The 72089-nt window shown below is 40.0% G+C and overlaps 1 protein-coding gene and 1 long non-coding RNA gene across 3 annotated transcripts; both read right to left on the minus strand.

The window, feature by feature from the left end:
• Positions 1-2442: 2442 nt before the first annotated feature.
• SACS (sacsin molecular chaperone) lies at positions 2443-33453 on the minus strand. 2 transcript variants are annotated; one of them, XM_081950734.1, is made up of 9 exons: positions 33157-33453; positions 28576-28726; positions 27179-27266; positions 25177-25262; positions 23554-23665; positions 22338-22484; positions 19672-21154; positions 18052-18143; positions 2443-15824 (listed from the first exon to the last, which is right to left on the minus strand). In XM_081950734.1, coding segments are annotated over exons 1-9 (13716 nt in total). In that variant the 5' UTR covers positions 33159-33453; the 3' UTR covers positions 2443-4269. The 2 variants fall into 2 exon arrangements, with proteins under 2 accessions (XP_081806860.1, XP_081806861.1); XM_081950735.1 differs by lacking the exon at positions 2443-15824 and adding an exon at positions 16259-16338.
• An 11434-nt stretch (positions 33454-44887) lies between these two features.
• Positions 44888-65458, minus strand: LOC309392180. Its single transcript, XR_014175397.1, has 3 exons — positions 65371-65458; positions 50485-50537; positions 44888-45723 (listed from the first exon to the last, which is right to left on the minus strand). It is a non-coding gene; the product is annotated as an uncharacterized lncRNA (long non-coding RNA).
• Positions 65459-72089: the final 6631 nt, after the last annotated feature.

Consider the following 72089-nt stretch of genomic DNA (forward strand, 5'->3'; position numbering starts at 1 on the left):
AAGAAAGACACCTTGCTATTCTTCTAAGCTGGGGTGTCAAACTGGTGGCCCATGGTCCGGATGCGCCATGCGCAGGCCATGCCCATTCCAGCTCAGCAAATGGGGAAAACGTTGTGAAACCTCACGTGATGGCACAAGTTTGACACCCATGTTCTAAGCAGATGTCTTTATTGTCCCTTACCTATAAGCAGAAATCTTGCCAAACTAAAGCAGATGTGCACCATAAAACATAAGGGAACTATTAGGGAGGAGCCATCTTCACCCTCTTTCTCTCACACAAACTACCTAAGCTGCATTGTCTCTTCCTCCTCTAGAATGCAACATCTCCCTTCTGAGAATCTGAACCACTACCCATAAACCTAACTGGGTGGCTGTGGGTTTTAGTGCATGTACACATAAACCCCACAGCCACCTGGTGATTTTCCATTTTAAAAAAACTCTGAAAGAGGTAACATTCCCACAGACAGAATGATGTGCAATATGGGGTCCTTATGGACTCATGCATGTGGCTTAAGCAGAAGGTGGCACTACGGCCAGGAGACTCAATTTACAAACCCATTTGCTACATCAATTATATTCCTATACCAGGAGGCACTGCTCAGAGTCACACATACTTAAACCCAGTTGCACTATTAGTTGGATTACTTCAACATGCTCTACATCACCCTTGAAAAACATTTGAGTGCTTCAACTACTCCTGAATGGAGTATACTGTAGAATTTTGGGCACAGCACATGATGCCCATGTAATATTACTGCTACATGAGCTGCACTGGTTTCCAGGTGCAATTCAAGATGTCAGTTGTCATCTTTATAGTCTCAAATAGTCCAGGCCCAAGTTAATTGTGGGAATGCTTGCCTATAGTGAGTTTTACTTACCCCACCAGATTTCACAGGTTAGGCACACTTCAGGTCCCTTCAGGGGTTCAGCAGTTCAGGTCCCTTCAGTGGTTCAGCAGTTCAGGTCCCTTCAGCAATTCAGATCCCTTCAGTAGTTCAGCGGTTCAAATCCCCAGCACCATGTAACAGTGAGCTCCCATTACTTCAGGGGTGAAATCCAGCAGGTTCTGGAGAACCGGTGGCAGAAATTTTGAGTAGTTTGGAGAACCAGTGGCAGAAATTTTGAGTAGTTCAGAGAACCTGCAAATGCCACCTCTGACTGGCCCCAGAGTGGGGTGGGAATGGAGATTTTGCAGTATCCTTTCCCTGCCACGGCCACCAAGCCACACCATGCTCACCAAGCCAGGCCTACAGAACCGGTAGTAAAATATTTGAATTTCACCACTGCGTTGCTCATCCCAGCTTCTGTCAACCTAGTACTTCAAAAGCACGTAAAAATGCAAGTAGAAAAATAAGGACCACTTTGGTGGGAAGGTAACGGTACACCGTATCTCTTTGCCATTTAGTCATGCCAGCCACATGACCACGGAGATGTCTTCGGACAGCACTGGCTCTTCGGCTTTGAAACAGAGATGAGCACCGCCCCCTAGAGTCGGGAACGACTGGCACGCATGTGCGGGGAAACCTTTACCTTTAGGTCCCTTCTGGGAAGGAACGTAATTTGATGAGAGCCAGGAGGCATGTTTTTTCTGCCTGTTTTCCTCCTGGACTTTCACAATACTCTAAAGATTTGGTTCTTCCTTCAAATACGGGGGCATGGTATGTGCAGTTTGCTTTTACGCTGGTACAGATAAGGGTGCCTCAACTATATATAGATTATTTCTGCTATTTTGCAGTGTGTATGTATTAGTCTTTTTAGCTGCCTGGTTAAGAGAGATTGCTACATGAATTTGTTTGCTTGCATGCATGCATGCATGAAAGAATAAATGAACAGAAAACATTTTTTTTTTTTACAAAAGTATGGGAATTGAGATACTACATAAAGTGCAAATCCAAGATATGACCTATTTTCTCAAAGGCAAGAGACATGGTAATTTTTCCTTCAGTGAATCACCTAAACCAGGGGTGTCCAAACTTGGCAACTTTCAGCTCTGCTGGCTGGGGAATTCTGGGAGTTGAAGTCCACAAGTCTTAAAGTTGCCAAGTTTGGACACCCCTGACCTAAACGGACCTTTCCATTGCCAGTAGTTCTAACACGAAAGTTTCAACCCTGCAAAAGCAGTAAACAGGAATGGATTTGGGGGGGGGGGGGGAGGGTTGGTTATCCTCACTCACCCACTTTTAATTTTTGGAAGCTCAAATTGACACACACACACACACCCCTCCCTATTTCAAACCCATGAATTACAGTTTCGTGCTCATTCAGGAGATGCCTTCCAGTAAACTGAAAGGTAAGGCACCATTTGGAAATTGCCATTTTCTTCTCACAAAAGCAAAACTACAAAATAATTAAAAGTGCTGAGCCGAGAGGTGGGCAGATGTGTTCTCTCCCGAGCACTACAGGTAAAACAAATGATTTAAAAACCAACACACACGCAGCCTGAAGAGTTTTTTGAGTTTTATTATTAAATTTTATGTTATGGCACTCAGCAGCGGAAATAATCACATGGCTTTGCAACCAAAGCCTAGAATTTGCTGAGCTATTTTTCCAAACACCTTTTTACATTTGTTTCAAGAGCTACCGTTTGTTTTTTCTGTATCGCAATTGTTTTTATTTCATTTTCTCTATAATTATTTTTGTTTTGTTTTGCAAATTACAGTTTTAAGTGAAATGATTGTTTCAGTGTACTAATCAGTGAAATTTACAACCATTGTACAATGGAATACAATACTAACTACAACAGGTTTATTGGTACAAGTTTGTTTTACAAATATTTAATAATTTACATGGCATTATCAAAAGTATAACAATTTATAAAAGAAACCGTATGAACCAAAAAACTCAAATTTCTTTATGTGCCACTGTGTGCGACAAAATAAAAAAGCGTAACATTGCAGCACCATTTAAAATGTATTTTAAAAAAAGTACCCCACTGAATACCAAAATACATTAATTTTTATCTTATTTCTAATGGTGACTCGTTAAAAAAAAACACAAAGCTAAATCAAGGCAAGGTCTGAAAAGATGGTTTGGTGTGCAGTTTCAAAAACTCCTACTGAAAATGATATGTAATATACATGTAATTCTCATCCAACCAAAGACGTGAACATATCCAAAGCACCTGAAGTAAATTATACAGAAAATATATTGTGTTGAAAAGTCATTAAACAAGTAGGATTAAAATGATGTGCAGTCCACAATAATCTTTGCATGTGAGAATGCAGCAGAGGTATAACCATATTCCATTTGGAATAAAATGAATGTCCATAACAAACAAATGTATACAGACTGTTCCAGCAGAAATTTTCTCCGTAGATTTTTGAATTTCTTAAAAAAGAATAATATACTTAATCTTCCATTAGTACACCGAAAATGACACCTCTTGGGAAAAAGTTGGATGAATACATACAAGCAAATTTTACTAACCATAGTCCAAAGCAGTGTTTCTCAGCCTTGGCCACATTCAGAAGTGTGGACTTCAACTCCCAGAATTCCCCAGGTAGCAAGGGAAATTCTGGGAATTGAAGTCCACAGATCTGAAAATGGCGAAGATTTAGAAACACTGGTCCAACGCTTTGGTTATATAAAGTGCACTTTATCCCTGTTAATTGTACCGCTTTATTGTGTACATATTTTACAGCTCAGTCTCTGACAAATATTTAAATACATATCCCACTATATGGTAATAGGCTCAGATTTTTACAAAGTCTCTATATTCTTAACTCCGCATGCCTGAGGACAGAACTTGGCATTCAGTGAAAAGAGATAAAAGTTCTCATGGAAATGTTGCAAAGTAGCAAAGGATGGCACAACTTTTGGCATGTAATCATAAGCCGCTACGGAAAGATTCATGACTTCATCTGCACAACACTTCTCAGCTATAAAGATAGCCTCTGCTGCTTTCCAGAAATGGAACAGATTTGCTTACCTAAGTCTGCAGGATGACTTACTTTTGCCCTAATCAACACAGGATATATTTATTACAATCTGCTAAAACCTGTGTATCCTCTGAAGTACAGTAAACTACACAACTAAATCACATTTTATTCCTTCATATTTAGTAACTACTTCTTGCTAACAAAAGTGAACTCAAATGTACTCTTATCATAGCTATAGCAATTACCTTCTCTGAGGATAAACAAATGACTTCCATTCCTGTTAAACAAAGGCATCTGACATGACCTACCTACAAGAACATGCCACCAAAAAGTAACTTTAAAAAAAAACGGTGAAAAATATGGCATGAACCCACCATATCTTTAACCTCTCTCAAATCTTCTGTTGTATAAAGTTTTCAAGTTTTATGATAATACATGCTGTGCACTCCATGACTCTCATGGCAACTTCTGAAGTGAACCTGTCATTTGGAACCTGTGGGAAAGGAAGGAGGTCTGGATAGCGAGTTTTTAAGCTATCCACTCCATATGCTTCCAGTGTGTGGACATCATTTGTAAGACCTTCAAGCTGTTGGCTATATTCTTCAATTTTTTGTGCTAATGCAGTTGGCTTCACGTCTTTATCTGACTTACCCCTTACTGCATAATCAGCAGCAATCAGAGCTAATTTAGTGGATAAGTAACATTTAAAGCAGACCCATTCATTGGCATTTTTATGAAGGTCATTTCTGGCAGCTGAAAAATTTGCTCTAGCTTGTCTCAACCATCTACGTGCTTCAACGGGATTTCCAACAGACTTGAAGGTAGGCGGCACAAAAAATCGCTGTGAGTATGAAGGGCCGGTAGAGGAATGACTTTTTTCTCTAGAGTGTTGTCTTTCAGACTTATGGCTTGTGGCTTCTTGATTCCACGAAGTATAAAACCTTTGAAATGAAAATTTGTCTGACTGAAATCGAGAAGCTGAGGATGAAAATGTCCGCCTGGATGCCCTGTCTGTGTTTTGATCGATAAATGCCTGCTTTTCTAGTCTGTTAATCTCATTTTGTAAATGCTTGAAAACTTCATTGGCTAGATCAAGGTTCTCTGCATTTTTGTCTGGATGCCATTTAAGATAAAGCCTTCTTATAATCTTTTTCCTTTCGGATTCTGGAAGTTTCCAGGCTTGTTCTATCACTGAGGTAACTTCCCTTAAAATTTCTGGTAGAGAATTTGCCTTACCCTTTTTGGGAGAATGATGTTTGGATGAGGATGACGATTTATGACTCTCCCTGCCAGGAAAAAGAGGAGGAATTGTCCTTGGTCCATGTGCTGGAAACTCCGTAGGACTTGTTGGAGTAGATGGGGCACTGTCCTTGCTCTGAGAACTCTCATCGGGTCTTGAAAATTTGTATAAATCAAGAGAGCTTACAATTTTGTATTCGCTATATCCGATGTCAATTTGATAAATCTTCCCCAAAAAACTGGAGTTTTCAGCATCTTCTCTTACTACTTCTTGCACTATTATGGCATATGTATATGTTGGATGGTAAGATCCATAGATATCACCCCCTTCTGCATCAACAAGATACCCAACATATTCACCTGGATAAAAAACATTCATTGGATCCATGAGAAGAGTATAATGGATTTCAGATGGAATAGGGGTACCAGGCATAGGTAGTTCAAGTTTTGATGGTTCTGAAGAGTCATACTTGACCCCTAAACTGTCAAGCTTTTCGCTAATTCTGTAAATATCATTGCAGCCCAGCATTGCAATTAAATAGGAAGTATCAGAAATCAGATTATCAGTTGCAGATTTCAAAGTCATTGCTAAAGCTAAAAGGAAATTTATGTCTTTGCTATCGGAATGCTGTATGTAGAGTAGTATTACTGCATTTCCATATCGCTTTAAAAAGGCGAATGTTTCACTCTTACTATGAGGAATGGGAGCAAAACCTTTAACTCTCAAGGTTGTTTGCAACTTCTCAAAACAAGACACTTTCAAGCCTTCCCTTAAGGTCTTGCAAAGCTTGATGGCTTTTTCTTCATTGGCTAAAAACGTGTTGTCATTTTCATGCTTCATGATTCTAATAAGCCCTGTAATGAACTGTTCAGAAGACAGCAGTAACTGAAGCCTGCCCTGAAGTGAACACAGTGCTCCAAATTGACAAGTTTTAGGCGAATCCTCATCCAACTGCTCTTCAAGTATACTACTGAGAAGGCGAGGCCTCAACTTCTGAGGGAACAGCATTATCAGCTTAGTATGAAAACCATGGTCTTTCCCTAAGTAACATTGGCTAAGATCCACCAGCATTTGGACACCAATGTTTCCTTGTATTCTACTTTTATAATGTGGCGCATCATCAAAAACTAAGGTGCTTGATTTGACCAATCTACCATCCTGGCTTGGAAGATAAAGAGCCAGTTCTCGCACATTCTCAAGGTCGTTTCTGACTTTAACAGAATCAGTCTGAAGGCTTTTAAAAAGGCCAGAAACAACCCGCTTAACAGTACGCATTTCATTCGGGTCAAGCTGTTTTCCCTCAGAGTTCTTGAATATGCGACTCAAAACCTCCACATACTGCTTTGTTGAAATGACATCTTCAGTGCCTAGGTGTTTAAATAGTTGGTGGAATGTGCCAAGTTCTAAAGGAAGCTTGTACAGGTAAGGTTTGAAGTCAGATTCATATTCCAGATTTATTACTACTTCCTCAGGCTTCAATAACTTCCAGCCTTCTTCAACCATCACAAAAGCAACTCCTCGAAGCTGAAACCGGAATTCCTTTTTCTCTGTACTAAGAAATTCATATATGCTCCTTAGAACCTTAGCCCTTGTTTTTATCATATCTTCATCCAAAGTGGTTATATTGCATATATTTCTACAGTTATTTATAACTTTGTCTAAAGGAGGATCTAGGTTAACATTAAGCATTGTTAAAACCTGCTCAAGTTGTTCTTGTGGACCAAGACTGCTTCCTTCTTGTTCTCTGATACTTAAAGGTGTGGCTTTTTCTGGAAGTATAGGGCATGAAGTCCAAAGAAGTTGCAAAACATCTGTTTGTTTGAATTTAGGGTTTACTTGGGCTCCACTAAATTTTATAAGAGGAAGCGTGCCATTAACCTCTTGATATTGTGGATGAAATCTAACAATTTCAGCAGGTGCGCGTTCTGGACATAAAAACGCAATTAAAGACAATTCTTTAAGGAAGTTTCCAGATAATAAATCAGTTCTTTCTTGAAATATATGGTGAAGGAGGACATCCACTGTATTCTGCAGAGTATCCTTGGTCCAATTTTCAGTGTTGGCTCTCATGCTGATCTCTTTAGCAAACTGTAATAACTGATGTTGGGAAATAACATGTTTTAGTCCCATATTTCGAAGCAATGCCACCCATGATGTCAGAAAAGCAGCACGGTTTTTTGGTTTTGTGAGCTGTTCCAATTTTTTAAAGAAATCTTGAGGTATGAACAATTTTTCAGGAAGCATCACTTCAAAGACTTTTACAGTCCTGTCATAAAAATGTTTGGCAGGTTTAAGTCTATTGCATGCATCATGAATGATCAAAAAGCTCTCTAACTTCTCAAACACCTGCTCCTTCGTTTCCGATGATTCTTCAATGCTAGAAAGCCTATTTTTCAAATGAATCAGATGTTCTAGCTTTGCATCGTAGGAAAGGCTTTCAATCTTTGGTAAAAGGTGCTTTAAATACACTTCAAGATCATCTACTGGAACACAATTTAGCACAGTGTACAAATCTTTTAAGTGGATTTTTTCTTCAAGGAAAGCCACTGAAGTGGTCTGTGTCCATTTATCCACTTCAATGGAAGGAATGCTTCTTGTAAGTACATAGCATACCCCACATTTTGATAAGCTAATGTATCGTCCACTGATAGATTTGTAGCAAGGAAGGGACTTCAAAATTTTTATGTCATCTTCAGAAGTCAGGTGATTTAGGTTGCAACTGAAATACATCAAAAGGGCCTCAAAGTCATTTTCAGCTAACTTTTCTGTCTTAAATGTTGAAGTTTGAATCATATAATTTATAGCTCTTAAGATGCTTGAGGGGCTATCTATATTTGCTGTATGTCCTGACAGCAGGGGAACTAGAGGGTTGTCTTTGGAGCAAATTTTATTCAATGCAAGTTGAATGCAACCAGTTTTCATCAAAGCATGGAAAACTTTATCAGTTTGGGAATTTGGGAAGAGAGCTATGTGCATAAGGCTGAGAGGAAGCAACACATCACAATCTGGTACAACAAGCTGATTAGAGGAGACAGTAAATTTTGTGCCTGGAAGCAATGTCCAATCCTTCAGGATCTCAATCACATTTTCAAATGTTGTTTTTGCCTCTTCCTGGTCATCTTTGTCATTTACAGATTCACCAATAAAATGCCATGAATTCTTAAGCCAGGATTCAGTTGCAAAGTTCTCTTTCCACCTCATGCACCCTCTTGCTTTGTATTCTCTTGGCAACACAGACGACAATAAGTCAGCAAAACTGGAGATATCAAATATTTTTGCTACATTGCAATTGAGTAAGATATTGCTGTACCGCAAGTAAAGGGTGTTCATAAACAAGTCTTTACGAGATGGAATTAATTCATGGTAGGTTGTTAAGAACTTTGGGCGTTTTGAATCAAATACTTGCAACACGCTATCAAGCGTAATGAGCAGCGGCAATCCTTCAATCTGGATCTCATTTTCTTCTGTGTCTTTAAAACAGTAATCAACAAGAAGCTTTAGACTGTGGAAAAGTTTTAAATTCGTCTGTTGAAGACGACAGGGCAACTTCCCAATGTGACAATTAGAATCCGGAGAAGAAAATGTCATCAAGAAGGATCTAACATCAGCAGGAGTTACGTAGCTCACAGGAATGTCAGCGTCCACAAGACAGTGGTAAAGATTTGCAGTTTCATCACAGCTATAAATCAAGTTAAAGCCAATTTCTAAGAGAAGATGTTTGAGTCTATACACATTTTCTGCTACAGTCTTGCGCGTCGTGATGTTGTACTCAACATTTTTGAGGTGCTGCAGCTCGTCTTGTAACAAATTGTCAAAGAATGGCTTGGCTTTATTTGAGGTAGACATATTAACCCAAGTGATGATAATTGCAGAATGCAAATCAGAACCATCGACATTTGGAGTTCGCACAACAGGAAGGAGACGTTTGGCTTCCTCGTGAATACAGATATATACGGCTTTCACTAAGCAATACCAATCCGGTTGCAAGTCAAGTCTATTCACTGGGAAGAATAATAGAAATTTTTTCAAAGTGTCTTTCATAGTGTGCACAGACGTGTTTTGTAAAACTGACATGGTTGGATCAGTTCCCTGGAAGTAACGCTTTTTCAGCTGGATTAGAAGTTCAACGTAGGCCGGTGCTATCAGTGCCGTCATTAAACTATTATTCCAGTCACTTCGGACACCAACTCCGTTGTCATCACGCCACAGGTTTCGCCGAGCAGAATCCAGAGCAAAGTGTCCATTCACGTGAAAAGGAAGCCCAGTTTCTAAAGACAAAGGTAAGAAACAAAATGCCCGATGCGGTTTTTTATAGTTGTGAGTAATACATGCCGCAACTCCCCCTCGAGGGAAAAGCGTAATATCCTCATTCTTATGTGCTGATACCACACTCTTTGAAACTTTGTCAATGGCTGAAAAACCTGACCTATTGCAGATCAGCCAAGTTGTAAGGTTGCCTTCGGAGTCTTCCGTAACCATAGTGTACGTGATCTGCTGCACAGGTATCTCACCCAGCTGTTTCTTCTTTGTTACACTGTCAATTACAGAAGCATGGAACTGCTTTCGTTTCAGTCTATCCCCATCTGTTACTTTGCCAGTGACAGAGTATAACACATTAAGGGCGCCCGTTGTTTTCTCTATTTCACAGATAGAAATTTTCTCCATGTGATTCAAAAACATCAGAAGTTCTGCACCATCCGTACGCAGCTTGTCTAGAAGATTCTGAACCATCCTGTCAGAGCACGGCACAGAAGAAATTTCAGAAACCTTTGCCATGTCTCCATTTCTAAGTGGAAATCTAAACATTGTACAGTTGTCTAGTTTAAAGTGGCCTCCTAAATAAAGATCCAACACATCAGAGAACTGGGTCCTGAAATCTGAATCCAAGTCCCGAAACATGCGTCCGGGACTAATAGATGTTGCCCCTGGAGCATATCTCGCATGAGGGTCAAAGATACAAAGAATATCATTTCCAGAAATGAAAGAAGGACAATCAGTTATATGATACACAGAATTGAACCCTATTCCATATTGACCGGTTTTACATGGATTGCCTTCTTTAGTGCCTTTACCAAGATTCTGAATCCCTCTAACATCATCTTCAGTAAAGGGCTGATTGTTGAAGACACACAAAGCCGGGCCCTGAAGAGGGGACCATTTTTCATCAAATATTCTATCGACTGGGTGCTGCCGAGGATCAAACACAAAGCAGACTTCCGTAGCTTTTGCATCATCGGCGTTCTGAAGGAGCTCTTTCAGCATTTCTTTCTCGGATGGATATGCGTTAAGAATACTTTTAATTCTGCTGGTCAATTTTTCTTTCTGTCCAAACTCAGTTCCAGGAGCAGTGAAGCAGATATTTGATGCGTAGCGTTCTAAGGCTTTGTGTCGTTTAGGTATTGTCCCAAGCTTTACTGCTACTTCTCTAGGAATGTCCGCATGGCAATATTTTACCTTTGTATCTTTCACTTTTATCCAAGGACAGTCATTGTAGCACAAAGAATTGGCTGGTAGAAGGGCAAGGCGAGTATCCGGTAACAAAATTTCTCCGTACTTTTTTTCACAGAATTCCTGCTTCTTCTCTCTAATAAGACTCCATATTCCTTCACTGATGATTCTCCTACAAAGTTGAAAATTTGCTTCTGTGAGTGGATTCCCTCCTCTTTCCTGATCGATCGCTTCAAGAACCAGAGCAAAATCTTCCACCATAAAAGCGTGACGTACTCCTACACTTTCAAAGAGCTCGCGGAAATTATTTCTATATTTATTAGGCAGCTGGTGAAGATGTGGTGCTGCCTCAAAATTGAGGTGAAAAGCTACCTTTGTGGAGTCAACGTAACCATTCTCAACTAGAATGAAACTGTAATTTTTCAATTCCTCAACAATGGTTGTTTTTGTGGTTCCATTCTGTAGTAGTGCCTCATGGAGGTATTTATAGCAAGCATTGGTGATATTTTCCTGATACAAAGTAATTCCATCGAAGCATTTTGTGACTTCTTTTAATTGTTTTATAACCATAGACACAGTTGGTTTCTTAAGCAATCCTAAAAATTCTTTGACAGCCAAGGGGATAGTCCCACATCCTTTAAAGGAATGAGAATTTTCATTAAGTATGGGTTTCAGTAGACAAAGTATATCTTGGTAATCAACTGTGTAAAGGTCCACTGCAGAAAACATAGTTTCAGGTTCAAACTCAGAGCCCTTCCATTGTAAGGAGAAGCCCACGGGTTTTGTGAGGAATGGGAGAAATGGTATTGTTTGAAATTTTTCAGCAAAATCTTTAGCTCTTGGATCTTTGTTTTTAAGTTTTTCATCTATGAGATTTAATAGTATACTGCTTCTCAAGCAGGCTCCCGCATGATCAGCCCTGTTGATTTCTGCCACAGAATTTGCACGTTCTAACATGTCCTCCCACAAAATATCGTCTTTAGCCATGCCTAACTGAACTAATTTGACCAGAATTACTGGATTAAGATAATCTTGGCTTGTTCCATGTGGAAACCTTCCATCTTTTTTAACATAAAGCTTTGCAACTCGACCTTCCGGGTGGATCAGTCTGGAAGGTACCACCAGAGGATGTTCAGTCAAAGAACACGGAATGCATGGAGTAACGCAAAGTATTTCTGAAAATTCCCTAATTTTCTCATTCAGTACATAGTGCATTAAAGGATCACGAAGTTCTGCCTCAATTTCTTGAATATTGGGGAAAAATACCTCAGAAAAAAATTGTTTCTCTGAAAAAGTATTCTCTAGTAACACTTGCTTACACCCTGCTTCTTCAAAGCCTGTTTTGACCCAAGAAGGAAGATCCACAGCACAAAGATTCTTTGAACCTGTTTTTTTAAGGTATTTAAGAAAAATCTTGAAAGCTGCAGTTCCTATGTCAGGTCGTTTCAACAATGAGTCATCCAAGAACCGGACATCCTTAACTGACACCCAAGATGAACCATCAGAAAACACTCTGATTCCTTCTTTGCCTTTTGGGTGGGCTATTTCTTCATAGAATCCTTGACATATAACTGAAAAATCATCATGCACTGAATCCGGATCAGGCCACACTGCAAAGCAACTGTAATCTTCTAGCTCACCACACACAGCCATGTTGCGTAAAACTACTACCGCTTCCAAATAGGCCTTTACTATAACGTGTCGCATAAATACAGTATTCCACCTTCCTTTTGTGTCAGTTTTCCAGATTTCTTTTCGATTTGACGTAATGGCAAAGGAACCGTTGATGTGAACAGGTAGACCTGTTTTAATTCGAAGAGGTAAATAGCAAAATACTTCTCCCAAGTTGCAGAAATTGGATTTCACAGTCCATTTTTGATCCTGTCTTTCACACAACATAACTCCTACTGAGCCACACGGGACAAGTCCTAGTCTTCGTCCACTTTCATGTAATGAGAATTTTAAGGCTTCTCCGGTATCCATGCAAGCACACAGAAGCCATGTGGTAGAATCTACTGTTTTCTGAGGCAGTTCATCCGTGGGCCTTTTGGTTTGTCCCGTTTTAGCCATTTCAAAGAACGGAACAGTGTCGTCTTCCGGCCCTCTAAAAACCGGGGAGTGCAAATCAGCAATACGTCTAAAGATATGGTGAAACTCTTCTACAGTTATTTGTAATATGCATGAAGACTTTGGCGATTCAGTGGGAAGCTTTTTTGTGCTGATACTGCAAGTTTTCATGAGTTTAGCAGCTTCCTTTAGAACGCTTGTAAAGGGGGTAGTAATTGCTTTGGATGGACATAGTTTTTTTTTAATAGTCACAGTGTCTTGAGCCACATCAGGATTGGCTTCTTCAGCTTTCAAATATTTCAAGACCATTGAGTTTACGCACTGAGTAAAGATGATCAGCCTATGCCCACAAATGCTAAACTCGTCCACAAGAGAATAAATATCTGCAGTGTTGTAACACGTAGAGCTGACTTCACTTACTTTAGCTTCCTGCTGAGTTCTAAAGGAGAGTCTGAAAAGTGTCCCTTTATAACTGTAAGGTGCCTCCACAGTCAAAGGTAGCTGGCAATCAAATACACCGATGAATGGCTTAAACTGATTAGGAAACTTTCGAAGTCTCTTCTGCTGTTTTTTCCAATTTATCTTGATCCCGGGATTAGATTTATCTCGTATATGTTTACTGAGATGGTTGATGTTTGGATCAAACATGATCATAAATTCTCTGCTCATAATGATGGGAATGTCTGTGATATGATAAACGGAATTAAATCCCAAACCAAACTTTCCAACTTTGTCAATCTCTGCTCTTTTTAGGGACTCGCCTAACCGTGTTATATTTAGAAAGTCTGAGTCGGAAAATTCAGAATTGTTGAAAGACCACAAGGCTGGTCCATGACAAGCCGCCATTCCTGGGTCCAAAAGGTTTTCTCTTATGTCATTATTTCTTCTCATGTCAATCAAAAAATTGCACTGTGTTGCATCGGCATCATCGGCATTCTGAAGCAGCTCTTTGAAGATATCAGACACAGACGGATATTCCTCCAAAATGTTTTTAATTCTTACTGTGAGGGGTTCTCGTTGGCCTGATTGTTCAAACCCCATATTTTCTGGATTAATCAACCTAGTACTGAGACATGGCACATTTAACCATTCTGCAGTTTTCATGGGAATATCTTCATGAACTAAAATTATGGGCTCCATAGCATCGTCAAGCAAATCATTTAAGTCATCCACTTTGATATCACAGTAGCAGCATTTGTGGATTGGCTTCATCGTAAGTTTAAAAGGTTTTTTGCTACAATAGAGTGGAACCGGCATATTTAAACTGGCTGGAATCTGGCTACTGTATAGCCACCTTATAATATTCAACATAATGTGAAGATTTTGCTTACTCTTTTCTTCAGTAAGAGACTGTTCGCTTTTGAGATATATTTTTTGAATTACCATGGAGACATGATCTGGGGTCAGTTCTTCAATTGACCCACAACTGATGAACAACTGATGGAACTTAGCCATGGTTTTTGGCACGCTATGAAGATATGGTTGGAGATCAAGATCGGGTGGGGATTTTATTACTGCCTGAGATAGCGAGCAAAACGTTTTACCAGTCCAGACCCAGGGAAATTTCAAGGCCTTAAAAGCTTCTTTTCCCTCACTTAAATGATCGTGCATAAAACCATAAATCTCAAGTAAGATTTGCTGAAACTGATAGTAATCTTCGTCACTAAACTTCTTGGAACTGTGCCAGTCCACTACCACTTTGAAGTGTTTTAACACTGACTTGATATTAGGTTTGATGGTGATCCCTAGTGCTTTTTCAATACTCGGCTGGACACTTTCTACAAGGGGAACAGAAGAACCTATTAAAGTGGCTTGGGATATATCACACATTTCTGGTGGGGAACACAAATAGCAATGATCACCTTTCCAAATTAATGAACTTGGGTAATTTGGAGGCCTTTGTTTGCAAGCCGGAACCCATTTAATTTTTTTCAATGTGGCTTTTGTTTCAAGTGAATGCAGTAATGAACGTCTGTTCAAAACCATTAACAAAGTTCTGGCTTTTTGTATCAGTGACTCCTGACATGTACTAGCAGAGTCCTTCAACTTCTCAATTTTATGGGCTACACATAAAATATCTTTCTCTTCTAAGCTGTTCTCAGATTTTAGGCCTATTAATCTCAGAGCGTGTAGAATATCTGGAGAAATTTTAAAAACTGTGGGGGGGAAACAGAGCTCTTCTTCCCCATAAAACAGGTCTTGTAATACTTCCACCTCGGGATCAAAAAGTTCACTGGCAGACACCATTTTTTCCTCTGAAATTCTAATAAATTTCAATGGTTTCAACCAATCCAGCACCTCCGTGTTTTCACTTTTGAGGAAAGTCAAATTCTCTAGAATCCATAGCATAATTTTTATTGCTTCATCGGTGGAATAAAAATCATTCTGTATATCTTTTAAAATAAATTTTATGCAGTCCGTGGTTCTCAACAGTTCTGCTTTCAGTAGGTTTACTAAACGAATAGTGCCTTCATCACTGCTGTCAACCAGTGAAACAGAGAATTTTACATCGGGTGGAAGCTTGGCATTGTGATGCAGTACCTTACAAACTTTCAGAGCAGTGAAAGCGCTGCCTTCATCAAGAGGTTGCTCAATTTTCCTAAATATCATTAGCTCATTAATGACTCTCTTCTCTTTTTCAGTAACATCAGTCAAACTAGCAAGGAAGCTTCTGAGTGCATTTTTGTGTGACGTTGGCAATGAGGTAACCTGATTTACCGATTTCTGTAAGGGAAGTTTCTCCGCTATCTGTAAAACTATATGTGGAGACGGGGGATGCATATATTTCTTTAAAAGTGGATGTTGAATAGAGGGGTCAAGTTTCTTAAGAACAATCCCACCAAGTTGCTCAATTATCTCAGGCAAAAATTCTGGAAGCTGCGTTTCAGATCCGTCATCTAGAATAATTGGCGATGGAGCCCTTAATCTTATAAGATCTACTGCATCTTCTTCATCTAGTAATGTCTTCGGAATAAGTGGTAGGTCATCAAATAGAGACAAGTCTTCAGAGAAATGTATATACAAATTCTTCCATACCATTTTGAGCCATGAAACAGGTGGGTGATTCTTATCAGAAGTAGGAAACCATTGCACTGTAATCTCTGAACTGGGCCATAAAGTATTCATAACCTCTTTGATGAGCCGTGCAAATCGTTCAGGATTTAGAAGTTGCAACTGAGTACACTGTCTTCCTGAAATGAAACAAACCAAAAAAAAAAGGCTAGTGATACTGAAAAGTAGTTTGGAAATCTTTTAGAAAAATAAATCAAAATAAAAGCAAATAACGTTTCTTTGTGTTTTCCCCCCTCACAAAAAAGCAAACAAATGACAAAAACAGCACCCGGGTAGCCTTCTAATTCTATACTAGACTGAAGTATACTATCTGATTATATCTTGCATGCTAGAAACCCAAGAGAGATCAGTAGTTAGTGTAACCCACAAAATGGCATGTAATAATGTGCTTGGCTCTAACAAAATTTTCATGCTCCTTTTTCATCGTAGATCACTCGCTCTTCAGTCATGTACCTTTTCATAGCATGAAAAATGGCAACCGCTGGCATATGCAGACTCTTGAGGCTATCAAAATTCATTGTATTTTGTTCAAGTTAACAGATAACAGAGTGTGTGAGATACCTTTTTCTGCCACTGCACTTCCCAAGTTTTTATTGTTCTTCCTTGATCTGCCTATTTTGTTCTTACATTAATCTGGAAAGTTTAACAGAATGCAAATTTTAAGTAATGGAATTCTATCTATGTTTACCTGGATATGCATCTCAACAATATATCCTAATTAGGTTTCATGTCTTGAGGGACGGCTTCCATTCACAGCAGAACTAATAAAGTCTCTCTTCTAAGCAATTCTCAAATGTCTATGTGATATTGTGATTATTTAGATATACTCGTACAACTATTAAATCCAAGGAAGCAAATGAACATATCTGCACAACTGTACCAAGATTTTCAATGTAAAGCTTAAAAATCTGATTAATGTTATAAACAGTGATTCATACTTGTGTAAATTATTAATTTTCATTATTACCAAAACTACAAAAAACTCTGCAGGTATATTTTTAGTGCAAATCTAACTTTCAAAATGAAAGAATTGTAAACAGCAATATCAAACCTATTTATGACTAATTTTTAAGTGCCATATTTAAATCATTTATAATAAAGGCTCATGAATAAAATCATGTTACTTTTTATACTGCTAACCTCTGAATATCAAGATATCATATATTTCCTACAGAACCTGAAATGTATATGACAAATACACTCATACACACACACACATTTCACTTTTTATTTAGTTTCATCTGCATCTCTTCTAAAAAATTAAGATGAAATCCTCAATTTTATTAGCTCAATTTCCACCCATCTATCTTATAAAGTCCCAGACTAATTATTAGTCCAATTTTGCTCATTATGAATCTACATAAAATATGAATCATATATTTTAATAATGCAATTCTGAATACTATTATAAGCATGACAAGTTAATGGTATCAATTATTTTTCAAATATGCTATAAGTAGAGTTAGTTAATTAAATTTGAAAAGCACAAGTCAACCAGCATGGAAACGAATATGAATCTGACATTCAATACGAGCAGAATATTCAATAAACCAACACACACAAATGTTAGGTTTCAATTCAGCAGTCAGCAATTCATTCAGACAACCATCCTACCTTTAACTCCCCAAAGAAATTGTTGGGCTAAAATACAATAAAACGCATTTTCAGGGGAAAAAAAGTTTCATTTTCTATTTGGAGTTATAATAATGGCATATACTGACTGGGGGGGGGGGGGGGGAATCTAATGGTTCGGAAGTGCCAAACAAATCCAAGTGGCATTAATCCGTATACTGTTTTGGCATTATGGAAATATGATTTATTTGGGGATTCTTCGCTCCTGCAATATATGAATTTGTATGAACCAGAATACACAGAAATGCTTCCCAGGTGAATGTCCAAACAATGCTAATTATCAGAATCTTTCAACTTCTGTATCAAAAAAAAAACACAGCATTTTTATTAAGGAACTATCGAAACCATAAATTTGAATTGGTAATTTAAATAGATTATGTAACCAGACTTTCTCTGGTTCAATTGCACTTTATACTGTTTTGCCTTTAATCAATACATGTTGTGGTTTCTGTCACCCTCTCTCTCTTGTTGGTTTCGTTTTTACAGACAGAATGTGTTTTTCATTTCATTATAAACCAATTAAATTGCTATTGTGAACTAGAATAGTTGATAATCAAGTGATATGGATACATAAAGTGATTTCCTTTTACTTACGTTCTTTTTTGAGTTCTATCTTTTATGTAACATTCTTTGTAACCCAATCACTTGATACTACTTGTGCTTCAGTTCGCACTGAAGCCTTTTAAAAAAAATGACAAGATATACATATATTACCTCTACTTTTTGAAGCTTCCTTTAGAGCAGATAAAACTTGAGGCTTCAGGTTATCAGCAAGTAATCTTCCTTCAAGACCTGGGAAGAGGGACCTAGTAAGTCATTAGAAACAGAGTATTGATCAACTTGATAATTTATATTAGTCAGGTAATAATATAGGGCTTCTTCATAGAATCTGAGTAAATAAAAAGGTTTGCTCCTTTTCACAAAACCTGCCAACTAACTCCCTCAATGAACCAGGTAATTTTTTCTAGTTAACTCCATTTCTGAGTATGTTTTTACAGAAAAGATGCAAATCGTTTACCACTATTTTCTTCTTCATTTATTTTTTAATTTACCAATATCGCCTACAGATTTGGGAAGGGCCTGATGGGCTCCCATAAAAATACCAACCAGCCCTTACCCTACATACCTTTTTCAGGATCAACTAAAGATAGTTCTAAAGGCACTAATATAAGTCACAACCTTGCCTGTAGTTCACAAATAGGATTATATTTCAGCCAATAGCTTCGTACCGACAGGTCTAGCTTGTGATTTCTTGCTATAGAATATTTCAGGAGCCAGTTAAGATAATAGCTTGTGTGCAGTGCGACGGGACTTACTCCTTCCATCTAAGCCAGGGGTGTCAAACTCCATTTCACTGAGGGCTGCATCAGGGTTGTGTTTGACCTCAGCGGGGGGCGGGGTGGAGGGGCCAGGGTAGGCATGGCCAGCTTGACATCACTCCTGTCAGGGGCACCTATGGTGGCTCAAGTGCTCTGCCAGTGAAAAAGGGCTCCTGAGCTCCATTTTCGGCTGCCACAGCCTCCTGCAACCTTCTGCCAGTGAAAATGGAGCTCGGGTGTGGCCCTCCCAAGGTTAGTTTTTGCAGGAGGCCGTGGCAGCTGAAAACGGAGGTTGAGAGCCCATTTTTGCTGGCATAAGCACCGCAGGCCAGTCCTTCGCTGTTTCCAGGGCAGCCACACGGGCCAGATCTAAGTACCCCACAGGCCAGGTCTGGGCCTTCACTTTGACACCCCTGAATCTAAGCTGAAGGTCTTATACAAATCAATCTCGTCTCTCCTGCAGATAACAAGTAACACTTGGGGGCAAGTGGGCTGCTTGAAAGCCCAGGGCAAGCTTTCTTCTCAGTTTGCACAAGCAAATGTTGCTGGTAAAAGCAAACTAAACTATGAAACATTATAATTAAACACAAGTAGTCCTTGACTTACAACAGTTTGTTTAGTGCCCATTCTAAGTTACAACAACACTGAAAAAAGTGACTTATGACTGTTTTTCACACAACTGCTTCAGAATCAAAATTATGACGCTTGGCAACTGACTCATATTTACGATGGGTGCAGTGTGCCAGCATTCACTACCCACTTTTTGTAACCATCTGACAAGCAAAGCCAATGGGGATGCAAGACTCACTTAACAGTGTCTCTAACTTGACAACTGCAGTGATTTAGTTAACAACTGCGGCAAGAAGGGATATAAAATGCGGCAAAATTCACTTAACAAGTGTTTGACAGAACAGAAATTTGGGGCTCAATTGTGATCGTAAGCTGACGACTGCCTGTAGTACTATCAGTATTTCAGTGAAACTATTATTAACACCATTTATAAAACAGGTTGTACCTTGGGTAAGTATCTGACGTGATATAGATTGCATCCTGAGCTGATGCCGACGAAGAGAATGAAATAAAATTCCCATTTTGTAACGGCAGAAGCTCCAATCCAATAAGTTCACTATAATTTCCATCGCCAAGCACAAACTCTAGGATACAAAGTTTTTCATCGGCAGATCCCTTGTGTTCAGATTTCCTTAACACGTGTCGTACTGTTCCTGGAGTCACTTTCTTGACAGCTTTTATACCCGAAATCACAAGACTGATTGCACTGGCAATATTATCTGGCACTTTAGCAACCTCTTTTCCCGATTCGTGAAGGTAGTTTAGCACAGCCTGAGTAGATTCCAAACTCTCGTCCATTTCTGAAAAATATACCTCCTCTACCTTTACCCAGTTGCCACTGATGGAATGAATAACTTTGTCCTGGAATAACTTTTTCAGAAGAGGTTCTATAATTGGCTGCCAGTGAACTTTTGTTGTATGTTTTTGGGGCCACAATCTGTAAATTAGCTCAGCTGACAAAGGAAAATCTGAATTTTTTTCTGTTTCCATTTGCTTAATGGCTTCCAGTATCAAAGTTGCATAGGCTTCAGGGACCACATTGGCTACAAGAAGTTCGTTCCACAAGGCTGCTGGATCTCGCCACTGATCAAGTTCTCGCCATTTTATACTTCTTCTGTTGTCTGTTAGACCAAAAAACCCACTAACGTGAACCGGCAAGCCAGTCTTACTTTCCTCACCAGGAGGTAACGGAAGGAAACAAAATGCCCTTCCTGATAATTGGGCCTCGGCTCCTTTTTCTTCTCCGCTGCTTGATAAAGACATGGCTATGCCGATAGTTGGGATATATTTCAAGTCATCCGCTAAGCAGTCCAATTCGTTACATATGCCTCGTCCGCCAACACTGTTACATACCAACCAAGATGTCTTCTGTGCATCTTTAATGCTCTCATCTTCTAAAACTATGTTTATATGGTACGTCACGCATGTTATACTATTGCTTGGAATGCCTTTACAATACTGATTTATTGCACTTCCCAAAATTTTGATAGAGTTGGGTCTTTCATGCTTCAAAGCCTTGTTTTCACTGGCTGTAACTCTAAAAATAAGCCGCTCGGTTCCATTGGCTTCTCTAACATGTAAGGACACATCTTGCACACTTTTAAGGAATAGAAGTACTGTATCAGCATCCGCTCTGAATGAATCAAACAATTCTAGGATTTTATCCTTATTGTATAGATTGCTACTCAGCTGGGAAGGCTGCTGGCGAAGAGGAAAACGAAAGAAGGTGCCAGGGAAATGTCCGCTTTTGAAAGTTTCCTTTGTGCTTCCAAAAACACCAACAAATGGTGTAAATTGGTCTGTTAGTTCATTGATTTCTTTGAGGTCATCTTTCAAGTTCCAACACTGGCCTGACTCAGAAGGTCCAAAAAGCTTTTGATGAGGATCCAACACTCCAATTTGGTCACCACTGAATATACTAGGAACATCTACAAGATAAAAGCAGAAAGGTGTACTTAGATGTCTGCATTAAGTACAAAAATAAACACTTTGAAGCCTTCTCTCTCTCTCTCCTCTCTCTCTTCCTCCCTCCTCTCTCCTTCTCTTTCTTTTCTTATCCAACACACCTTCCTCCTTCTATTTTTCCCAAACCAACCATCCTGTGAAGCGAGATAAACTGAGAAAGTGACTAGCCCAAGGTCACCCAGCTGGCTTTCTTTCATAGCTAAGGCAGGACTTCAATTCATAATCTCTTGCTTTCTAGCCTGGGGCCTTAACCATTAGACCAGTGATAGCAAACCTTTTCGGCACAGAGTGCCGAAAAAGTTGCACAGAAACATTGCACGCACACACACATGCTCACCAGGGCTACGCTACGGAAAAGCCGAACTTCCAGGTTCTAGCATGCATGCACGCCTGACAATCAGCTGGCTGGTGTGCATTCACAGGCAGGTTTTCGACACTGCCACGTGCGCGAAGGGATCACACTCCGGAAAAGTCAAACTTCCAGGTTTTAGCACGTATGTACGCCTGATGATCAGCTGGCCAGTGTGCATGCACAGACAGGTTTTCAGCACTGACACATGTGCGAAGGGATCACGCTCCAGAAAACCGAACTTCCGGGTTCTGGCGTGCATGAGCACCCGACAATCAGCTGGCCAGGGCGCATGCACCCACCGGTTTTCGGCACTGCCAAGCACGCGAAGGACAGCTGATCATCGCGCATGCATATGCACCAAAAACCCAGAAGACAAACAGGCAAGACCGCGTGTGCCAGGCGACATGGCTTCGCATGCCGCTTTAGGCACACGTGCCATGGGTTCACCCTCACAGCATTAGACCATACTGGCTCTAACACCATTAAGAATGACAAAACAATACAGAAGCCTTATCCCCACCCCTCTCCCCTTTTTTTTAAACTATGTGTCATAACTGACAACCATACAGAAAGCTTTTCTTCATGAAGATCTATTCCTAATCTCTCAGGTCTTCCAATACTTTAGACATCTTCTATTCACTCTGTTTTTAAAGAGATCTTCTGGTGGACATTTTTTTTCTTACTAAATTCATGTTAAAGTAAACTTTTAAAAAACCAGCGCAAATCCCAGTGCATACAGAGATAATATGGCTTAATCTTAATTCTAAAGCATTCAAAAACATAATTGCAAATACCAGTAATGTGGTAAACTGAATTAAAACCAATTCCAAATCTCCCCACTTTGAGTGGGTCATCTTTTTTCCTGCTCCTTGCTATCTCTTGAATGCCATGCCAGTCCTCAGGAGTGAAAACAGCATTGTTGTACACATAAAGGGCAGGACCTGGAGAGGGAAAAGAACGACGTAAACTCAAAAATGTTAGGTTACCAAGGCAGCGTAATGTATTTTAACAATGTGCAAATTTTACAAGCTGTGAAAATACATTTTGCAATGGCAAGAGTTATTTTGCACTCCTTACTTGCTAGTAAAATCCCAATGTAAGATTCTTCCATCAGACCAGAAATGGGGTTAGAAGAAGTATAACTATGTATATCTCAAAGGGAATTATAGAACAATTGTCTATGAGCTTCTGTTTCAATATTACTATCTTTCACAAATGAAGGTGAATATACTGTATGTGTCCTAGAATAAAGTTGCAGGATCAAATCTGGGTTGGTCACTGGAACTACAGGTTTTGTCTTCCGAGCTTTCGGATTTGTGCTGGAGCCCATCCTCAAGGAACTTCCCTTGCTACCTTTAGGGGCAGAGCCCTCCCACATAACGAATTTTACAATTTGCTATGATAGAATAGAATAACAGAGTTGGAAGGGAACTTCAAGGTCTTCTAGTCCAACCCCCTGCTTCTTAAAAACTTCTGGAGGCAAGTAGTTCCACTGATTAATTGTTCTGTCAGGAAATTTCTCCTTAGTTCTAAGTTGCTTCTCTCCTTGATTAATTTCCACCCATTGCTTCTTATTCTACCCCCAGATGCTTTGGAGAATAGCTTGACTCCCTCTTCTTTGTGGCAACCCCTGAAATATTGGAACACTGCTATCATGTCTCCCTTAGTCCTTCTTTCTCTTAAGCTAAACATACCCAGTTCCTGCAACCGTTCTTCATATGTTTTAGTCTCCAGTCCCCTAATCATCTTTGTTGCTCTTCTCTGCACTCTTTCTAGAGTCTCCACATCTTTTTTACATCATGGCGACCAAAACTGGATGCAGTATTCCAAGTGTGGCCTTACCAAGACATTATAAAGTGTTATTAACATTTCACACGATCTTAATTCTATCCCTCTGTTTATGCAGCCTAGAATTGTGTTGGCTTTTTTGGCAGAGGCTGCATATTTTCGTGATGATGCAAGAAAACAAATAATTCAGACATGAAAATAGAATTGAAAAAGAGATCTTACCCTGGTATTGAGCCATGTCTTTAGACCAGAGGCTCTCTGTTCCATATTGAGTTTCATCATAGAGAAACCTAACTTCTGTAGCCCCAGCATCTTCTGCATTCTGAATTAATTCCTGGAAACAGAATGGATCAAATATTACATTAAAATATTCTAATTCATATTAATCCAAAGGTCAGTTGATTAGAGTACTACAGTTGTGACAAAGATGAGAAGCAAAGTTGCAAAACACACTTACACTAAAATTGTATTAAAATTACCAATAGGCACCTCTTTTGTCAAAGGCGATGATGACACATTTGGAAAAATATTTACCTCAGATTAATGACTGAGTGATTAAATGATTGATTTGGAGCGGGAAATGCAAGACAGTTTGTAACTTTAAAAAAAGGGTAGTCCCTGATCTCAATCTTGCAATCTAAAAGATAAAAGGGAAAGGAATGCACAGGAAAAAAGAAAGCAAGAATATTCAGGTACTTAATCATGAATCACAGACGAATAATAGAATTGAAAGGTCAGCGAGATTGCTGAATCAAACTCCATACTCCATGATCTGAATTAAAATATCCACAACACATATTTATCCACTAGGGCTAAGGAAAGTGTTTAGAACAGTCGTTCCCAATGTGCCCAGGCTCCACAGGGGCGCAATTTGATTTTTAATGGGGGCAATTTGAACCTTGTTTAAACCAGGTTAATGGCCTCTTAGGCTTCCTCCACGTGAGTAGAGTTCACTTTTTGAGTAAAGTAAGAATTATATGTCACGGGGGGGGGGGGGTCGGGATTTTAGAGATCCTTAAGTGGGGCATGGCCAAAAAAAGGTTGGGAACCACTGGTTTAGAGGAATGATTTAAAAAGCAACCACTGAACACCCTTCCTCCGCACCCCCCCACCCCCCCAAAAGACCACACACACACAAACACACACACACACATATCTTCTTGGATACTTACTGTAGATCAGTGTTTTTGAAACTCGGCAACAAACTAGCTGGCTGGGGAATTCTTAAGAGTCCACACATCTTAAAGTTGCCAAGTTAAAAAAACATTGGTGTACATACTGTGAGGTCTTCCTTTCATCATCGGAAGATACACATACATGAACACACGGAAGATACACATACATGAACACAAAAACTTTTCAACCAAGATTGCTGCCAAAGCAAAATAGGTTTGGACAGGTATTTTGGTCACTCTTGGATAACCGGTTCTACCAATTAACTGATCTTTCTGCTAGAAAATATTCTATAACTTCCAGCTGGCATTTGCTTTACTATAATTAAACTGGGCTATACCCTGCCCTTTAGGGTGACAAATAACATTTTTTGGCTATTCGGTAAGAATCAGTTTAAGGATATTAATCTATTAACTAATCACAACTTTACATAAATCCTTAGATAAGGCAAAACCTTATGGAAGGTCAGTGCTGGCACTGTCTGTATCTTCTCTCTTTGCCACAAATATTTTCTATGGATCAAATATTTTCTTATCAGCACTTCAAATTTGTCTGCTTCTTATTGAAACATTTAGGTGCGGAAAAATGTTGTTTATACCTTCTCTTTATCAAACAACATTACATAACTAACAAACAACAACAACATTAGATAGGCACAGTACTTTTAATTACCTTGAGAATTTGCCCTCCTTCTGGGTATCTTCTTAGAATATCTTTAAGGAAATCAACAAGTGGAGGAGTAGTTTGTCCAAATCGACCTAAATAAAATAAAATAAAACTGGTACTCCTGCATTTGAAATACTGGAAAACATACTTTTCATTACAGAATTGATCTCAGATGTTTATAGGAAGAATCTCAGTAACAGTTCAATCTCACTTACTGGAAGCTCTTCTGTGAAAGAGCAGGTAAAAAGATCAAGTAAATAGTAATAACAATCAGAGAATTAAAATAAAATGTATAAAACAAAAGTGAAAAAAGAAATAACTCTTTAAATCCCAAATCTCCTTCCCTATTATGAGCAACATGAATGTTCTTGTAGCTCTCAGGAAGACTTATGAATCAAAGCCAAGTAAATGGAAGGCCTCATCTTAATTTTCCATTTTGCTCCAGAGGCACTACTGTATGAGATGTATTGTGGGGATTAAAAATAGTGGGACCAAACCAGGGGTGGGTTCCTGCCAGTTCTAACCTCTTCTATAGAAGAGGTTCCACAAATCTACAGTGCCGTTTAGAACCGGTTCCAGCTCCCTCCCCCCACCCGTCCGCACATCATCAAGATGAAGAGCGAGAGGAGGAATTCTGAGAGTTGAAGTCCACAAGTCTTAAAGCTGTCAAGTTTGAACACCCCTGGGTTTTTTTTTCTAAAGAGTTAGGGGTGCAAGGGTCTTGTAACTTGACAGCTTTAAGACTGCGTGCTTCAAATGCCAGAGTTTCTGAGCCAACATTTTGGTTGCTAAGCAAGAGCGTTGTTAAGCAAGTTTCACCACATTTTACAAGTTGACCACGCCTACCCAGTCACATGGCTGGCAAGCCACTCCCACCCAGTCACATGGCCGGCAAGCCACTCCCACATAAGGAGGCCACACCTACAGAAGAGGTTCGAAAAAAGTTTGAATCCCACCACTGGACCAAACCCAGATATATTTTAAAAAGGAAAGCCAGGGCAAACATCTCTCCAGAGAAATCCAATTTTGAAAGCTGCACAAAAATAGTACACAGTAACATCTGCACTCGTTACAGAAATCTGCAGCCTGTAAAGCCATGGTTTCTTAAAAACACCAGACACAGCCAATATTAAACATGAATAAAGTATCTGTAGCTTATTTTGTCAAGTTCTGACTTAAATTATTTTTATATAGATATATATATAAATGGAAATTGCATTATACTTCTTAGGGTTGATTAAAGGTCTTGGCGTAGAATAAAAACAAAGGAAAAATAAGTTGGAAAATCAGAAATAGAAGTGTCCATATTCATATAAATTGCTTTGCTATAGGACCATGATGGCGAACCTGTGGCATGCAGAGTCCTCTCTGTGGGCATGCGTGCCATCACCAGCTGCTCTTCTGTTTTCGGCGTGAAAACAGCCCCAAAAACGGCAATAAACAGTCCAAAAATAGGCATGTACATGCCGGCCAGCTGGTCTTTGGGTTTCCGGCGCTCCGGGGCGCTTGCATGCACGCGCATTCCAGTTTGGGCACTCGATGTCAAAAAGGTTCGCCATCATTGCTACAGGAGCAATACATAAGCCAATAAACTATGACCTCAAACTAGTTTACTATCCTAAAACGAATCATGTATATTATGGGTTTATGTGATGTACAAATCCAATCTCATAAGCACGTATAGGACAAGTACTTTTGCATGGGCATCTGAAAATTTAATATTGGTTATGGCAAAGATTTTTTTTTGGTAAGATGTTACATATGAACAGCAATATCAAACTAAACACACGCTCATGAAACAGAATAAAGCTATTGCCAGAATTTGAGATATTTATTTCTATATCAAATTACTAATAAATAAATTTCATTTGCAGTACACAAGAATGTCTACTGTATTTTTTTCATTAGAATATTTCAATTTTTAAAAATACAAAGGCTAGAAAAACATGAATAAGGAAAGATGAACAGGTAAAGAAATGAATGGATAGCATATTATAATTTACTATACCTCCTCCTTTTAGGCCCTTGGACAAAAGATTTAGAAATACATGATTCTCAGAGGACTGAAGGTTCCCAAACGTGACCCAATTGAACAACTACAAGAAAAAGAATATTATTTAACGTTCTGTGTTCCTAAATAAGCATCAACAATTAATTACTTTATATGATACCGATCAATAAATAGCTACAGTTACCACGTCAAAAATAATCATTGAGATATAGAATATTATATGCTTGATAAAAAAAAGGTACTAAACTTTTACTGCTTATGTTGTGAAGCAACAAGCCCGTTAGTAAGATAGAAATGTCCATACAAGTAGTCTTCAACTTATAATCATAATTGAGCCAAAAGTTCTATTGTGAAGCAAGAAGCTTAACAACTTCTTGCTTCACAACAGAACTTTTGGCTCAATTATTGAAGACTACTTGAATTTTGCCTCATTTTACAACCTTTCTTGACACAGGTAAGTGAACCACTGCAGTTGGCTAAGTTAGTAACACAGTTGTTAAATGAATCTGGCTTCCCCATTAACTTTGCTTGTCAGAAAGTCCCAAAAGGGGATCACATGACCCCAGGACACTGCAATCATCATAAATATGTGCCAGTTGCCAAGCGTCCAGATTTTTGTCATGTGACCATGAAGATGTTGTAATGGTCATAACTTTAAAAAAACGGTCATAAGTCACATTTTCGAGTGACTTTGAACAGTCCCTAAACAAATGGTTGCAAGTTGAGGACTAGTTGTATTCAGTTTCACATTCAGTTTTGACCCTAATGCAGCATCACCATTACAGTCATCGGTTGTAATGATCATAAAATGAGTTGATCACGTGACCAACCTCATTTTACGTTTTTTTACGATGGTTGTTAAGCAAAAGCTGTCGTTATAAGTGGACACACCACAGTTGTTAAGCAAACCCATTGTTCACTATGATGTGCTTTTGCCAAAAACTGGATGGTTTTCAGCAAAACCGTCACAAAACAAGGGGAAGGGATGCTGCAAACAGCCATAAATGTGACCATGGTGCCAAGGACAGACATGTGACTTCAGGCAGGGGTGGGTTGCTCCTGGTATTACTGCTGGTTCGGTGCGTGCAAAAGTGCTTGCCAGATACGCACTACGCGAACATGCACATTTGCACAAAAAAAGGTTTGCACCTGTGCAAAACATTAAGAAAAATTACATTTGTGCAATTACAATTGTTCTGTGCATGCGCAGAATCGAAAATCAAGATGGCGGCCCTGTAGGAGAACCGATTTGGGGGCCTAGAAGGCCTGGGTCGCTGCGGGTTCCAGCGCCCCGGGCTGCCAAACCACTACCGGTTCAGTCGAACCGGTCCGAACCGGTGGGAACCCACCTCTGACTGCAGGTGGGAGAGTGTCCATTGGAACTTCTTCCTTACCTCTCTTCCCTGGAAGAACAGAGACTGCTCAGCTACTGGAAAACCCGTTTCAAGATAAATTAACTCTTTTATGGCTCCCAGATGTGTTGAATAAGGTACCTCAAAGGTTCTGTAACCCACATAATCATGAAGAACAGTCACTGTGATGGACCTTAATTAACAAGAAAGAAAGAAATACTATCAGATTAAAGGCTCATCGAATACAGCACAGTGAGCAAATCACATTTAAGAGCTTCCCAAAGTTTTTGCAAAGTTCGTAAATTGGGTTTCTGTTATTTAACCCTCAATGCATAATTCTTTTACATTAATATCCATGGAAACCAATATGATACCCAGTTGTGGTTACTATAAATTTTAGGTACGAACTATGTCTTTAAAAGTACTTTTTTCATTTGTTTTGAAGTCAATTACATGCAATCATACATTTTAACTTTATGAGATAGTTAATTATAACTTAATTAAAACTTTAGGTTTATAAGATAATACAAATTTATCATGTGTGCTTTCATAGATTTGAGAGAGCAGAGCAACTGACAAAATATTAAATGATCCTTTTATTATGTTATTTTATAAAATGGCTATCTCTGGTTCTACATAACTGATTTTGTTTCTGCAATCTTTCTCAGAACTTATCAATAATTGTAAGATTTATCTACTTAACCAAAACAAAATATTTCTCTATTTCTACTTTTATAATAGATAATTCAGTATTTGTTGAGACATCTATATTTGCATTTGTTTGTTTACCAAGCAAATACTTTCTGCATCTTTTAATTTTCTTTGAAGGAACTGTATTCCAAATCTATTGTAACCATATTTTTCCATTCCGTATGTCCTTCAGTTCAATCATTTCTAAACCAGGGCAATTAATAATATTCAAATATATAACAGTGATTAGACAACCCATACTCCATTGGGTCTTTTCAGAAATATTTCCTCACCTAAACAGAGAAACAGAATGACCATGGTAGGCAAAAAAATCAATAGTCGGAATGGGAATTTTCTTGTGGGAAATTAGTAAGGAGTACTGGAAATCTTCCTTCCTTCCTCCCTCCCTTCCTTCCTTCCTTCCTTCCTTCCTTCCTTCCTTCCTTCCTTCCTCTCTCCCTCCCTTTCTTCCCTCTTCCCATAAGACAGGTAAGTGGCTGCTGCTGGGTGACAGAATGAGCAAGGAATTGAGAGAGTGGCTGGGAAACTGTCACAGAACATTGAAAATGATAGTGTCATTGCAGCAGCAGTCCAGTAGCAGTAAAGCAGTCACAATTTTCCTTAATTTCATTCCCTTGAGAGTCATGAGTGCCAGATTTTGGATGCATTCTGTACATTAACCCATTTGAGGTACCTTTCTTTAAAAAATGGTTGCCCTATGATGCATCATTTCACCCAGGTAAAAATTATGAGAATAGCTTTAGTAATGTGTGTGTGTGTGCGCGCGCGTGCGCGTGTGTGACATTAATATACACAAACACACACAGAGGCATATCCCATAATTTTAAATATAGCACACTAAGGATATATTCAAAATAATCATGGTGTTTGCTGTTTCAAAATTTCCTATCTCCTATTCCTTCATTCATTCAATTTATTGACTGCTCATCTTACCACAATAACTTTGGAAAGCTCACAATATTTAAAAGCCGTGAGTAGGGGGCTGGACTAGAAGATTTCCAAGGTCCCTTCCAGCCTATTCTGTTCTATTCTATTCTATTCTATTCTCATAAAATATTGCAAAATCTATACACAACACTCTATTTATTCTATTTCTTTCCCCTCAATTTTCTATAAACTGAACTACAGCTAAAAGATCTTTTCCTAACTCTTTACAAAACTTTAAACAATATGGGCGAGTAAGGAAACATTGAACTTAATAATTTGCCTGCAGCTATAGGTAACAAGACATTATGTGCAGATAACTGAATAGACTAACAGAAAAATAGAATGCCTGTGTTCTCCACCTAACACAGAAATGTCTTAAGTGGCCTGGGAAAGGAAAACATTAATTTCCATGCCCAACAATTTAAGAAATGAAGCAAACAATTGCAGGAGATAAGAACCAAGTGTTTTTCTTAAAACACCTCAACAAGCTACTAAAAATTGGCAACGTGTTGAAATTATAGCATTTAAAAGTATGCAATGTAACCATAAATCTTCAGCCAGTCAGAATAATAATAAAGAAAAGCCCATTGTTTACTCTATTCTGATGAGAAGGAAGCACAATAAAAGGTGAAAATAAACCACTGCAGTAGCAGTGAAAGACTACCAATCAATAATGATTAGATTACTAAGAAAATATTTTGAGGAGCCTTACTATATTTGAACAGAACATATTTCATTTATGTCACAACCACAGAAAATAGGAATCAAGGCAGCCCAGCTTTATATACTGTGTTTTTGTTTGTTTCATAGGTTATCAGCACATTTGCCTCAACTTTCAATTGTTCCCAAAACTTGCAACATCAAGGCATACATAAAAATAATGGTAAAAACATACATGTGTATGGGAAATATGTATTGAAAACACAGAGGGAAAAATTGCATCTTGACTCAGGACTACAATTGGCATGAGAATTTCCATTGCTAAGCAAGGTGATTGTTAAGTGAGTCATACCTGATTTGATGATCTTTTTTGCCACAGTTGTTAAGCGAATCACTGCAGCTGTTAAGTGAGTATTGCAGTTGTTAAGCAAATGGCAACTACATGATCCACGTGGGATGCTACAACTGTCGTAAAACACATGGTGGGTTGCCAAGCGCCTAAATTTTGATCATGTGACTGTGGGGATGCACAGTTATCACAGTGTGTGAGAACTTATTTCAGTGCTGTTGTAGTTTTGAACAGTTAGTAAACTAATGGTTGTTAAATGAAGGCCTACTGTAATATATTTACATGGGAAATTCAACTGCAAGCTATCAGTGTGGCACAGCGAACCAAGTATAAGTTTACCCTCAGCCTTTGAGGCCTATACTTTGGGTCAGATGTATTTCTCTACTTAACATAAATGTGTTCAGATTCTGTTCCATGAAGATGCTTTTGAGCCCACGCGGCTCAGACATACCTGTCTGAAACCATTTAAAGCAACCGTATCTTTTCCCAGGACAATTTGGCAGCTGCCAAACTGACACAACTGCTTTACAGAATTGCATTTGCGCTGCACAGATCTATTTTCAGATGTTTTTTTTTGGGGGGGGGGAGGATGTTTGATTATTTATTATTTAGTTATTTAGTTCGTCAAACATGTAAAAGATAACAGGTATAAGTATAAACATGGACATGGACGCAGGAAATGGGGACAAATAAATGGGGACAGTAGGAGAGGGACAGTAAGCACGCTGGTGTGCTTACCTATTAAGTTACCTATTGCCTTAAGCACTCCTAGGACAGTGGGATATAAATGCATCAAATAGATAATCTCCTGCTGTATGGCTGTGTATAACTATCAGCTTATACAGTACAATTTTTTCATCTTTCAAGCATTTCTCATTCAATCCAAGTTTCTTCGCCCTTACAAACGCGAGAGGGATTTCTCTCAAACCTCTCTAGCGCCCTTTCTGCTCTAGGAGGATTATCTCTCGGCTCTTATTTTCTCTGCATTTATTTTTTACTCCAATCTGCAGAAGCATCATTAGGAGGGGAGTAGTAGAGTGCCAGGAGTAGCACTATCAGCTGAGTAACAATGCAGAGGTGGGTGTGGGCCTTTCACACCAGATGTTACAATGTATGAATGTAGGAAGGTAAGTAGGAAGGTAGGCAGGTAGGTAAGTAGGAAGGTAGATAGGAAGGTAGGTAGGTAGGTAGGTAGGTAGGAAGGAAGGAAGGAAGGAAGGAAGGAAGGAAGGAAGGTAGGTAGGTAGGTAGGTAGGTAGGTAGGTAGGTAGGTAGGTAGATGACTGACAGACAGACAGACAGACAGACAGACAGACAGACAGACAGATCCACATATATTCCCTTAATCCTACTATACTAAACATTAAAGATCCCAGGAAAACAAAACACTGAATTATGAGAAGACCTTCTGGGCCACCTAAAATCCAGTATATTTATATCGGGGTGTGTTTTGGGGCTTGAATCTACACCTCAAGATGGAAATGTTCGATGCAGAGACAAACATATATCCCACCCTTTATCTAAAGTGCTTCTTCCAGATAATTCCCGGACAGCATTAGGGCAGGTTGAATTCCAAAACAGCCGAAGAGCACAAGTTTAGCAACGGTTACAATAGCAAGCTGGGCAATAAAGATCCACTGTCACCCTATGTGTCACGTCGCCAACCACAGGCGGCGCCCCGGTTTGGGGATCCTGCCGCAGGAAAACGGAGAGCCCGCGGCTATGAAGCAAGCGACGGTATATTTCCGACCCAGGACATCATCCTCTCGAGGAAACGCGGCTCCCATTGTAGCCGGGTAACGGCCATTCCCAAGCTGCTGCAGCAGGAGCCACTCCCCGCCCCATTCAGCCGAGAGCCGCAGCGCCATCCTCGGGGACGAGAGACCAGCTCCAGCCAGGGGCGCCCGGAACGCGCCGGGGGCTCCGGCGGCTCTCCAAAGCGGCACCCCAAGTGCGCGCCCCCCAGCTTCACTCACATGCCTTTCCAAGCTTCCTCGCCGGCCTCCTTCGCGGGCCGAGCCTCCTTTCCGTGACGGGCAGGCTGTTGAAAGTCACCACGGCGCCCGCCTATCCGGAGGCAGGCTAAAAATCCGCTAGCCGCAGCATCAAGACAGGCCTCGCGCTTTCCTCCACCCAGCGCCGCGCCGCGCTGCCGGTTCCGCACATGGGGGAAAAGGAGGGACCGCCCTAAGAGGACGGACGGACGGTGGGAGGGAGGAGAGTCTCTGCAGGAGGGAGGTGGGAGCCGGTGGAGGGGAGGGCCTGAGCAGTAAAGGGTCAAACGGAGGGTGGCCAGGGAAAAGGAAAGGGGGAGCAGATGGCGTTGCCTTCGGGCTGCGACAGCTGCAGGGTTTATAGCACTCAGCTCGCTGGGCGCGAAACGTGGAGGAATCCTGACTCCGGTGTATCACACTTCACACACACACACACACACACACACACAGACAAGACACGCACGCCTCCATACGGTTTGCCAGTTACTCATTTTCCCTCCACCACTGTGTGACTCCTGACCACAGAGGGTACGTACACAAATGCCCTAATCTTGTACGGCCGTTGTTTTCTAAATGACAAAAGGGTAGGTATTGAGTTTATTTATTGTTGCTGAGCCACATAGACAAACGACCCCATCTCCACACCGCATTGTATTCATTCAGCTTGCAGAAAATGCAAGGGACTGCCTGCATTTTCATGATAGGCATGGGGAAGCTCTTCTTAGAGCTAAACTTAACTTTATTCCCAGTACAAAAGAGGGCTTTTTCTTGGCTAGTGCCGGGGTTAACCAAAGTCTACAGGTTTAAAACCACTTTTTTATTTTTGCTTTTAGGATCTGCCAAGTATGTCACTTGGGGAATGCTTTTTCAGAGCCATGTTAATTAAAAATGCAGTATGGTATGCAAAAATCAGTTGCTCCTGTAAGTCTTCCTAGAAGTGTTACTATTTTCAGTAAGCTTCCCCTTGCTATGTGCTTTTAAAGGAGCAGCATTGAATTTATGTTCAGTTCTATCATATCTGCAGTGTACATAGATCAGAAAACAAGTCTAAGCCTACCTCTGAAAGCATGTATGTATGTATGTATGTATGTATGTATGTATATGTATATACGTGTGCGTATATCTATATATATACACACATACATATACACATACATACATACATACATACATACATACATACATACATACATACATGGAGCTATACTTCATTTCATATTTGGAGCACCTAACAACCTAGGTCAGTGATGGCTAACCTTTTTGGTACTGAGTGCCCAAAGTGCAGATGCGCAAACCTCCAAAATGCAATGAGAGCATTCTAAGTGGGAAGGTTGTGATGAACTGCTTATTCCCTAATGTTTTGATTTCAACATATGACAACAGAAACTTGAGTTTCTACTGCAATGTTTCTCAACCTTGACAACTTTAAGGTGTGTAAACCTCAATTCCCAGAATTCCCCAGCAACACTGCTCTATCTTATTGTTATTCCACTCTTTTGAGTCTTACAGAAAAATAAATAAGACAGTTATTACTCAACTTAAAATCTAGACAGTCAAAACACAAAAGGAAAGAAGTGGAAGAATAAATAAAATGCCACTATATAGTAATTCATACAAGAATTAAGATTGCAAACAAACCAAATAGTTGATCAGCTACTGTACCTTGGTCATGTTACTCAATGAATGAATAATATTTGATATCCTACTTTTAGCATTATTTCTAAGCATATATTGGACTTACTGACAGTACATATCTAGTCAATTATATCTTTAAAAAAATCATTGAGGGCTCTTAATTTTAAATGACCTCCCCCCCCCCAACATTAGGACAGCTACCGATCTCCGCTCCTTCCGCACGAAACTCAAGACCCACCTGTTCCAACTAGCCGGCCTGGCCTGAATTATAACTATATTTTCTAATCCCCCTGGATAATTTTTAAATTTTAAATTAAGTTTGACTTTGGGTATTTTAATTGTTTTTATTGCATTATCTTGTTCTTAACTAATTGATTATTTATTTATTATGTATTGTACAATGTTTTTTGTATATCTCCTCCTCGCTATTTATTTGTTGTGTAATGAATTGTACGCCGCCCCGAGTCCCTTGGTGGAGAGGGAGCGGCCTATAAATTGGATAAATAAATAAATAATAAATAAATAAATAAATAAATAAATAAATAAATAAATAATAAATAATAATAGTACCTAATCTCAAATAGTACCTAGCATTTCCAAAAGGAAAATTGAAACATTCCTTAGGTAAAGATTTCTTAAAACTGATTTGTATGCTATAATAAAAAGCTGTATCTTTTATTTGTAATCTGGAATAAAATGTAAAGAATGTTAAATTATCAATAGAAGCAGAAGTGAAAGTGGCATTTCAGTAATTTTATCCATTCAATATGAAAGTATCAAAAGTCTTTAATATGTTTAACATTTGTCTCCAAATCAATTAAAAAATTCTAACATTTTATTTGGCATTATTTTTGCAAAAACAAGAATAGTTATAGCCTAGCTATTTTTAATTAAGAAAGATTTATATTGTTATACTTCAAACTTCTTCCAATAAAATAGTTTGCTCACAATAATGACATAATGATCTTAACACAAATATACATTTATTTAAGGAATGTAAGGAAAAGGAATTATATTTTCTAAGGTGGATTTTTTTTTCAAATCAGAAACATTCCTGTAAATTGCACTGAGATTTATTAGGAGCACTAATAAATGGAGCACAAGTCACCATGCATTTCATCCTTCCCTTGAATAAATGAAGAGCTTCTGCTTTATGAAAATACTATTACCTAATCATCTTTTCCTAACCACACACTCTCAATGGTAAGGAAATGAAGTAGGCCTAGAAAATAGCTGTATTGCTTATGCTTTGTTTTCTATTTATTTTTTATTTTTTTTTATTAAAAGAGTTTTGTACAAACAGATTTTCCCCCTTTTCACACACACCCGCCATACAATGTAAATCTCATACAAATGCTATACCCCCCCAACTCCCCCGCAAAAATTAACATTCAAATATTATACCAAATACTTTGCCCCCTCCCCTCCCCCCGTCTTAAAGTAAATTACTCGTATTGTAACCCCTCTCCTCCCAACAAACACAATATAAATTTCTCTTAGATTAATAATAACACATTGATCCCATTTTCTAAGCTAATTTAACATCTATAACTCTTAATATAAATTTCTCCTAGAATAACAATGTTTCGTTAATCCCATCTTACTGTAAAATACTGTAAAATCTCCATTCCCTCTCCACTCCAGAGGAAGGTTACTACAAAATCCCCATTTCCTCCAGATCAGCTGGGACTCAGGAGGCAGAGAATAGATGGGGGCAGGACCAGTCAGAGGTGGTATTTACCGGTTCTCTAAACTACTCAACATTTCTGCTACCGGTTCTCCAGAACTGGTCAGAACCTGCTGAATACCACCTCTGATTCCCAGCCAAAACCATACAAGTTGCATTAGAGCTTAGTTAATGCCGCAGATCAATTCATGTTTAAAGTAATACTTTGATAGCATATATGGTAGATTATAAGAAATGCCTGTCTGGCTTCGTAAGTTTTGGAAGTGTTTATAAAGAGTGCTAAAACATGAATCCCTGTACTTATTCTTCTCTCAGGGACAAGATACTTCCAAGTAGTTGTACATATACAAATCCCAGATAATAGTAACATTATCAGAGGCAACAATTATGAAAGAATGCTGTTTAAAATTAAATTTCAGATTCAAACCAGTATTGAGCTGATTGATTGATTGATTGATTAAATGAAATGCAGCATATATTAATTGTATTAATATATTGTATCTCAAGATTGTATAGATTGTAGATTGTATCTCAAGCCCTGACTTATTATGTTTGACATTTTTGCAGTAAGAACTATTATACAATGATAGTTTGGCTCTTTCTTTATCCGCATCCATATGAAGATAAGTTTTATAGCCTGAGTCATCTACTTTGAGTGATTGTCTGGAAAGCAAACCAATAGCTCATCTTTTTGGAGCTCCTGTTTTATTTAATAGTTGCATAGCAGCATTTCGACAGGTGAAAATTGTGGAATGAAAGTTGTATGCCAAAATTACACCATCAGGACAGCTAGCAAAGTTCAGGAGTTTAATGCTAAAATATTAGCCATTCCCAGTGCTGCTACAACAGGATGGGATCAATTGTGATTTATTTAGTTGGAGTGTAAAAGTCTCCCTCAAGCTAATTATTGTGGTTTATAAACCATGGCTTAGTACAAGAGGTGCAGCCACATAAAGTTTGAATTGCTTACTCTAGAATTTAAAAAAGAAAAATTAATTTTCCTCTTTCCTAATCCTTCATGCCATTTTGATAGATCCCTCCCCCCCCCCCCCCCAAGCATAGCATTTCACTCCCACGTTCATCTGATGAGTTGCTACTTTAAGACTGGTTTAAATTAGCGTGTATGGCCAGTGTGGTGGAAAAAACCTGTGTTGAATCACTATCTTGAACCCTTGCCAAGAACTGCAGCCAAGTACAGTACAATTTTGTGGGTTTTAGCATAAAACCAAAGGAACCGATGGCCTTTTTTTAAGGCGTTTGCAATCACTTTGATTCTGGATGGCTGGGGCTGCTTGTTTGTTTAGGTTGTTTAATGGGAATCACCTCACAGAGTAATCATCAGCAGGTGTTATTGGGCAAAACTATAAAGAATCGGGTTAGAAAGAGCCAGGAGAAGGTCTACGTAAATCTGAACAAATAATTGGGGTTTACTTATGCTGGCAACTGTACTGCAGCAAAGGACCTACAGCTGCAGCAGTTAAGATTCTGCAGTGTTGGCAGGAAAATGCCAATGACTCAGCAACCACATTTGAATGTGAAATAATGCAATGTTATTACGGAACTTTTCATACTATAGTGAGTAATGTCCATCTTTTAGTTGTTTATATCTAATCCAAGTTTTTATGCCCCCTTAATGGATTTTTAATGCCATTGTTTTAAATATTTCATGCATGTAGAAATAGAGAGTAGTGATGATTTAAGTTGCTATTTAAATCCACAGTATCTATATATTATTCAATATTCTATCATAGATTGAAATAGCTTTCAGATCTAAGAAAACTGCTTTGCTGAATACTATCAGCTGGAGAACAACAAATAATTATCTTCAGGACTCTGGTTATGGAGTCACAGAACCATTCCGTTAGCCTCTGTACATGTGCTAGATTAAATACAAATAGGCCAAGATTGACATTTATCAGTAATTTTTAATATTCTGGATATATAAACATTATTTAGGAACTTTCAAATTGCGACCTTTTGCCAAAACAAACTTGTCTGACACTCCAACATGGAATGTTAACAGAGTAATAGGGACCTTGGAAGTCTTCTAACTCCACTACTGGAGCGGAAACCTTGTACCATTCCATTTAAGTGGCTACCCAGTCTCTTCTTAAAATCCTCCAGAGATGGAGCACCAAAAACTTCTGAAGGCAAGCCATGCTACTGGTTAATTGTTCTTACTATTAGGAAATTTCTCTTTAGTTCTAGGTTGCTTTTCTCCTTGATTAGTGTCTACCCATTGTTTCTTGTTCTGCCTTCTGGTGCTTTAAACCCCTCTTCTTTGTAGCAGCCCCTTAAATACGGGAACAATGCTATCATGTCATCTCTAGTCCTTCTTTTCACTAGACATACCCAATTCCAGCACCCGTTCTTCATATGTTTTATCCTCCAGCCCCCTGCACTTAGTAGGTGTGGCCTTACTAAGGCTTTTTAAAGTGGTACTAATACTTCATGTGATCTTGATTCTATCTTTCTATTAATGCAACCTAGAATTGCACTGGGGTTTTGTTTTGTTTTTTGGATGCTGCTGCATATTGCTGGCTCATATTTAAGTGATTGTCCACTAGGACTGCAAGATCCCTCTCACAGATACTATTGAGCCAGGTTTCACCTAATCCAGGGCTGTCAAACTCACGGTGGTATCACATGACATATCAGGACTTTTTCCTCCTTTGCTAAATTGGGTGGGGGCGTGACCAGCACGTGACGCATGTGGGCTGGGAGTTTGACAGCCCTGACCTAATCTGTAACTGTACATTTGTTTTTGTTTTTTTGCCTAAGTGTAAAACCTTACTTTACCCTGAATTTCATTTTGTTAAATAGAGCCCAGTGTTCCATCTATGTGAGGAAGTTCTGGAAGTTGGGAGAAGATGGGAAAGTTCATTTCCAGCGTGTCAAATACATAAGTGGCATGCTGAAAATTAACCCTTTCCCATTTTTTCCTATCTTCTCTTGCCTTCCTTTCCTGTAGTCTCTCAACTTCAGCTCTTATACCATTCACATGCCCACTCACATACTGTTTGGTGTTATGCTGTTTAGTTGTGTGTGGTGTGTAGCAACTGCAAATGTTTGCAATTAGGTTCAAGTGTGATGATGAAGAAGGCATCACAATGCAAACAACGATGGAGATATTGAATAAAATAGAGAAGGAGGAAAGACCCTGAATGTCACATGTTCTAACGGCATGAATTTTTCCATCATCGTTGGATCATTAAGAGCAAAGAATAAATCATGGAATATGTTTAAAATGTGGTACTTATGCAATTCACAGTAATAAGCAAGAGGAGAGGAAAAACAATGGAAAATATGAAAACGGTGTTCATCTTATGGATTGAATCAGTGGTGGGTGCCACTTAGCCTAATGCTGATGAGGAAGAAGGCTAAGGGCTAATTCCATGACTTGCACCAGAAGGCTGGTAAGATGCTTCTAAAGACATATTGGTTGCAAATCATGGGTGATTTCTGCCTTTTAAGGCTCATACAAATCTGCATATCATGGAAGTGAGTGGCAAGGCAGCAAATGCAGATACTGGTGCAGCTAGTGAGTTCCTACAGATCATTAAAGGTGGTGATTATTTGCTTCACAAATATTCAGATGAAATAGGGCTTCATTAGAATAACATGACAGACAACCTATATCAGTGATGGCGAACCTTTTTCGCCTTGGGTGCCAAAAGCACGAGCATGCGTGCTATTGCACGCGCTTGCGTGCCCACCTCCATAACTTGACCCCCCTGAATCGTGCCCCCTGTGCATGCACGCATGGACACACACACACACTCACCCGTGCATGCTCGCACGGCTTTCTTGGAGCCTGGGGAGGGCGAAAACAGCCTCCCCCCGCCCCTCCGGAGGCTGGAAACAGTCCGTTTTCCAACTTCCGGTTGGCTTGGTAGGTCCATTATTCGCCCTCCCCAGGCTCCAGAGGCTTTTTAGGAGCCTGGGGAGGGCGAAAACGCCACCCCCCCTGCTCACCCGGAGGCCCTCCAAAGGCCAGAAACAGCCCATTTTCTGACTTCTGGGTTGCCCGTTGGGCCGTTTTTCTCCCTCAGGCTTCCCTGAAGCCGTAAATGAAGGCCAAAATTAGCTGGAGCTGACAGGGCAAGAAATGGCTCCGCGTGCCACAGGTTCATCATCACGGACCTATATCAACTAGGAGGAGAAGATAATGCTAGGCTTCAAAGCAGCAAAGGATAGGCTACTTGTGCTGCTAAGCGACAATGCTTCTGATGATCTGAGCCTAAAACAGCTGCTAGTCTACTACTACAAGAACCTGTGAATTCTCAAGGACTTCTCAAAGACCTCACTTCCTAACAAGAAAGCTTGGGTCACCCTTCTCATCTCTGAAGACTATTTCTTCCACCATCTCATCCTGGAATTGAAGAGCTGCTGCCACAAAAAGAAATTGAACTTCAAGATTCTGCTTGTTTGAGATAATATTCTGGGCCAACCTTTTTCCTTGGACAATTTCCAGCCAATTGTGAAGACTGTATCTGCCTCTGAATACTGCAGAGTGATAGCAACCTTTAAAAATATTTTTAAAAAATGAAAAGAGATGGATAGAGCCTAGTTTGTTGATCTTTAAAAGAATGAGGTAAGTATAGTATAATCTTTATTGTCATTGTACAAAAAAATACAATGAAATTGTATTGGTTGTAATACCAGGTAAGGTGGTATTCTCTTTGGTTTTGTACCTAATGCTACAATTATGTCTAAGATCAGCTATATTATACAATGAGGTATATATATTGAGTCAATCTGTGCAATATAATACATATTAGCAGACCACAGAGAATATAGAAGTTGTTCATTGCTGATTTGGTAATATAAAATACAGGATGGAAATTTAATTTCTTTGTAAAGGACTCTCTAAAGTTCAAGGAAGAGAGGAAAAATCTGGTATCCATCCATTCTAGTATTACCATGAGTAGGCAGATTTTATTGTTCTGACACATGCCTGATGCTAGCTTGTCTTGGTACTGACAGAGTGAGCTTGCTTTCAAGCAAAGGCAGATTTTCCTCCTGGCTTGCTTCCTGTGCTTGTCTAACTTGATGCCCTCCAGATGTGTTGGATCATCTCCTAGAATTATTACTTGTATAGGCCTATCACCTCTGCTTTCTAGGAGATGAAGCAAAAAGTTTTGCTACTCTCTATATTAGAGGTAGATGGCTTCCTTTTGGTGGTTGCAATTAATGTTTTGGGGGAGTTTAAGGACAGTAGACAAAGTTTAAGGACAGTGGACAAAGTAATGATGGGTCTGCATCAGAGGTGGTATTCTGCCAGTTTGGACCGGTTCACCTGAACCAGTAGTGGAAATTGTGGCTGGCCCCGCCCACCCACCCACCCACCCCGGTTCTATGGCATCCCATTTAGGCACTTTTTTTAGCCAAAGCGCATGCGTGGAAGGCTGAGCGCATGCATAATCACATTTGCGAACCAGTGGGGAAGGTAAATCAGTACCACCCCTGGTCTGCATCCTTCACAAGGGCTTGCTGGATTTTCTTTGGGGGTAGTGTGATGTAGGAGGGGTTTGTGGCAAAGGTGGGTTCCCACTGATTCGGACCAATTTGGCCGAGTAGGTAGTAACTCGGCCGTCCATGCATCTGAATTGGTTCTATCTCCATCTTGTTTTTTGCTTGTGTTCATTCGCAGAAGCAATTTTTTTCAGTACTTCGCATGCGCATGTAATACACATCAAGCGTGCATCGCCCGAAGCATGTCCCTGAGCAAACTGGCAGTAAAAGAAGCCGGAACCCACCCCTGGTTTGTAGTTATTCCTAGCTTAAAAACCACCAGTGTTCAGCCTACCTCAAACTCAAAATAATTTTTACTATTTTCTGAATCTCAAGATGGCAGGAAACCAAAACCAAGGGTTCAAGTAGCGTGCTGGCATCTGCTAAAAGGGAAGTGGGGATTATGGGCTTCAGAGGTGGTCTCCCATGTTGAAAAGGTAAGATGTCCACATTGAATCTGCAAGACCTGTAACCTGTACAAATGTATTATGCTTCTTGAGCTTTTCTTGAACAGCTTTTGAAATCAAATAGTTCTCCTATTAAAAGAAGGGCATAAATGATAGCTAAATTCTGATGCACAGTTGAAACATGCTGTATGGAAGGTTTTGAAATATAATCAAATTGAAAACTTATAGTCACTATTTATTCCACATAAAAATGTTGCTTCTGGTCTAAATATTCAATTTCTTGGTGTCATACAGAAGCGTTATATTGTTAGTTATGTATTATAAGTAGAAAGCATTGCCATAAGTAATACATATGCATTACTTTGGTGATAGCATGTCTCCAATTGTAGGAAGAGGAAAGTAGAAAGTAGAAAGGGAAGGAGAAAGAGGAAAGTAGAAAGGGACGGAAAAAGCAGAATTGCACTGAAGTCATGCCAGCACCAATACAGCACTACTATATATAGGTCATGATATTACATGCACAGATATACAAAAAGAAATAGTCCTTGCATCACATTGTGTAACATGTCACTTTGTCATCTTGATGAAAGTGCTCCATTCTATGGGCACTTCTGAGTACAGAGGAAAAATAGTGGAGGTGTTTGCAAGCATCTCAGAAGAATTTGGTTGATAAGTATGCCTTATAAAATGCTGGATTAAGATTCATTTTGGACCAATTCTATAGCAAAACTATTTTCCTACACTGTGTTCATTAGAAATGTAGGATAATTCTTGTTTAGGCTTCACTTGCAGTAGATAGGCTTAATATACATTAATTCATGGTTTTGTCCATTTAACTAAAGGTTTGTAAATTGAGGTTGCAAATTGCAACTAGTTTGTTAATTATGTAAATACGGAAGTGATATACGTTGTTATAAATGACATAAATTCTAATCTGACATCTCACTGTTAGTGTTGTGTTAGATCAAGTTTTTATTGTATATTATGGATAAAAGGTTAAATCCTACTTTGGTTCATGGATTGTAAATTATTACATAGTTTGATTTTGAGTCAGTGCGCTGTATAAAACCAGCCATGATGAGTTGTAAGACATTATTTTTTGACTAATCTAAAAAATGATGAAATATTCATCCCCATAATAATAGGGTAACTTCAGTTTTATCACCATACATTTCTAGTTGTTAAAATGGAGAATGAGAGCCCATTGCTTGTACCTGTATAGAAAAGAACAGTGATCATAAGAATGGAAGAAAGTCCACTGATAGCCATGTTTTCTACCCCTACTGATCCTACATAATACATTTGAGTTATCTTGCCCAATTTCTATTTAAAGCTGTTCAATTTTCTGTTGTATGGAAAATCTGTGATTACCTTAATTATATTTTAAGGATATTCAGCCATGAGGAATGGCATTTTGATCAAAATAGCATGCTGGAACAAGCTTACTTTTCCAAACCAAAATTTCTTCAGCCTAGTCTTTGTTGCTTGGGGCCAAAAAAGACTACTGCACTATTCTGGCCAATTGGCCATACTCCACTACAATCATGGCTTATCTAAATAATATGAATGCTCAATTCTCGGAAAGAACAAAAATGTTAATAAATGCACATTTTGGAGGTTCACTGTGAATCCATGTATTCATCAGTTAGCATAATATGAATTAGTATAATAAGGACCCTTGGTTTTATTATTTAATTATTTTGGACAAAACTATCCCCTCAAATGATACATCGGTTTTTAATTGAATCTTTGGACATAACTAATGATAAGCAGTTGGACTTAGCCAAAAGTAGGTTGTTTCTCTTTAATATATACACACAACACCCCAATGTATAAGTTTATACATCATATAAACATACTGTGTTCTTAAATACAAATATTTGCTTGGGAATGGAATTATTTACATTTATTATATGAAAATGAAAAGCACCATTTTATTAACATAGGATCCAGATAGAAGCCATAGTGACAAAGTGACATAAATTATATATGTAAAATGCTCATATATTGCTGTACAATGATACCTTAATGTGCATGATATCATTTGCTCCCCTTCCAGTTACACATGACTTTCAAAGGTTTATAAATGACTTTAGGTGAAGAAGAATACATATTACATCATTTCTTCAACATGGAGAGGTCTAAAATGATTGACATATTTATAATACATTCCATCTTCTTTTTAGCAGACTAGCTGGGAACAATGGTGTCATATGTCTATTAAATATGCAATTTGTCATTACAGCTATTTGTATCAGTTGAATAATAATGCCAATGAAGCAGTTTATGTTCTATATAACCATTCATACCAATAAAGGCATAATAATGCAAATGATACAAATCACTGCAGCAAGTTGGTCCACTGAGTATAGTGTGTTATCAATCCCTACTAAATCGTGATCCCACTGTATAATAAAACATTTATGCAACATAAATTAAACCTGCTAGAGAGAAAAAGATCTTTGTTGTGGAATCAAGATAACTGCATGAATTTAATAAAAAATCAAATCAGGTTTGACTTCTGGTGATTATGTAGACACCTTTTTGACCTATTAGTAATAATACATCATTTTTAAAGACCTTTGTTGTTCAACCACCCAGGATCACTTAGGTAAGATGGGCAGGTAGAAATGTGAATGAATGAATGAATCAATCAATCAATGAAATGCTTTATTACATATTTCTGGAGAGAATATTATCAGGAATACATAGCACAAGGCTTCTTCAAACAATACAAGAAGCATGGCTTGATTTTATAGAGAAATCAATTGAACTGAATTTGAAAAGAAGGAAGTAACATTAGATTATTTTTATAAATTCAGATATACCCTGATATTCAATAGGGGCTAGATAATTTACCTGACATCCTGGGTTGTTTTTTTTTCTTTCAGCAGGCATGATTGTTCTTCACTAGCAATATAAAGCAAGCATAAATGAAGCATTTTTAAAATAACTTTAATGGTCAGTCTCTCATCTCAAAATATATTTCTAAAACTGAATAATTTTTCACTGCTGTTTTTTCTCTTGCTTCTTCCAAATCATTCTGTTCAGAGAATTAGTTTCAGTTTCAGTCCATAGAGGAGAAGGAGACTGTAATGGGAAAATATATGGATTTATATTGCAGCTTGAAATAAAAATCATACCGTGTTCTCTTTTATTTAGGTTAATGTGTCCCTTGCTTGTGAATAAATTGGAATGTAGATGTTGTTCTCCTGCCTCCTGAGAGCCTAAAGATGAAGGCAGAGGCTGAATCCATTCTGCTTTCCTCTCTCAATCTGATAATAAGCTTGGTATCATAGCTTATTCCTAAAGGATAAAAAAAGAAAATGAGTAAGGCAGAAGTTGAAGCGAAGGCACTGAAGGTTTGGGAAAGTCATTAACTCTGAAAACGTAGCTGGCTATCGTGAGTCATATTTCTAATTATAAGTTCCTTTGCACATTGTTTTCTTTCCAATTTCACCCCATGGATAATGCAAGCTACATTTACTCCCTTCCTTCAATGAATCTGCAGGACAATTGGATTCTTCTTAAACATATCTGCATTAGTTTAATGGTAGTTTTCAGTGTCTAAAATGGGTGTCAAAGTCAAGGCCTGGGGCCCAGATCTGGCCCATAGAGTGCTTAGATCTGGCCAATGGAGCTGCCCTAGAAACAGTGAAGGACTGACCCATGGTGCCTTTTCCAGTGAAAATGGAGCTTGTGAGGGCCATGTGGGGGTCTCCCAAACTCCATTTTCACTGGCAGAGGGTTGCAGGAGACCATCCCAGCCAGAAATGGTCCTCGGAAGCCCATTTTCGCTGGCGCAGCCCTTGGGTTACCACAGGCACACACCCCAACATGAGTGTCGTCATGCTGGCCACACACACCCCAACCCCTTCAAGGTCAAATACAATCCTGATGTGGCCCTCAATGAAATCAAGTTTGACAGCCCAGTCTAAAATGATAGTCTATTAATCCAGGGTACAGAAACTTAGTGCCATTCAGATGTTTTGGGCATACTAAGAGTCCTAATTGAAATGGACAGTGGAAGGAATTGGAAAAGCTGATGTCCAGTTACTAGATTCTTATAATGTTTTGCTCTATGGGTGAATTATAAGAGTATAGCAGCATTCCTTTGTATGAATGAATATTTTTACTTATAGGAAAGAAAATGGGTTGCAAACTACTAGCCTGATATAATCAAGTGACTTTTATGTAACCTTTTGATTATTTTCATTCTTTTTTAATTCATTACTTTCAGGTAATCATATAAGAGCCAAGGTAGCGCAGTAGTTAGAATGCAGTACTGCAGAATACTTCTGCTGACTGCAATTTGGCAGTTCGAATCTCACCAGGCTCAAGGTTGACTCAGCCTTCCATCCTTCGGTAAAATGAGAACCCAGATTGTTCGGGGAAATATGCTGACTCTGTAAAGCGCTTAGAGCTGTAAAGCACTGTGAAGCGGTATATAAGACTAAGTACTATTGCTATTGCTATATAGGACATGCATTCTGCGGGAATCAAAGTTGTTGCAAAAAAAACCTCATAGGAAGATTCTGTGAATCTTCAAAAGTAAATATAATTTTGATCATATAATTGATTAATTAAATCATTAGGAACAATCAAAAGTTCTTGATTGCCAAATGTTGTGCATTTTTACTTTCTTACGTGAATTCTTGCAAAATGTCAGACCTACAAAAAAGACCAGATCTGGAAATCGACTACATAGGAAGACTAACGTTTACTGAGCGAGGCTATAGTATCAGGATAATGCAAATCTGATTGCACTTTTCCTCCCCTCTGTCTTATAACCAGATCATATAAAATGGGTGCGGGGGTGTTGCCTTTTTATATTTGTGTTGTATTTGTGCTGATAAATAAATAAAGGGAGACTAGTATAGATCTATTTCAAGCTATTTAGCTCTCAAATCCCAGTAAGGGTATGGCTAGCTGATGAGAGCTAAATAGCTTGAAAGAGATCTATACTAGTCTTCCTTTATTTATTTATCAGCACAAATACAACAAACATACATACATACATACATACATACACACACACACACACACACACACACTCCAGATTTCTGAACAGCCCTGAAAGTAATACTCCTGGAAGTAATAACAGCTGCTAAAAGCAATCTAAATTCTTCAGTTCATCATACACTAGGAAGAAAATAGCAGTCTGTCAATCTTGCTAAATCAATTGTTCTACAATCCTAAAAGGACAAAATGTCCATTTCTCTTCATTTTCAGAACATTTAAAATTCAAAAAATTAAGTGTCTACAAAAATCAATGAGTTTTCCAAAACAAAAGCAATATATGAAATAGCTATTGTCTAAGGAGGCAATAGCCTTGGATCACATCATATGACTCAAGTTTTCAACAAAAAAAAATAGAATGTAAAAAAGCCACGGATGAATATGAGCTAGATTTAAGATGTGATAATTATTGTTGACTTTTTCTCATGAAACTATACTCATAGTTTGCTTCATAAAAACTGGAGGTTGATCCATTTAAAAAAGAGTAGCAGAAGAAGCCTTGGACTGCAAGGTGATCGAACAGGTCAGTCCTAGAGGAGATCAACCCTGACTGCTCCTTAGAAGGCCAGATCCTGAAGATGAAACTCAAATACTTTGGCCACCTAATGAGAAGGAAGAAAGACTCCCTGGAGAAGAACCTCATGCTGGGAAAGACTGAGGGCAAAAGAAGAAAGGGAAGACAGAGAATGAGGTAGCTGGATGGAGTCACTGAAGCAGTAGGTGTGAGCTTGAATGGACTCCAGAGGATGGTAGAGGACAGGAAGGCCTGGAGGAACGTTGTCCATGGGGTCGTGTTGGGTCGGACACGACTTCACAACCAACAACAACAACAAAACAGAAGAAGCATGCAAAGTGTAGCTTAAATTGCTGCTTGATCCAGTTTGGAACCAACATCCCAACTAGATGACTATTTAGGAATTTAAATTTCATCTGAGAGTTTATATATTTAATTTTCCATTGTTCCTGAACAGGTTTAAAAGTTAGCAATTTAATTGTATAACAAAAAAGCATATTCTTCAGTTTAATCTATTTCATGTTTACGGGAAGGGCACTGGTTTCTAAAAAGTGTGCAAAGATTTTTTTAAATGCTACTTTTAAAAAACAGGATATCAAATTGTTTCCTCTGTCAACATTTTCACGTGTATTTTCCTCTGTTCAGAAGAATCAATAAATTATAAGACCTCTGTGAGTGACCTATTAAGTTCTTGAAAACGGTTTATTGCATTGGTATGCACAATTATCCTAATATGGTTTGTTTACTTGCAAGATCGTTTTTTTTTTATCTTTAAAAAATGGTCTTGGCAATTATTATGCTAAGAATTTGTTCGTTTACTAAAATTAGTTGTGTCAGAACCCCTGGGTCATCCCCAAAAAATGTCAGGCTCACAGAGCTGCCAATATCAATGAATATCCCATTCATTTGCCAGTTGGTGAATTTCTTCTCAATCTTTCTTTCTCATAATGACCTGGACATCAGCCAATCAGCCTGAAGCCAAATGTTTAATTATTCCCAATCCCCTCCCCTTTTTTATAGTATGCATCAAAAGGAACTGGCCATTAATGAATATACAAAACATGAGACTTTACAAGAAAATAAAAGACATATTTCTCTGCAGGAATTTGTAAGAGGAAAAAAAATCAAAGGCTTCTTGAAGCTAGAAGGAAGAGAAGATAAGGGTAAATTCTCCATCCTTAATTTTTCAGTTAGTTTTAAATCCTATAACAGACTTATAAACAGGATGATTTCCTGCAGCTAATGCTCAATAATCTTCATAATTATACTGGATGGCTAAGTTTGGTATTTTTTCAAGAAGTACAGATTGTACTGCATAGACATCTGTATACCACACGAGATTATTTGGCCAAATATGATCTACTGGAGAGTGTTTTTAAAAAAGAACTTAGGCAGAAGTCTTTCCCATCACCTTGAGACCTAAACACATTGCATGAAGAATAGATGCTCTTGTTGCTGAAGGCATGGTCAAGTTCCTTCATCTATGTTGGCGTCTATGTAACCTAGGAGTACAGTGGCTCACGTGGTTAAGATCTGGGTAGGAAGTTAGCAAGCCCGCATTCGAAACCCAGCCGCTGGGATGGGGTAGGATGAGTTCCCAACCTTTGCTCCAACTCCTGCTGGGGACATGAATGGAACCCCAACTAGGCATCCCCAGGCAATGGTGATGTTACCGGCTAATCCTTCCAACCTGGCAATACCTTGGTACTTCTAACACGAGTGTGATACGATCTGTGTAGCCCGTTAGTTTGCCCGATGGCTTCTCTCTTACAGAAGAGAAAAGGGGGTGGGTTCCCTTTCTGATCTGTTATGGAAGACATTGAATTTGAGCTTGCCTACTGCACATTAGCTATGGCGAATTTCAGCTTGGAGTGCTTTTTTTTTAGTACTACAGGGAGATGTTGCAGGGGGAAAAGGTGGATCAGGTATATTTTATACCCGACGTAGATGGTTTGGAGCACAGGTGTCAACCTTGACCGCATCACATGACGTATCATGGCATATCTGATGCCATGATACGTCATGTGATGCGGTCAAGGTTGACACCTGTGCTCCAAACCATCTACTTCTGGTATAAAATATACCTGATCCACCTTTCCCCCCTATATATATTTGCCTTTGCAGAGCTGTGGTGCCCATGATGTATCTGGCCCATGGCCACCAGTTTGACAGTCCTGGTTTGGAGGGAGAGAAAAGCTTCACTTGAATTAAATTTCCTTTGAGTTAAATTCCTTCCCTCCACCTTGATTAGGTTGAGCTGACAAATATATCATCACACAGCTGTATTGCTCTCTGATTTTACATCATTGTGATGGGAAACCATTGAAACAATTGCATTCAGCTCCTGAGAACATTAGCTGGTTTTGTTTGTGCAGTAGGAAAAATTGACGGTGGTGATCCGTTCAGTTGCATACATTCATTACAGAAGGTCTCAGTGGTGACAAGAGATGGGGCAATGGCCAGAGACTTTTCTGATCCTGAAAGGAGAACTCCCTAATAAGGTCTACTGTAGAAAGTTAGGATTGATTACTTACATGGCAGCAAGTCATTGCTGACTTTTAGCAACCACATAGATTTCCTCCATGATCTAAAAAGATAAAAGTGGAACAATGCAGACGGGAGAAGAACTGCTCTTCTTTTTTTTAACCAGACTACAAAAGAATCTAGACCAGTGCTAGGTAACCTTTTTGGTGCCGAGTGCCCAAAGCGCACACGTGCGAAAACCCCAAAACCCTGCGCATGCGCCCTACCCTCATGCATCCCCCCTCACCCATTTTTGGCTTCCAGGTTGGTGCAGGAGGCTTTCCAGGCCCAAAATGGGGCGGGGGGGGCTCACACCACACTCTGTTTTGGCTTCCAGGTTGGTGCAGGAGGCCTTCCAGGCCCAAAATAGGGTGCGGGGGAGCACATGATGCTCATCCCCAAAATGCAGTGTGAGTGCCCCCTGCGCATGTGCCCCGCCCCCACGCATCCACGGCAGAGACCCAAAGACCAGCTGGCCGGCAGGAGGCACACGGACATGCGAGGTGGAGCTAGGCTGGGGTGACGGCTGGCGTGCCCGTAGAAAGGGCTCTGCATGCCACCTGTGGCGTGCATGCCATAGGTTCGCCATCACAGATCTAGACAAATCATTGATACTGGAAGCGATACAAATAATTTGCAAACAATGCTGGCTTTCCCCCACACCCTTCAGCAAAGTTTGGTAGAATCTGCATTATTGCCCTGTTATGAACTTGGCAAGATTATTTTGCATGTCGCTGTAGCTCTATTAACTCCATCAAAGAAAATAAATGGACACCAACTTGATTTCTTCACTAGCCACATTCTTCTGTGCCCACTTTTGCCTGAACTTAAACCTTGCAGTGATTCCATATAGATTTTTATTTCCCCCTTCCCGGAGGGCAGGAGGGATTGCTTTTCAGAAGGTTTTAAGACGCAGAGGCTGAATTGCTTAAATATTCATGCACAATAGGCAGCAGATATGCTTTTTTTCATGGGGCCCAGGAGATTCCCAGCTGTACATTATTTGCTGATATAAGTGGCATGCAAGAAACATGACCCCAGAGCAAGTTCATTTAGCTGAGTAGTGCTTTCTGTTTGAGGTATCAATTCCATGTGCTATCTGAAACCTCTGCAATGCTGAAAATGTATCTGTAGGACAACTGAAGAGGGAAGAATTGGGTCATGATTTTCCTGCATACTTCAGAAGCATTTGGGGAGTGGGGGGAGACTGCCGGCCTTAGAAATAAGATTTCGTCTCCTTTCAAGCATCAACCCAAGAATGGCAACCTGAGTAACAGATGTTATGAATGTCAGCAGCTGAGTCTTCGCTATGTTTTTTATAAAAAGTTTTAAACTTTGACTGCAATAAGGCCTCACTCTTGAGTTTTCTATTTGCAATATATTTTTAGCTTTGGGTAATTTGTGTTTAAGATCTGAGAGCTTTGGCATCAGGATGTTCATTTGACTCCAACTGTCTTCATGTTGCCATCTTTTTTTTTTCAATTTTCTTTTGTCCATTGAAGTCAGTAGAACTATAATCGGAAGGGTGGAGGAAAAACTGAGATAATTATTTCTGTTATATTTATGTGACCAGCGTTACCTTGAATGAAAAATACTGATCTATTTGATTATTTCATGTATTGAACTGTAATTTGGATGGTTCCCCCTTTCATATGCATTTTGCCCCCTGTTTAAAAACATATTATTAATACATGCAAAAAGAGAGTGTTCCTGATCAGAGATTTCTCTTCTATTTAGCACTATTCAGTGCAAAGGAAATAATTTATATATAAAAATATTTAATCTAGAACTAGTTACTGTTTCCCAAATTTAATGCACTAATGTTATGTTTGCATTATAATGCTTCCTTTTAATTTTATTTTTAACCACCCAAAAGCTTACTGAATATTGCATTCAAAACTAAGTTTATTTAAATGTGGAATCCTTCCAGCTCTGAACCTTCTAGAAAAGTGAGATCTATCTTGCAAATTCAAAATTAACCACAGTCATGCTTATAATGTACAAAAAAACTGTTCAAATTCCCAACACATAGTCATCCTAATAGTTTCCATCCTTTATAATAATGAAGTTAAGCTGTGCAATAACTTTTGATTAAATTTAGAATCCTTCTTCTCCCAATATATTATATTACATTTTTTTTCATAAGAAATGGTAGTGAAACCATTGGCTTTGGACTGAATCTAATTTTTAATATTTTTGTGGGATATATAGTGAAAAAAGCCAGAATGTAAACAAATATTTACTGTAGCTATCCAGGCTCCAGAACAGTTTTGCTACATATCGTACTTAAATAAAGTAGTCAAATAACTTCAATATTTTATGAACAATTACCATCTATTTGCAATTAGGAATTCCTAAGTTTGATATGAAGACATATTATCCTTCAGGTATAGATGTGTATATAACCCTATTGTAAATTGAATTCAAACAGTGGATACATCAAAAACAAGGGACAGGTTTGCATGATGATTTAATTAGAACTGGTGCTTTGTTTAACAAGCAAAAGCTATACATTTATAGAAATAAGAAATAATGGAGAAAAAAATCTAGCATATAATTTTTGATTTTTATGATAATTTTTCCTTCTTTGAAAACTATATTTTGTGATCTGTACACGGCAGAAAGGTATGATTCCACAAGGTTATACGCTAAGCTTTGCTTGTGTAATTACATTGATGTTCATACTGCATGTACCAGTGTAATGTACATAGATACATATGGGCTCTTTCGGTACTAGTTCCACTTTATGCTATCATTTTAATGATTACTTTCTATAAACACTGGATCATCATCCATAGGTTATTACATTCAACTTAAGAAATAAACCTGGGACATCCACATTAGGCTTTAAGATTATATGCTAAATGAATTGATTGCCTGGTGTAAGTATGCAAATGTTGTTGCTACACATTTAAAAATTCGAAAACAAGTCATTAGCGCTCTCATAGTTCTTGAGAATGCAGCTTCCTTGTTATAATTATCTTTTTTAATGTAATAATTAAGATGTACAGTTAATCCAGGAAACCTGGCACCCAGAGAGGAATCCAAGGGCACTGACGCGATGCCAGAATCAGCTGAACTCATTAAACTGTTGAGCGTTGGATGTGTTAGGTCTACAAATATAGCAATATGTAAGAATGACCTTGGGAGACAGGAGGAAGAGCCATAGATTAGGTAACTGTCGTGTAGAAGGTATCTCAGCTCACGGAAGCAAAACCGGGAGCACAGAAAGCATTTTAGAAAGGACCCTCCCTTCTTTTCTGGAAAAAGTAAAGGAGGAGAAGAAATGTTTTCAGGTTTGCAAGATTCTGTTACTAAATAAAATTAAAATAATGCTAGTACTCATTGGCTGGACCACTTGAAAGGGCTAACAAAGCTCCTAGAATTCACGTCCAACACAAGGGGCAACTTCATAAAACCCTAGAATAAACTGGGCTTTAGGTTTGTACCAGTGGTGGGTTCCTACCGGTTTGGACTGGTTCAGCCAAACTGGTAGTGGTTTGGCGGCCTGGTCTCTGGAACTGGCAGCAACCCAGGCCTGCCACACTCCTGAACCAGTTCTCTGGGCAGCGCCATAGGCAGCGCCATCTTGGTTTTTGCTTCTGCGCATGCACAGAACATTTTTTATTGTACTGCGCATGCGTGGGCAGCACACAGGCAGGGCGCACCCACTAGCAAACCGGCAGTAATGATTGCTGGAACCCACTTCTGGTTTGTATCAATTTATTACAACTGCTGGGTCTAATCAGAATTGTCTTCTCTCCTTTCTCAGATGATCTAGAACATGGGTGTGAAACTCAAGGCCCATGGGCTGGATCCAGCTCGCAGGGTGTTTAGATCTGGTTTGCGGGGCCACCCTGGAAACAGTGAAAGACCAGACTGTGATGCCTCTGCCAGTGAAAACGGAGCTCAGTATGGGCGTGCATGGTTTTTCCAAAGCTCCATTTTTGGCTGTGACAGCCTCCTGAAATCCTTTGCCAGCAAAAAAAAAAAAAAAAAGAGCTCAGGAGGGCTGCACGCAATCCTCCTGAGCTCTGTTTTCATTGGCAGAGCGCTCGGGCCACCATAGGCCCCCTGATACCAGTGACATCGAGCTGGCCACACCCCCTGAGCCACCTGAGGCAAAACACTATCCTGATGTGGCCCTCAATGAAATTGAGTTTGACACCCCTGATCTAGAAAGCTAGTCTTTACCTATTATTGCTATTCTTTCTTCGATAAACTCTTATCATTCCAACTAAATTTAAGAGAAAATTCATAATGGAAGCAGCTTTTTTTTCATGGAAGGACTAAACTCATTTAGTTTGGGAGAGTGTCAGTTTTGACAGACAAAAACAAGGGTGCCAGCCACCTACAATCAAGATTGAATGTGTTGATCTGTTGTGCAGTTCAGTCTGCAGTCACTCCATATATATATATAATATATAAAATTGCATATGCAGGCATAAATATATCATGAGATATGAAGTTCAAAGGGATAGGCAACGTTAATTTTGCCTGTAGAATTAATGCAGCAGAACTGAGGCAACTAGGCAAAAATTGAAATGAAGCACAAATAATGGCAGTTTTTTTAAAAAGTCCTATTTTTAAGCTGCTTAATTAAAAGAGCCCCAGTTGCTTTTCCCTAATTATAAAACTGATAAGAATTCGACTTAGCAGGTGATAATTATTCTACGCTATTTGATAATGTTCACCATGGCCATTTTTCCTTTATAATGTTTGTTTCATTTCTTTCTGATGTTTACTTTTAAAAAAAAGTTTATTAAAATTATAAGTTTCTGTCCAGCTGGTTTTTATTGATCAAGGCTTAATAAAGAAGATTCACAAATTGCTTTTCTACAGGCTTATTGTCTTATTGCATTTCCAGATTCCTATTTTAACCATTTTTTTTCTTTTGCTTTGTAATCACATCATGAAACAGAAATCAATAGGAGGAAATTAACAATAAAACCTTTCTCTACCAGCTTTATCTTGAGATAAAGGAGGAAGAGCCACTCCCAAGGTCAGATAAAAGAAACCTGGATCCAGGACAACAATGCAGTATGAGTACAGATAGTCCTTGCTTAATGACCAAAATTGGGATCAGCAACTTTGTCACAAAGGACTATTCAGATTTGCAAAATTGCGCTACCGTTGGCTTATCATAAAAGCAGAACTGACCTACATAGCTTTGTGTTGTTTTTTTTATCTGACTTATCCTGAAGGCCTATCATATGTGCAGGGAAAAGCACAGTAGCCTGCTTTGACAATCTAAACAGAAGAAGGCAGTACTTTCTCCTGCCTCCCCCCTTCCCATCATCACAGTCAAGGTCTTAAAAACCACAGAAGACCATTAGAAACACACATTAGCCGGTAGTCATTTGGCAAGAACATCATAGAATTCTCTATTTCAAAAAAATGTGTTTAAAAAGGATAACATTAGAGATAAAGCAAAAGAAAGCAATGGATACTAAAGATTCAGAAATTATTTACAACAACCTTACAATGCAGCTATTCGTGTTTCTCCAAAAATAAAACTGGGTCTTATATTAATTTTTGCTCCAAAAGATTCATTAGGGCTTATTTTCTGGTTACATCTTATTTTCAGGGAAATACGGTACCAAATGTGTCCATTTGGCTGAAGATCTTAACGGGGGCTTATTTTGGGGGTAGGGCTTATATTACGAGCATCCTGAAAAACCATTCTAGGGCTTATTCTCCAGTTGGGTCTTATTTTTGGGAAAACACTATCTCTAGGAATGTGATTGGAAATGCATTTGCATACACAGGTGTACATGTGTTCATGGGTGCAGTTTTAAACCAGCAAGTCATGTACATATCCTTCACACAATGCCTTTTTGGTTGCCATCAGGAAACATAAACTCCATTAAAACTATTCTAGCCACGCAGAGAAATTCATCATTTGGCAGTGAATAGTGCCACTTCATTTCCTCTTCCCCAGTTTATTCAGACTCTGCAACAGGGAGATCAGAGAGCAGAATCTTTCCCCAAAATTTCAGGTAGGATAATGTAGGTCTGTATCCATTTCCACATTAGAGCCAGTGATGGAGTGATGAAAGAGGACAGAGAGAACAGTTCCTGTTTTCACCGTTTTACAGAGATCCGAGTTAGTATCCAATGGACACTTAGCTGAAATCTGAAATCCATTTCCTGATTTTTCAAGGTAACCAATTAATCCAGAACTGTTGATCTTCTAACATTCTCTTTTTCATTATAAAACACACTTTATTGGTGCATATTGCTTTGGGCAGTACTTGCAGAAAATAGTTGAAAGAAAGTACAAAATGGTGTCTCATATAGCTGATGCACTGTTAGGACAAGGTCAAGTATTCAGCTCAATATCACTTACTGTGTTTTCTCACATATTTTTTAACTGGGGCATAAATTCAGCCATAACCTAGGTAAACGGGCAGGTCTTTGATGGATGTTGAAAAAGACTTACTTAAAAGGACAGAGGTGCAATTCTATAATCTGGACATCAATGTCAAGAATATTGTGACGTTCATATACTAGTTGGGTAATATCTTTGCTTTTCATGAGCACACAAGCTTCAGTGAGCAATGTGTCAGGCCATGCTGTACAGTTCTCCCCCCTTCAGCCCCAGGGTGATGGGATTAAGGCATGATAGTATTAGCCCTTTACCCATCTCACCACAGGCACCTGGGAAGAAGCAATGCTCAACCACACTTGGATTCAAAACACAGCCTACAGAGTTGCCCCTGCATGGCCCCATGGGAGTCTGACAACCAATCAGAACACAAGTTCAAGTTCAAAGCCCAGAGAGGGCATAGAACCAGGGACTTTCAGCATCTCAGCCCTTCTTTTCTTCTTCGCCCAACATCTTGAAGCATGTGATCCCTCTTTTCCCCAGGATCTCAAACCATGTGATCCTGTCCACTACTAAACCATCTTTCCAAGCAGCCTCCATGTTTCCAGTGTCTTTTTCCCCACTTGGAACTGAACCCAGGAGGACATTTCTTCCAACATTCCCAATTGAGTATATTAGATAACTAGCGTCTTCATTCTAATGATTGATATCCAGAGTTTCCATATTATCATTTATTTTTCAATTAAGGAATTCTCGTTTTAGCACTTCTTAATCCAAAAGGGCAGAATGATCCTTATTTTTCCCTTTGAGCCAAGCACCAGCCTTATTAGAGCAGCAAAATTGAACCAGTGGGAAGAATCTCAAGGCAAGTCTCCAACAGAGAAGAGCAATTCAGAAACTAGGCCTGCCTATATATCCTTTTGTTTCCCAGCAACTAAATAATTGATTTGTAAGACCGTGCACAGATGTATTTATAGCACCAGTCTACAAACTCATTAACCTGAACTTCTAAGTGGGCCTCCCTTAAAACATTCAGAAGGTGACTTTTCAATCTCTAATTTGTTTCTTGTGCATCCACAGAGATTGTAATTTGTGCCTCTGAGGCAGAGACCTCATAAAAATGGAGGGCAGTTCTGAATCAGTTCTATGTCTGAATCCACTGGCAACAATCCAGAACTCATGGACATTGATATTGTTAGATACTAGCTTCAGCTATAGCAGTTTCCACCAAGGTCCTCTGTTCCGGCAGGAAACAGACTCACTCTTAATAGCCCCCACCTTTATCAATGGACCATTAAAATGCTTGAGCCAGTCTATTCTATATAACAAAGATCTCTCCTCTTCATCTCTAGGGTGATGGGATTAAGGCATGATAGTATTAGTCCTTTACCCGTCTCACCACAGGGCTCCTGGGAACACAACCAAGCTTGGGACTCAAAAGACACACAACCTATACAGTTAGCTAAGACCCCCACTCCTGGGAGTCTGACAACCAATCAGAATTTCTTACACAGGAACAGGAAACAGAGAGGTAAGGCCAAAGAGAGAGTATAAAAAACTCAGGAACTCTCAGCAAGCCCCTTCGCTTCTTTTTCTTCACTCAACATTTTCGAAACATTGGCTTTGGACCCTTTTTGTCTAGGACCTCAAGCCATGTGGTCCTGTCCACCATTAAAACCATCTTTCCAAGCAGCCTCCATGTTTCCAGGGTCTTTTTCCACACTTGGAACTGAATCCAAATGGACATTTCTTCCAACAAAACGAAATGAGATTTCTTCAAACAACCAGTTCTCTGAACTGCTTAGAAAGTTAACTGGTTCTCCCGAATAGGTACGAACTGGCTGAATCCCACCACTGCTCTATCGGTAAGGGAGAAAATAATGTTCTCTTCTGCTCAGGCTTCTCAAGGGCAAATTACCATTAGCAATGGCAGCTATTTCTCTCTGACCCTTGTCTCCCAATTTATGTATGCGGGCAGTGGAATAGTGACAGAACTATTTTTGGCAGCTATCAACTGCCATTTTTTCTCCCTGATGGAATGTTTCCTAAATGATGTGGTGTCATAAGTACTGTCACAATTGTGACCATTGTGGAAAGGAACAGCAGAACAGGAATTCCTCCAACCTAGGCTTTGTAATCTACATCGGCACTGTATATCTGCTTTCTTTTGATTTTCAGAGATTTGTATGTGCAAACACTAGATTGATTCCTTCATCTTATTTGTACATTTCTCTGATACTAAACTTTTTTTTCCTGTTAAATGTAAAACAAAACTTTTGTTTTCCTTTAAACTTTAATAGTCAAAGGAAAACTACTATAGCAAACATAGTGAAAAGTATTGTGGCATTTTACAATTAGTTTATTGTGCCATTTGCAGCAATACATCTCTTAGGTCATATGCTTTTATTTCAAAAACACTTTTTTTAAAAGGATGGCAGAATGCTTTAAATAGTTCCCTACCAAAAGGTCTGGAAATATATTGATTATGTTTCAGGTTATATCAGGTGATCCAAATTCTTCCCATTTTTCATATTTCTATTCCTAGAACTGAGGCGATTCTGAAAACAACTTACAATGAACTTAAAATAAAATGTTGGGTATTCAATTTTTTATTACTCTTGTAAATTTTCTCCAAAGATCTCAGGGCAATATACAGGGTTTCTTTTAAAAAATTAAATCCATAAATGGATTTAATACTCTTGAAATATTTGAAAAGCCACCTTTTCCCACACCTAATTGCCTTTGCTGGCTTACAATTATTTAAAAAAAAATAAAGTTCAACATTTTAAAGCTTTTTTTTTCAAAGGAGAGTTGGCCTAATTGTCATAAACTTGATTATTGAGCTATAATATGAAAGATATTATAACTAAATATAACTAAACGTTTGTGACTTAGTGCCTCGTCCTTCAAAGTAATTTCTCCAACAGTCTATACAGCCACTACAGTAGTTCTTGACTTGCAATTCATTTAGCAACCCTTCAAAGTTACAATGGTGCTGAAAAAAGTGACTTAAAACCAGGCCTTGTACTTACAACTATTGCAGTATCCTCTCAGATTCACATGATCAAAATTCGGGTGCTTGGCAATCGGCATGTATTTACAATCTGGGGTCAGGGGACATGGCGGCAGAGGCTCCTGAGTGGTGTGGGAGAAACACTATTTTGAAATAAATTCATCCTGGCTCTCCTGGAATAAAGTGTCTGCATTGAAGTAAAGCCATCTTCTACGTTTATGTTTTATAGCAGGAGTGTCAACCACAAGGCCCGTGGGTTGGATCCGGCCTGCAATAGGGTCGGATCTGGCCAGTGGTGAAATTCAAAAGTTTTTACTACCAGTTCTGTGGGTGTGGCTTTGTGGGCATGGTGTGGCTTTGTGGGCGTAACTTTGTGGGTGTGGCAGGGGTAGGATACTGCAAAATCTCCATTCCCACCCCATTCCAGCGGAAGGAGACTGCAAAATCACCATTCCCATCCCACTCTGGTCCATTTGCTGGTTCTCCAAGCTACTCAAAATTTCTGCTACCGGTTCTCCAGAACCTGCTGAATTTCACCCCTGGATCTGGCCCACGGGACCGTCCAGGTCTATCCAGTGTGAAGAGGAAAGATCGGGCCAACATTGCTTCAGCCCCGTCTACCCAATACGAAGAAGAAACATGCCAGCAGTTTGGGGAGTGGCGTCAAGCTGGCCACACCCACCCAGTCAGCCACGCCTACCCAGTCAGCTACACACACACACACACACACACACACACTGAGGTCAACCACAGCCCTGATGCGGCCCTCAATGAAATTGAGTTTGACACCCCTGTTTCATAGTGTAGCTGAAAACTACTATTGTGTACCTTTAAATGTGTTGGACTTCAACACCAATAGATCCCAGCTATCAAAAGAGAGATGGATAAGAGTTACAGGTAGTTCTCATCTAACAATCACAACTGGATCTTGTGATTTTACTGCCAACTTCTCCATTGATTCTATTTGTTGGAAGCTGGGAAGCACAAAAATGATGATCAGTCAGGACACTCTGATGATCATAAACATCCACCGGTTGTGAAGCACTGAAATCTCAACCACACGAAGTTGGGAAGTTTTGACTAATTCTATGTGATGACTAGTCATAAGGTTCCTTTTACAGCTTTGCTATAACTTTGAAAGGTCACTAAATAGCAAGAGCACTTAGACTTATATACCACTTCACAGTGCTTTCCAGCCCTCTCTAAGCGGTTTACAGAATCTGTATATTGCCCCCAACAATCTGGGTCCTCATTTTACTCACCTCGGAAGGATGGAAGATTGAATCAACATGGTGAGATTCGAACTGCCAAATTGCAGTCAGTCAGCAGAAGTAGCCTACAGTACTGCATTCTAACCATTGCACCACCACAGCTCTTCGGTGGTAGAGTAGTTGTTAAGTGAGGACTATCTATATAGGGATTTAAATCCAGCCAGGGCCGGATTTTCCTATAGGCTAACTAGGCTTCAGCCTAGGGCCTCAAGATCAAGAGGGGCCTACATTCAAATTGTTAGCAAAATTTAAATTACACTATTCTAAAAACAGTGAACACTAAAACACTGAACCAAAATAAGAAGAAATTCTACGCATATGACTAATAAACAAACATAAAAATGTATTGGTTAAGATCAACGTGTTCGGCTCATTGGATCTGTTCGTTTGTATATACTAGATTACACCAAAGTATAGTTCATACGTTCACTGATTGCTATGGCAAATATTGACGTACCTTATGCTACTAAGCTCTGGTTTGTTCTTGCATAAATAAAGTGCAAATTGGTGTAGATTGGAACAGACAAACGAACAGACCTATTGATATCCCGACGTTCGGTTATATTCGTGTTACTTCGATAATATGAAACACGTGTTAATGTTATTAGAAAAGATTCTTATTTTAGGATTGCGTACACGATCATTTGATTCTTGCCTTTTGAGTTCAGTAGGTTCAATACTTTAGTGAAATGTTTATAGACTATTGAAAAAAAAATTTGTGACAATATCTTCATTTCGCAGAAAATGGGAGGTGAAAGGGCCGCATAAGTGGAATAGCCTAGGGCCTCTTTTCATCTAAATCCGGCCCTGAATCCAGCACATCTAGAGGGTACCAGTTTGAGGAAAACTGCTGTGTCTGACATGGTATTTTGTCTATTAGTCAAATTATAAAGTGAACCTGGAATAGCAAATTCAAATGGATGTATCTGAAATTAGGAATAACTTCCATTGGACCCTGATAGAATTTCTGCTACAAATAAGGTAAGGGCTCCCAATCTTTGGCAGCCAACAGGAACATCTGATATTTGAAAAGCAACTTATAGACACTGCATGATTAAGAAAGTGGAGTTAAAGGTGAATGTGCCCATTGTCTGAACATCCACAAGATAAAAAAATAAATAAAAATTAAAATTAAACACCAATTTACTAGAAAACAAACCAGTGGAGATCTTTATGGTATACTTGATCAGATCCGGAGAGGGTGGACCCACTCCAGTGCTCCAGGGGGGGCGTCCGAGGCTAGTCTTGAGATTCCACGCTGGGAGGAGTTTGACCCTGTTGTCACCGAAGATTTGGACAGGTTGCCCGGGCGACTGCGAGCCACCACATGTTTATTGGACCCGTGCCCCTCCTGGTTGGTACTGGCTTCCTGGGAGGGTTCACGAGGCTGGCTACTGGGACTGGTGAACGCTTCGTTGGGTGAGGGCCTTTTACCAGCCGCCTTGAAAGAGGCGGTGGTGAGACCCCTGCTCAAGAAGCCTTCTCTGGACCCAATGGAGCTAGCAAATTATCGTCCTGTCTCCAACCTTCCTTTCTTAGCTAAGGTTGTTGAGAGTGTGGTGGCTCAGCAGTTCCCGCATCACCTGGAGGAAGATGATTATCTAGACCCGCGCCAGTCCGGCTTCCGACCCGGTCACAGCACGGAGACGGCCTTGGTCGCGTTGGTGGATGATCTCTGGAGGGCAAAGGATGGGGGTTGTTCCTCCATCCTTGTCCTATTAGACCTCTCGGCGGCTTTCGATACCATCGGCCATGGTATCCTATTGCGCCGTCTGGAGGGGTTGGGGATCGGGGGCACCGTATTGTGGTGGTTCCGCTCCTACCTCTCTGGCTGGACTCAATGTGTGTTGACAGGGGAGCAGAGGTCGACCCCGAGGCCCCTCACTTGTGGGGTCCCACAGGGGTCGATCCTCTCGCCTCTCCTGTTCAACACATATATGAAACCGCTGGGCGAGATCATCCGTGGTTTTGGGGTGAGATATCATCTGTACGCTGATGACACTCAGCTGTATATTTCCACCCCAAACCACCCCAACGAGGCTGTTGAAGTGATGTCCCGTTGTCTGGAAGCCGTGCGGGTCTGGATGGGTGACAACAGGCTCAAGCTCAACCCCTCCAAGACAGAGTGGCTGTGGCTTCCGGCACCCCGGTACAACCAGCACATTCCATCGCTGACCATCGGGGATGAACAATTAGCCCCGGTGGAACGGGCACGCAATTTGGGCATCCTCCTTGATGCCCGGCTGGCTATGGAAGATCATGTGGCAGCCGTGGCGAGGGGGACGTTCCACCAGGTTCGCCTGGTGCGCCAATTGTGACCCCTTTTGGACCGTGATGCCCTGAACACAGTCACTCACGCGCTGGTGACGTCTTGCCTGGACTACTGTAATGCTCTCTACATGGGGCTCCCCTTGAGGTGCACCCGGAGACTGCAGTTGGTCCAGAATGCAGCCGCGCGGGTAATTATGGGGAGATCGAGGTTCTCCCATATAACACCGCTCCTGCGCGAGCTGCACTGGCTTCCTGTGGCCTACCGGGTGCGCTTCAAGGTGTTAGTTACCATCTTCAAAGCGCTCCATGGCATAGGGCCTAGTTACCTGTGGGATCGTGTCCTGCCCCATACATCCCTGCGACCCATTCGCTCACACAGAGAGGGTCTCCTCCAGGTGCCGTCCTCTAGAGATTGTCAGAGGGCGGTGCCCAGGAGTAGGTCCTTCTCTGTGGCGGGCCCTACCCTTTGGAACGACCTCCCCCCAGACATTAGAACAACAACCGATCTCCGCTCCTTCCGCAGTAAACTGAAGACCCACCTGTTTCGGCTAGCCGGCCTGGCATAATTCGACAACTTTTTCACCCCTAGGTCATTTTTAATTGTCAATTTTAGTTTTTAAACTATTAATGTTATTGGGGTTTTAACCTTTAGTATTGTAATTATTTATTTATTTTTTACCTCCTCTGTATGACACTGTGCTGACTGTTGCTTGTGTACGTCGCCCCGAGTCCCTGTGGGGAGAGGGGGCGACTAATAAGTTTAAATAAATAAATAAATAAATAAATACTTTTTAGGTCACAAGATATCTGTAACCAAATCTCAAGTTACATATTTCTCTTTTTTCCAGTTCTAGAAACAATTGTGTTTTTTAACTGCGTTGGAAATAAAGACATACACCAGCTTATTTTTAAATGTTCTTTAAAATTAAAAGAAGCAAAATGAGGCAAAAAGCTAGACAGGAACCAAAGAATATTGATACCTAGAGACTTATGTTTGAAATCTTAGGGATGTGATTAAAAAAAATCCAAATGTTACAGACATTAAAACAGTAAACATACTGCTCTTTATTTCACTGCTGATTATATGACTTTTTAAAAACCGGACAATGATATACCCGCTGCAAGAAATTTATCGGGGCTAAAAAGTCAACTATAGCACTCATATTGCTTTATTCATAATGGGTAAAGAATTCATTACTGAGCAATTGTCTCTAAGTCCCCTATGAAGAAGAAAGTTTATCCCTTTTCCACCTGTTACTAAGAATTTCATATACAGTTTCTAATACTCCTAACACATGGAAAGCATTATCCACCAACCAGCCACCCAAAGATATGGTATGAGGTTTCCATATAAAATTTATTGTCCAACTGGTGGCTTTTATAATGCTTTAAATCGTTTTTTTTTAAATCAAAGAACACTGGTCACATCAGTAACACTTCACATCTGCTAATAAGGAGTTAAGAGAGACTTGCCAAGAAAATATAAGGCTGGAGCATGAGAAAAAATGGGCAAAGCAGAGGAAGAGGCATTCATTCTTACAATCGGTTAGGCAAAAGAATGCTTTTATTCTCCTGCTAGGCAGGTGTCCGTCATCCCAAACAAAGACAAGGATCATGAAATCAGTGTTTTCAAGGGCTCATCGAAACCCCTCTAATATCAACAGAAATTATATTAGGATCTCAAATTCAGGTTGAGTTCTGTTTCTCAGCATAAATCCTCTGTAAATCTACAGAAACGAGAGCCTTTTCCTCAACGCTGGGTAAAATAAAAAAGACAGAAGCAAATCAACCAAGCCCGCATTTCATTCAACTGCACCTGAAATAATTAGAATAGAATCTTAGCATATGTCCATAAATTTTTTTTAAAAAGGTAAACCCTCCCTAACTGTACAGGCAAAATCTGCAAAGCAACTGCTACTTACAATAAAAGCTATCTGCATCAGGCATCCTATAAAATTTCCTTCAGACAACCAACAGCAATGTTTGGGCAGTTTTCAATCAAGCTGGTACTTACATCAGTAGAAAAAGAGTAGCAGAACATAAAGAGTTAGATTTAACTCTTTCACTTTAAATGACATCCACATACTAACCAGAATGATACCCAGTTCTTCCTTTAGAGGTGTGGGTATTCAACTATATCAACTCCTTCAGAGGAGCACACGCCTCTCTGTACGTAAAATTAGTTCTTCTTATGGAATGCTGCACGATCTCTTTCCTGCAGGCTTAGCAAAGCCAAGCACATCTAATGCAGTGAAAAACTCTGGCGCCCTCTTTCTTTTCTACTCTCCCTTTACTTTTAAGAGTTATGTATCATTAATTTCAGGCATCAATGGAATACCTGTTATTTTAATATTTTGAAGACCCAGAGCATTCTTCTGTTCCACCTACCTGGAAGCAGCTCAATACAGTTTGCTTCTGAGTAAATATGTTTCAGCTTGTAGTGAATGTCTGCCTTCCAAGCAGAAGTGGTATTCAGCCGGTTATCTCTAATTCGGGTGAACCAGTAGCGGCGGCTGCGAGAGGCTATGCCCACCCGCCCCGACGTAATACACAAGCGCCGCGTATGCACCGGTCATGCGCATGCACAGACACGGCACATGTGAGTGAAGTGCGCAATCACTCACATTTGCAAATCGATAAGGAAGGTAAGTGAATTCCACCTCTGCTTCCAAGACATATGTGCCAGAGTGAATTCACTGGATGTAGACATATATAATAGAGTACATGCAGTGATGTGTAGCATTAATATGGGCTTCAATTAGTACAAATATATATATATTTCAGAATAGGATTTTAAGATACATCCGTGAAGTTCCCAAATGTCTTTTGATTTTTAAAGCGCTCCATGGCATAGGACCTAGGTATCTGCAGGATCGCATCCTACCACACACGTCCCTGCGACCTATCCGCTCACACAGAGAGGGGCTCCTCCTGGTGCCGTCTGCTAGGCAATGCCAGCGGGCGACACCTAGGAGTAGATCCTTCTCTGTGATGGGCCCAACCCTCTGGAATGACCTCCCCCCAGACATTCGAACTACCACCGACCTCCGTTCCTTCCGGCAAAAGTTAAAGACTCACCTATTTCAATCAGCTGGCCTGGCACTTTCTTAGTTTTACCTCCCGGGGATTTATTCATTTTAATTGGGTTTGGGGTTTTAATAAGCTTTTAATGTACTATATTTATTATTCTATATACAGTCTTGCAACCTCCTCCACCTCCGTATTTAATTATTTAATTGTTTTATGTATGTATTTTATAACGCATTTTAGTGACTGTACACCGCCCCGAGTCCCTTTCGGGAGAAGGGGCGGTCTATAAATACGAATAATAAATAATAAATTTGAAGGACACTTTCTCCAAAAAGAGAAGTATTAGCCTAAAGCAGGGGAAGTAAAATCTCCAATCTATAGAAAGTTATAATCTTGTCAAAAAATAACATTAAAACATGAAACTGTCATTATTACTTTCTTCATTGGATAGATCAAGGAATTTCTATCAAGTATTCTGATTCTTCAGTTGATACAATTATCACTTTCTTTTATATTCAGCTATACCATTAAATCAAGACTCTGAAGATAAACCAAATCATTAAAAAATTACGGGTACTTGTCATGGTAGAATCCAAGGGTATATTTATCCGCTAATACATTCTCAGTTTTTAAGAGTCAAAATAGTTTCTATTTTGGCAAATTAGGACTCTCCGCCCATGTATACACAAAAATAAAAGAGCTAAAATGTTCTTACCTTGTTTCCCTGAATATAAGCCCTCCCTGTATAATAAACCCAATCAAGCTTTTGAACGCATGCGCTAAAATAAGCCCTCCCTGAAAATATTGCTTTTTCGGAGGAATTTTGCAGGATTAGCCAGGATTGGGTATTGTGATGTCCAATTGGCCTCAAGACAGAGTTAATTTGAAGCCACGCCTCTGTGCTCCTTTCTTCTGGATCCCAGTTTCAACTCTGTCTGGCTGAAGAAAGACAGGTTGCTTTTGGTTCCTGATTCTTCCAATAACAATCCTGTGCCATCCTGCAAATTCCTTCTCCCTGCCTTCTTCCCCTTGCCTCCATCTGATACCTGGAAGCCTCCCCTTGGTGTGGCTCACTTCCGGCCACCGGTAAGGGATTTAGAAGTTGCTTCTTGGGGCTTTAGAGGCAGGATGCCATTACAGTGGCCATTTTGGGGCATCAATTCCTGCGGGCTGTGGCAGAGGCTACTATGAAGCCTTGTTTTCATCCTTGTCTTCCTGGGTGGCTATCCTTTCTACAGCGGCGGCAGCGGCAAGGCCCTGCAGGCCCAGATCGACGGCAGGAGGCCTGGAGCGGCGTGGGACAGCAAGGAGCGCATGGCGCTGTTGGCAGCCGCGCAGCTTGCAAAAGGGGCAAGAAAGGTCTACCAGAGGCGGATTCATCACGTGGAGGTCGTGAGTGATTGGGGGGAAGCTGTTTTTTGGTCGCTGCTGTTTCTGGTGGGCTGAGCCTGGTGGAGCCCTGACCTGGTGCTATGGCAGATGCAGAGGACAGGCCAGATTCCCCCCCATTGTCCCCTGGGGAGGAGACCTCCAGTGGGGCCCGAGTGAGGCCCACAGCCTCTGTGAGACTGCGAAAAACTGCAGCAGCTGGAAAATCCTCCAAGGCCTTGCAGAAGGATGAGGAAAGGAGGAACAGGGCCCTAGAAAAGCAAGTGTCCAGGGCTGAACAGAGGGGTAGGCCTAGTTCTCCCTTGAGGTCTAGATCGCCCATTAGATCCAGGTCTAGGTCTCCTCACAGGGGGGGATTCCCCAGTGTATCTCAGGGACATTTCACGTTCCCCCCCTCCATGGTGGAACAGGGTCCCTATCTAAGGGATCCTTTTCAGTGCAGGGGGGTCAGGGGGGATAGTCCCATCAGGCCATCATTGGCTCCACAGTCTGAAGGCTGTGCACAAGAGGAGGAGGAGGATTCCTTTGTTAGAGACATGGAGCAGCTTCCAGCAAGCATTCAGAGGTTTATTTCCTCTGCAATTTTACATGCAATTTCTGCTGGGTTACAGAAGGGGTCTGTGCGACCCGCAATGGTGGCAAAGGTCCCTTTGGGGTGCCACTGCTCAGGCCAGGCCGAGGCCTTCCCCCTTGGAGGTGCGCCGTCCTGTTTCTCCTTCTCTGGCTAGCGAGGGTTCCATGGCGGGTGATCAGGTTCAGAGAGAGGTAGACATGTCTGATGATGAGGATTCCTTAAAACCTGAGCATTCTCTGGTCTGTTTCCTCCGGATTTGTTCAAGTCACTGTTGTGCAAGGCCAGGGCCACAGCGCAACTGGGTGAGACGGAGGGCGCCAAGTCAGGTGCCAAGGAGGGTGGTCCAAAGAAAAAGCCGGAGGATCGAGTTTACTCAGAGCCTCCTCCAGCGAAGGAACACATCCCTGCCCCTAAGTTGTTCCTAGAGCTAGTTAAAAAGCAGTAGGAAAAGCCAGGAACATTTCCCAACCCCAGCAGCAGTGATAGGAGGTTCTTTAACATGGAACCTAGTTTCTCTGAGGCATTGTAGGTGCCCACAGTGGACCTTCCAGTGGTGGCATTGGCATCCACTTCAATGGTGGTGTCCGGTGGACAAGAAGGTGGAGCTGACCCTTCGTAAAACATTCTAGTCTTCCGCGTGGGCCATCAAGGCAGCTACCTCTGCGTCATTCTTCAGCCGCACGGCTATCCTTTGGCTACAACAGATGCAGGAAAGGATTCCACCTGAGGAGGTGCATACTCATCAAGATCTCAACAAGCTGGTTGCTCTTGCACAATTCTCTGCGGAAGCCACTCTGCATGCCATGAAGTATGCCTCATGGGCAATGTCGGCCTCGCTGACCTCCCGACGTCTCCTGTGGCTGAGGGGGTAGCAAGCGGAGAATAAGGCAAAGTGGCACCTGGCCTTATTCAGGGGGAACCCCTTTCGGTACCCCATTGGACCCAATCCTCATTGAGGACAAGATTAAAAAGAAGGTCATGCCTACGCCTGCAAAGAAGTCGGAGCAAAAATCTGTGCCTTACTTTCGGAAGCAGTCCTATCGTCAGATCAGGAGGCGCAGCACAGCAGGTATTTTCCAAGATCAGATAGGCAGTCGGATAGGCACTACACTATGGATAGGCCTAGGTTCCAACCCCAGGGGAAGAGGCCCTTTTGGGGAGGAGGTGGCCGTCCCTACCGCCGGGGCAGATAGGTCAATAGCGACCCCACCCATAGGCGGTTTTAGGAAGTTTGGCAGGATTAGCCAGTTTCCCGGCCTAGCATTGGTCCAGGGTTTGGGGAGTTCAGGGGGTAGGGTGTGTTCCCTTATGACTTGTTTTCAGGTGTTTTGCAGTGGGCTTGACTCATTGAAACTGGGAACCAGAAGCAAGGAGCACAGAGGCATGGCTTCAAATTAACTCTGTCTTGAGGCCAATTGGACATCACAATACCCAATCCTGGCTAATCCTGCAAAACCTCCTAAAACAACAGTTCCGGTAAGACCAACTGTCAAACACAGCAGCAGCCATGAGGTGACCATGATCGCCGCCTCCTGCCCCTCAAAAATAATAAGACTTCCCCGAAAATAAGGCCAAGCACTTATTTCGGGGGTCAAAAGAAAATAAGACCCTATCTTATTTTCAGGGAAACACGGTAGAATATTCTGATCAGAAAGGTTATTACTTTTATGACTTCTAATGTCATGGTTGCAGCAATAGGAAAGCATCTCAGAATTATTTTGACTTTTGCATCCCTTTAAAACTAAATACATTCTGAAAGCAGAAAAGGAATGAAATTTCACAAATGTTTGCAACCTAATGAAAGCAGTGGTATTTTTCTTATTCATTCTTTGGCGGTACAGTAACATCTCTACAATTCTTATTAAATATTGTTGAATGCACCTTCAAATACAGCAATCTAGATTTTATCCAGCAGGGGCCCTTATAGGACTGTTGAAAGATTAGCTGTTTCTTGGGTTTCTTAAAATTTTCCTTTAATAGCCGGATACCAAGGTGAATATGCAAAACAATGAACATGATAATCAGTATTTTTATTATGAAGACATTGTTCTACAAAGAAAAGATTTTGATCAGTGTTATCTCTGCTTGGAAATCACTTTTAGACTTTCTGCAAGAAACTAGGAGAAATGAAAATTTGATTCTGGGTTTTGATTAGAGTTATTTGGGCTTACAGAAATAACACAAACTTCTATTTTTGAGTAAGAGTTTGATATTTTTTTCTTTATATTTGTACCAAAGAAAGTTGGAAGTCTTTCTTTTCTTTTTCTTTTTGCATTTTATCTTACTTTCTTTGACTTTTGCCTTCTTTTCAATGTTTTTCTTTTTGCCTTTTTATTTTTTTGAAAATCAACGCACATTTAAAATACTAAAACTTTTGTACTATAGTGAATGTAACTGAATGATCTAGCATTCCGTTTTTATTTTCACAGTCTCAGCAGAATTCAAAGGAATGGATACCCACAATTACATTTTCCATTTTAAATTGTGCTTGGCATTTATCTCAGTCATTGCATATAAAACGATGCATCTCTTTTCTATAAGAAGGTTGCCAGTGTTTAGATTGTATTAAGCATCTGGTGTAATATTGACTTCTCCCCAAATGTCTTTCAGGAAGAATGCTACTTAATTCCCTCCCATTAAAAACATGTGGTGTCTACATATGTCAGTGTGTGTGAAAGGCACAAAGGATGATATATTGTCTTAAGATTTTGAGCTAATCTGTGCCCCAAACTAAGCAAAACTGTTTTATTTTTGGATGGCAACATTTTGCCATGGAAGATAAATAGGTAAAGGTAAAGGTTCCCCTTGCACATATGTGCTAGTTATTCTCAATTCTAGGGGGAGGTACTCATCTCTGTTTCAAAGCCGAAGAGCCAGTGCTGTCCAAAGACGTCTCCGTGGTCATGCGGCTGGCATGACTAAACACCGAAGGCACACGGAACGGTGTTACCTTCCCACCAAAAGTGGTTCCTATGTTTCTACTTGCATTTTTGCATGCTTTCGAACTGCTAGGTTGGCAGAAGCTAGGACAAGTAATGGAGCTCACTCCATTAGGGATTCGAAACACCGAACTGCCGACCTTTCAATCGACAAGCTCAGCGTCTTAGCCACTGAGCCACCCTGTCCCTTGGAAGATAAATACTTACTCTCTAATATATTGCATTACTTTAGCCTACCATAGATCTAATTATGTTCTGGGAATATCCAGTGCTTACACTCACAACGCCCCATCTGAAATAGGTTGAACTGATTTGTATTAGTTTTTGAAAGAGCCTGGAGCAGCCACCATGGACTCTCTCCCTGAATCCCCCAACCCAACCTCCAAATCCTCCAGCTTCATCTTCTATTAGGTTCCTCTTCATTACTCTTTTCCTGGCTTTTCCTGGCTCTCTGTTTCTTTCTCTTCACTGGTTTCGCTTTCTTTTTGCCTCTTCAGCCATCACATTTCTTCCCCATCCTCTCTCTTCTGTTGCCTCCTCCCTGCTCTCCTACCAGTCTAATTATTGGAAAGTCCAGTCTCCCAGCTTTGGCCTCAGCCTTCTGCATCCCCGGATCTGGCTCTCTTCCTCCTTTCCAGGCCAGGTTCCAGCTTTCCTCCATCTGTTGTGGTTGTTATTATTAATAGTTTCAAGAGAAACCCAGCAGGAAATATAAAAGTTTGTGTAAGACCATAAGTTTGACAGTTTACATTATATAAAAGTGTAGATGTGTATGTAGGGCCATCACAGGGGTAAAAAATG

This window comes from Natrix helvetica, assembly GCF_964273705.1.
Source record: "Natrix helvetica genome assembly, chromosome: 4".
NCBI lineage: Eukaryota > Metazoa > Chordata > Lepidosauria > Squamata > Natricidae > Natrix > Natrix helvetica.

Bases quoted from the DNA above. Each gene is read 5' to 3' on its own strand.
- SACS (XM_081950734.1), bottom strand. The intron at 21,155-22,337 runs GTATTTGCAATT...TTTATCTTGTAG, and splicing joins TTCAGTTTACCACATTACTG to ATGTTCCTAGTATATTCAGT. The intron at 15,825-18,051 runs GTAATATATGTA...GTTTCATTTCAG, and splicing joins GGAAGCTTCAAAAAGTAGAG to GAAGACAGTGTACTCAGTTG.